The sequence below is a fragment of the Brassica napus genome, chromosome C5, assembly GCF_020379485.1.
Source record: "Brassica napus cultivar Da-Ae chromosome C5, Da-Ae, whole genome shotgun sequence".
In the NCBI taxonomy this organism is placed as follows: domain Eukaryota; kingdom Viridiplantae; phylum Streptophyta; class Magnoliopsida; order Brassicales; family Brassicaceae; genus Brassica; species Brassica napus.
In genome coordinates this window covers 40314655-40385400 of record NC_063448.1, presented here as the reverse complement: position 1 = coordinate 40385400, position 70746 = coordinate 40314655, and the positions used below count along the sequence as shown (strand labels likewise).

The following is a 70746-nucleotide window of genomic DNA, read 5'->3' as shown; positions in this document are numbered from 1 at the left end:
ATACCTTCTTTTTGCCAATCTAAGAAGGTTTGGGGGGGGGTGGATGTGGATGATATCTACGCACCTGTGAACTTCAAGAACCAGCATTGGTTTGCTATATGGATATCGATCCCTAAGAGGCACATAGTCGTCTGGGACAGCATCATCAAACATATTAGCCCTGAAAAACTCGATGAGGTAATGGAGCCTTTTGTCACAATGGTCCCTTATCTGCTTGTTGAGTGCGCTGTCTCTGACGAACAAAAGGTTCAATACACATTGGAGCCATACACATATGAGAGACAAACCGTTGGAGTACCTCAGTGCCGAGCTGGTGATTGTGGCCCCTTCACTCTGAAGTACATTGAATGTCATGCTCTTGGGATGGAATTTCCTGATGATAGGAGTTTCAAGGCTCCTAATCAAATATTGTAGAATAAAGGATGTCAAACCAGTTCTAAGTGATTCTAAAGCAAAGGGAATGCAAGACCATGCTTAATCTAAGTGCTATCAATTGGCGAGATGATTTTGAACTAGAGTACTACTAAAATGCAATAAAGGACAAAACTTTCTTTCTTATGAGATAGGAGAACTCATGGGCTAAGGGAATTGACATTGGGTGATCAAGTTTTAATCTAAAGGTGTCAACTTTCAACCAATCTATCTACCTTAGACCTAGACACAATCCTAAACAAACTCTATCTCTAGATGAATGTTCATTTACTAAGATAACTCAAGCATCAAATCTCTTTGGTTGAATGTTATCTAAGTAATCATTAATCTCAAGTCTACTAGCCATCTTAACACCTTCAACAACAAATCTCTTTGGTAAAGAATGTTAAAAGCTTAGGAGAGTTGGTTCAGGCATTTCATCAAACACCTTACAGGTACGAAATGCCTAGAGCTCAACTTTAGAGAGACCAACTCTAAAGTTGCATTAAAAGCACTCTACTAGCAAGGAACAAGATGGATCTATACTAAAACACCTTAGATCTAGCTTAATCACCCTTAATCTCCCTCACCCATGAATTCAAAGATGACTACTCACTACTCTTCATGATGAGCCCAAGAATCAATGATGATTTGGTGCTAATCATGATTAGTGATCAGATTAATCAAGCAAATCACAAGAGAAAATGATCAAGATAAGATCTTTCACCTAAAAGTTCTTTGTTATTAGATAGAAAACAAGATAATCGCAAATTTTGGTCTAAAAAGTATATATAGAAAGACTAAAACTCGAGCTGGGCCAACCCAACAAACCTGGTTTGACCCACAAAAACATAAATATTTTTCTCCCTAGTGACTAGAAAAGGTCGCTACCGGAGGTTGCTACGCCTGTAGCGACTTGTCTTGCCCGCTACGTGTGGCCGCTAGGATACTTGAAAGCATATCGACCTCGTGAAGTCGCTATGGCTGACCGCTGTAGAAGGCGCTTCAATTCTAGCGGTCTCTCCAGCCCGCTACGTGTGGCCGCTAGGATACTTGGGAGATTTTAGAAGTCTTGAACGCATAGCGACCTCGTGAAGTCGCTATGGCTGGCCGCTGTAGAAAGCGCTTCAATACTAGCAGTCTCTCTAGCCCGCTACACACTCCCGCTACGGTACTGCCTCAGGTTTTTAGCTATATCTTTTGTAGCGACCAGCATTTGCCGCTACGCCTGGCCGCTAGGATTCTTCAACGACTCATCTACATTCTTTGGGCATCAAAACACTCCTTGGGGCATAGAGTTCATCATGAAACTCTCTCCAACACCTGATAAGGACTAATGCATGGAAATGCAACCTAAACATGTGTAAATGCTATTCCAAAAGACCAATGTGCACAAGAAAGGATAATTAAAACAATGTAAATATGCAAGATATCAACTCCCCCAAATTTGTTCTTTACTTGTCCTCAAGTGACTTTGCAAGAACTCATAAGGAAAAGAGGTTTGAAGGTGGGAACTCATAACCAAAAGTAACACTTCCTAGCACTCAACTTAACATCCTAAAGAAACATAGCAAATAGCATAAGCATCTTCCTTATTATACTCTAGCTTCTCTAGGCCTATCCATACTCTTTTGCCTTTACTCAAGTTGCAATACTCATCACCAACAAGTTCCTTCAACCAGCTCTCACATTGATTCACACACACACACAAGGTGAATTATCACAAATGGACACATGATCTCAATCATTTGGCTAGGTAAGCATGGTCTAATATGAATGAGGGGTTCAAATGTTTTCATTTAAAGGTGTTTATCACTCAAAACAAGGAGCTTGATCATTATGCAAAATTTATCTAAGATTAGAAGCAACTCATGCATACATAGATTCATTCTCATCATTATACCCCTTTTATAAGTGACAACAAGTTCCACCCTTTTATCATCATCTCAAAAGCAAAGTAAACCCCTCACATCACTCACCCAATGGACAACTCTCTTTTTCTTTGGACTCAGCTAACTAGGGACTTTTATTCACTTTTTACAAGCTCTAACTCTTTTTCATTTCCTTCCCCAACTTTTCTTTGATTCTTTTCCTTTTCTTTCTCTTTTTTTTTTATAAGGGGGAAGGTTATTTGTTGCATAATCTAAAGCTTCATACTTTCTTTTTGTCCCTAGAGTTTCCTTTACTATTGATACCCTTTTGCTCATCTCTCTCATCTTTCTCACTCCCCAAACCCAAGATATTGACATTTAGAACACATAAACCTCTCTCACCATCCCCAAATGCTAGTTCATTATGCTAGCAAGAGATGAGAATAAATCTATGTCGCCTCCAATACTCTCAATATTTTGTACATGACAAGCTATCAAAAGAGGCCTCACTCATGCAATTCAATGTTTGGTCTAAAAGAAATGGCTAGGGTTGTAGGGTATGGAGTGCCATTTGGGTTAACAAAGATTGGTATATAAAGGAATACGATAACCCAAATGTGTATGAGATCCATGATCAAGTATGCAAATGCCCATATGCAAGAGAGATTAAGTTCATTTAAGCCAAGTTCAGATTGAAGTTGATCTTAAGAACAATGCCAATATCAAGCAAGCAAACAAGTTTCAAGAAGAGTTTTCAAGGCTCGAAGCGTGCAAGGCTTTCAAGAGATGCTTAAGCTACTTGATATGTTTAACTAGGGTGTCATTTTGGGTTCTAGACAAGAGTTCTTTACAAGACATTTTAAATCGTTGTTCCCAATACAAGTGAATGCAAACTATATGCTTTAGACTCAATCCTAAAAGTCCAAGTGATGCAACTACATGTTTCTTTTTGTGTTTTTCATATTTTTCAAAAAAAAAAATTTCTTTTATGCATATATGTATGTACAATGCAATGCATGAGACTTAAATCATCAAAAAAAAACATGATCAAATACTTGGTACCTCCCCCAAACTTAGTTCACACAGTCTCTGTGTTAGGAAGTTGAAGGAGATACCGAAAAGAGAAATAAATGCAAAGAAAAAACTGGTATATACAATGAAAAAGGTGTGGAGTACCTCTCTATGAATTTGGGGCAGCAGCCTCATCATCCTTCCACTCGCTATCACCTTCATCTGCATCGCCTTCCCCAACGTCCTCATCGCCTTCGTCGACGTCTTCATCTCCTTCTTCTTCAATTCTCTTAGTACCAATCTCCTCATAATCTTCGTCGTCAGAGGTGTTAAGAGATGGGGATTCATTTCCTGATAGGGATTGGGGAGGGGAAGGGTTTCGTAAGCGACGACGCTGATGCTCCGAGAGACACGGTCCCAAGGCTAAGGTGGGGTTGTCGGTTTCATGATAGGAGTGTCGGCGGGGTTGAGGGACAGAGGTTTCGGCTATTACCAAGTCCTTGGAGTTACAACCTGCTACTCCTCCTTTGACCAAGGTATCAGCAACTTTCTTCATAAATTCTGCTGAGGCTTCAACCTGCTTCTTCACTGTCTTTTTCAGCTCTTTATACTTGGTCTTAAGCTTGTATATCGTCCTATCTTGGGATTTGTCCCAGCGCTGAAGTTTCCAATATACTCATGGGCATCTCGCAAGGGACCTTTCTGTAGAGCACTTGTATGCGGCTGGAAGTAGTAACGAGCAGGTCCAAAAATTGTTTTCTCACTAGCTTCACGTGGGGCAGCATGAGAAGTTGATGTTGAGGCAGGACCAGATGCAGCAGCAGAAGATCTCTTTGTTCCCCTCTTCCTTCTGTCAATCACCGGATCAAGTGGGCCATGTGGACCGAGTAGGAGGTCTAGTGGAACCCGGAAAAGGAGACTGATCTTGGTCGTGGTCATAGCAATTTGCGGGCTCGGTAGGACTAGTTCCGCAGGGCCAGTGGTGTGGGTGAAGGAGTAGACATGTTTTCCTTCATATATCCCTGAAAGATACAGAGTCCTTTTCATGTAAGGTCCATCCATGAAATGTGGTCCTAGAGCATCATTTCCAAGGGTTACTCCTTTGGCAATCAGTAGAGGTGTGATTAATCCACCAAAGAAGAACTGTGGAGTCTTATCAACATTGGTCCAAGCCCACCCTTGATAGTACACAAGTCTTCTTACAAAGAGTCCAACCATCCCAAAATGTTTAAAAGGATTCTCTGCGCGTTTAGTAATTTCCCTAAGCCCAACTTCTTTGAGGGGAATGATTCCACGTCCAATGAGTGTTAACTCATCCTCTAAAACATTGCTTGATTCCCTGCGGGCGTAGAGAGTATTACCCAGAATGCGATGCACATATCGGATCACAGGATTCCTGATGGCTGTGTTCTTGTTATAAGCTGGATGGTGGACCTCTTTCCCAGCGATAAGAGGCCATACATGCTCAGGGCTTTTCCAACTGGACTTAGGTAGGTGACTGTGAACATTGTCCTCAAACTTCATTGCGTCAGCTATCTCACGAAAGGTCATCCTATAAGCCTTGCCTTTTATTTTGAATCTGATGAATCCTCATCCATCCATCTCGTCGTAGTCTCCACAGTGAAATTCTGCTTCTAGTGAGGCAAATAAGTGACAAGATGCTTCTTGATAGACAGGTTGAGCTTCCATTGTCAATAGTGATTGTAACCCAATGCTGTTCAATATTGCATAGACATCATCATACAACCCTGTCTCTCGCAAAAAGTCAGCATCATGAAATCTTGTTGGCATCCAAATAGAGTTGGTGAGGTGATTGAGTAGCTGAGAAGTTGTTGGAATCACTGATCTATCTCGCTCTATTACCATCTCATTTGCCGTCTTCTTGCTTCTTGACCTCCTTATCTTCTTCAAAGGAAGCTCTTCCTCACTCTCTGATTCTCTAATATCTTTGGATGTCATTGCTTTTAGAGGCCACGGTCTAGTAATTTCTGAACCACAACTCTCAAGCTTTTTGGTTGGTGCTTTGCCTTTTGGTTTTTGATCTGCTATCTGACTTAGTCATAGTACCTTAGCTTGTTTGTACACAAATTGAATAGAGAAGTCGAAACTATGGTTGATTTTGTGGAGATAGGAAGTTGAACCAGCGAATTTGGTTGAGAATTGAGGATTTGGTGGGTGTGTGGGTTTATGAGAGATGATGTTTGTGAGAGAGATGATGTTGCTGTCACAGATCGTGATATGGTGAAATCTAGTCTGGTTCAGGTCTTGTGTGGATCGGTTCGAGACGAATTGGGGGTTGGTTTACTCAAATCGAACCGAGATTTCAAGTTAAAAGCACACACCTGGGCTCTGTAGCGGTCATGAAAGGTCGCTAGTCGAGGCCGCTACGACACTTAGGATTGTGAATAATTTGAAACCGTAGCGACTCTATGCGACCGCTACGGGAGACCGTTGCGGGACGTGTTCGAATCTTAGCGACCTCTATAGGTCGCTATCAAGAAACCGCTACAACACTTGTGTTGATTTCCGTCTTCGAAATCCTTGGCTCATAGTGACCACATGATACCGCTAAAACAGACCACTGTAGATCACGTTCCGAAATTAGCGACCTCTGTATGTCGCTACGGGTAACCGCTATCATACTTGGGTGATATATATATATATATATATTTTTTATATATCCGAGTGAAGTATATACAAGGATAGACATGAGACTTCCTCCCAAGTGAGCTTGTTTTAAGTCTTTAGCTTGACTTTGCTTCCCTTTGGCTAGGCGGTGATGGGGTCGGAGAGTGAAACCGAGATTCTTTTCTCCTCTATTGTGGTTCCCATGTAGAGCTTAACTCTTTGTCCATTGACTGTAAAGTCTCCACCATTCTTATCCCATAACACAATTGCCCCATATGGCCTAACTTCCTTTATCTTGAAAGGACCGGACCATCGTGACTTGAGCTTCCCGGGAAAAAACTTCAGTCTAGAGTTGTAGAGAAGCACTTGATCTCTAGCACTGAATTCTCTCTTCAAGATCTTCTTGTCATGAAAAGCTTTGGTTTTCTCCTTGTAAATCCTTGAGTTCTCAAAAGCATCCAGTCTAATCTCATCAAGCTCATTGAGTTGGAGAAGTCTCTTCTCTTTGGCACTCTTGATGTCAAAGTTCAGCAACTTAACAGCCCATAATGCCTTGTATTCAAGCTCAACTGGTAGATGACAAGTCTTTCCATACACAAGGTTGAAAGGTGTGGTTCCCAAAGGGATCTTGTAAGCTGTCCTATAAGTCCAAAGTGCATCATCTAGCTTGATAGACCAGTCTTTCCTTGTAGTCCCCACAGTTTTCTCCAAAATAGACTTGATTTCTCTGTTGGAGATCTCAACTTGACCACTTGTCTGAGGATGGTAGGGAGTTGCAACCTTATGCTTCACACCATTCTTCTTGAGAAGACTTTCAAACAGTTTGTTGATGAAGTGGGAGCCTCCATCACTGATGACAACTCTTGGAACTCCAAACCTTGGAAAGATAGTGCTTTTGAACATCTTGATCACCACTCTAGAATCATTGGTAGGACTTGCTACAGCTTCTACCCACTTGGAGACATAGTCAACAGCTACAAGGATGTATTTGTTGCCAAAAGATGATGGGAATGGTCCCATGAAATCAATACCCCACACATCAAACACCTCCACTTCTAGAATTGGGTTTTGAGGCATCTCATTCCTTTTGGTGATGTTTCCTCTTCTTTGGCATGAATCACACCTAGAGACAAAGTCTTGAGTGTCCTTGAACATATGAGGCCACCAAAACCCAGCTTGTAACACCTTTGAGACAGTCTTAAAAGTAGCGAAATGACCTCCATATGATGATCCATGACAGTGTGTGAGAATCCCGTCAACTTCATCTTCAGCGACTACTCTTCTATAGAGTTGATCTCTACAAAGGATGTAGAGGTAAGGCTCATCCCAATAGTATCCCTTCACATCTTTGTAGAACTTCTTCTTGGCATACCCGTCAAGACCAATTGGCTCTCTTCCACAAGCTAAGTAGTTCACCAGATCAGCATACCAAGGACCTTTCTCTTCAGTTGCCTTCACCTCTTCAAGCTTCTTTCCAGTTTCACAAACTGCTACCACTGCTCCAATTGCCATGATATGTTCTTCTGGAAGCCCTTCATCAATAGGGATCCCACTATCAATCTTCAGTCTAGACAAGTGACCAGCTACACCATTCTCAACTCCTGGTTTGTCTCTGATCTCAAAGTTAAACTCTTGTAGCAGCAAGATCGACCTCAACAGTCGTGGCTTAGCATCCTTCTTGGCCATGAGATGTCTTAATGCAGCATTATCAGTGTAGACTATGACTTTTGACCCAACCAAGTAGCTTCTAAATTTCTCAAAGGCATAGACAATGGCTAGCAGCTCCTTCTTAGTTGTAGCATACTTCATTTGGGCATCATCAAGAGTTTTACTCGCATAGTAGATCACATGAGTCTTCTTGTCCTTGTTTTGACCAAGAACAGCTCCCACAGCATAGTCACTAGCATCACACATGATCTCAATATGGTGGCTGCACAATGGGGCACTAACCAGCTTGTCTTTCAACTTCTTGAATGCTTCCAGACATTCCCAATCAAAGTTGAATGCAGCTTCCTTGCATAAAAGTTTAGTCATTGGCCTTGCTATCATTCAGAAGTCTTGGATGAATCTTCTATAGAATCCAGCATGACCAAGGAAGCTTCTAATGTCTTTAACCGTCTTTGGTGGAGCTAATGCAACCATCACTTCGATCTTGGCCTTGTCTACCTCAATCCCCCTCTCTGAAATCTTGTGTCCAAGCACAATCCCTTCCTTAACCATGAAGTGACACTTCTCTCAGTTCAGCACAAGGTTGGTCTCTTCACATCTCTTGAGGACCCTGCTAAGATTGGACAAACAAGCAGAAAACGAAGATCCGTAGACAGAGAAGTCATCCATAAATACCTCCACTACATCCTCTATAAGATCATAGAAAATAGACATCATGGATCTTTGGAAAGTGGCTGGAGCATTACATAGCCCAAATGGCATCCTTCGATAAGCAAAGGTACCATAGGGGCATGTGAAAGTCGTTTTCTCTTGATCATTTGGATATATGGGGATTTGGAAGAACCCTGAATATCTATCAAGAAAACAATAATAGGGATGATTTGCAAGTCTCTCTAGCATTTGATCAATGAATGGTAATGGAAAATGATCTTTTCTAGATGCTGAGTTAAGTTTTCGATAATCTATGCACATCCTATGTCCTGTTATTGTTCTTGTTGGTATTAGTTCATCCTTATCATTTTTGACCACAGTAATTCCTCCCTTCTTTGGGACAATATGCACAGGAGACACCCATTTGCTATCCGAAATAGGATATATTACTCCTGCATCTAAGAGTTTTAGAATCTCTTTCTTAACAACATCTTTTAAGTTGGGATTCAACCTTCTTTGATGTTCTATAGAAGTCATAGATTCATCCTCCAGATGTATCCTATTCATGCATAAAGAAGATGATATCCCTTTAATATCATCTAGTGAGTAGCCTATTGATATTACGTGTATACGCACACCAATTAACCTAATGTGCACACTACCACAATCGAATGGTATGTCGATGTAGCACTTTAGGATCGAATCCACAGAGACCAACGATTACACTTTATCTTTATGGGATCAATACTTAGCTAAAACAATGATTGGGTTTTGAGATTACACTACAAGAAAATACAAGTATAGCGACGGCCAAAATCCTCGTTATTTCCTCGTAAAAGAAGGGTTACGAGGAAATGGCGATGAAAGGCGTTTCGTCGTTATATGTTTGTCGTAAGAGAAGATTCGTCGCCATTTCCTCGTTCATTAGCGAGGTTATATTTTCCTCGTAAAGAAGAATTAAGGTTTCGTCGTAAAGACCACGTGGGGTTTCCACGTAATGCGGTCGTTGTGTTTCCTCGTAAGTAACTCGAAAAGGATTCGTCGTAAAAGATCCGCAAAAACCTCTAAATATATTCGTCGTAATAAAAACGTAAATAACACGAAAGTAATTCGTCGTAATAGAATCGTAAAGTATACGAAAACGAATCCACGTAAAATCCTCGTTAATAGTTCCTCGAGATTTTGTCGTTAATTTTCCTCGTTAATACATCGGGAATTAGCTACGAAATTACTTTGTTTTCTATTTACTGAATTTATAAATAAAAATAAAATAAAAATTATATTTATTTAATTTATTAATAAAATTTTAATTGAAATTAAATCGAATAGAAAATTTTTTTTGGCCGAATCAAAATGAAATTATATAATATATAAATAAGTTTTGAATTTTAAAATACAATAACAAAAAAAAAAACTAATGCTGCATTGCCGCGTCGTAGAATTCCTCGCTCCTTCTCGAGAGATCTGCCTCGTTGACTTGCACGGATGCCTCGCCTGGAATGGGGTTTTGTTGTTTCATGGTCCTGAACATGGCCTCCCATTCCGGATTTGTGGCCGCTATGACGTCCAAGAAGTTCTCGAGACCACTCATACGAGCTGTGAACGACGTTTTTGTCGAGGCCAACTCGTTTTGTGTCGACGACAGCTGATGTTGTGTCGTCTCCAACACGTCGCGCAGCTCAGAGACTTCATCATCCCGTCTCTGGCCATAAGAGGAAGTCGCTCTCGGAACATCGTTGACGGAACCAATCCCCAACACACGTCCCTTTTTCCTAGGAGCGACCTTAAAAAACAATAAAATATATATTAAAATTTAAATTTTAAAGTAAAATGGAATTAATAAAAAATTATATAAAATTTACCTCCTCGTAAATTCTATCCACTTCTATTGTGGATAAGACGACGGGTGATCCGTCGGCGGACTCCTGCGCCAGCTGGGTCTCACGCTCGTCAATACGAGCTGCCACATCGTTGTAGATCTTCTCAGACTTCTCATCTACAAATTCGCCCGCCTTGTTCTTGTGGGTCCGATCGAAAAGTTCCATAAGAGTCGGTAAACGTCCCAACTCCTTGGCCTAAAAACAGTTGAGAAAGTTTTTATTATATATATATATATATATTAAAAATTAAAAAGTTAAATATTTAAATTACGTACCATTTCCAAACGGACGCGGGCGTGTGGCTTTTGGCCCGTACTATGTTGCATCGCCCTGTGGCCGTGCTCATCTACCGAGTTACGGGAGGCGGAGCAAGACTGGGCGACTCTCATGGCATCAGGATCCCTCCAATAACGGATGAGGCCATCCCACACGTCCGTGGTGATGGTTGCGGGTTTGCCCCGCTCATAGCCCTTCACGATCCAGTCACCCTTCCAGTTGGAGACCGTGTCCAACAAACGTTTCTTCGCCTTGTCGATAAACTCTTTCCGCACCTTCTCATTGACCCCCATGGACCAATTAAATTTTTGCTGCAAAAAAAAAAATATTAATAATTAGTTTAGAAAAATAAAATTTAAAAAAATATAAATCAGGAATAAATTGTAAAAACTTACAGCGTAAATCTTGAACCACGTCCTTCTGATGTAGATCGGAGTGGATTTCCAGTTGGGATGTGGCATGGAGAAGTAACCTTTAATCGTCTCGGTTACTTCTGTTGCAAGGCAGTTATCAAACCCAAACCTGGAAAAAAAAAAAATTTAAAGTTTTAAATATTTATTAAAGTCACAAATGAATTTTAAAAAATTAATGTAACATACATACCAGAGAGTTCCGTCAGGTCGGTCGGGGTCTATGATCGGTAAGCCTTCTCTGCCTGGCAAACCGAGAATGTCCTCAACAGTGTACTGAGAGTAAGGACAACTCGGTGGCACCATCAAATCAGCATGAACCTGATTGGCGGGCATCTGAGGAGGCACATGAGGAGCTGGCATCGGAGGAGGAGCTATCGGAGGAGGCACATGAGGAACTGATGGCGATGCCGTAGAAGAAGGCGAGACTCTCTGAGAAGATTGAGTCTCGGGGACGGTCTCCTGCTGACCCGAAGAACCGGGAGCTGAAGAAGAACCGGGAAGTGAAGGCGGGTCTAACCGACTACCCGGTTGACCGAACATCTGCGAGTAGTGAGCAGTACGCTGGTGCTTGCGAATAGTCTGCAAAATTTAAATTTCTAAATTAAAATCAAGAGTAAAAAAAAAATTATGAACAGTATTAACTACGTAATTAATAAAATTACGAAACCTAAATTTTCTAAACTAATTTCCTAAACTAAATTCCCTAAACTAACCACCTAATCTAAATTCCCTAAACTACTTAGAGAGGAATGAGAGACTTACCATGGCGAGAGGAAATAGAGAGGCTGTAGAGAGGAAATAGAGAGGAAATGAAGAGGGCTGCGGTTTCGCCTATATATAGGATTAGGTTTCGTCGAAGATTCGTCGCAAAATGACGAGGAAAGACAGAGGCCCGTCTTTCGTTTCGTCGCAAGGCCCACGCAAATTAACGAGGAAATACAGAGGCCCGTGTTTTATTTTACGTCGTTCTTGCGACGATTTTTGTTTTTATCATCGACATTACGTGCAAATAGCGAGGCTTTTTTTGTTAACCCCTAAAATCTTAAACCCCAAACCTCAAACCCTATCTTTCTTATCTCCAAACCTCAAACCCTATCTTTCTTATATTTCTTATCTTATACTTCATATATTTCTAACCCTTTAACTTCAATATATATATTTTTTTGAATTTGAAAGGTTTAATACGTTGAAAAACTATTTTACAAATTTTGAATTTGACATATCACACAACAAATCAAACACACTCTACAAATCAAATATGAAAGGTTTAAAAACAAAAAAAAAAAGAGAAGAAGATATTTGAATACAAATGATGTAGATTTATGTGGGCTACACTTACGTATCTCGTCATATGTGTTTCCAATATCTTTCTTCTCTTTTTTTTTTAAGTTTATATAAAATAGAAAATAATTTTTTTTTAGTTTATATGAAGTAGAGGATGGGGAGTTTTAGGGTTTGCACATTTGGGGTTTAGGGATTTGGGTTTCATTTTAGTTTAGGGTTTACCGACGAATTAACGACGAAAAGTAAAATAAAAAAGCGGACCTCGCTCATTCCACGTAAGTTCACGAGGCTCTTACGACGTTTTGATCTTACGTGGAATAAGCGAGGTCCGCTTTTTTAATTATAAAGCGTCTCTTATTCCACGTAAGTTCACGAGGCTATTACGACGTTTTGATCTTACGTGGAATAAGCGAGGTCCGCTTTTTTAATTATAAAGCGTCTCTTATTCCACGTAAGTTCACGAGGCTATTACGACGTTTACTGTTACCGTGGAATATGCGAGGTAATGTATTATAAATCGTCGTAAAATTCCCGTGAGGTAACGTGGAAAGTACGACGACTGTCTCTAAACCCCTAAAACGAAACCCCAAACCCCAAACCACATCTTCTTTATCTTCTACTTCATATATCAAACACTTCTATCCTTTAACCTCAAGCAATTCATTCTAATCCAAACCGAAAATTATAAAAACACAATTCCTTTACTTATAATTAATGTCGATATCTTATTTATAAATAAACTCCCATTATCTTTAATTATATATAATAAATCAAACTCATACAAATATCAAATACATTAATCGGATTCATCGACATTCTCGTCATCACTTGAAACATCATCATTTTCATGAAACTCGTCTTCAACAGCTTCCTCCGTGGGATCTTCGGTAAGATCTTCATACTCGTGATTATGCGGATCAATGAGAAGGATGTCATCAATTTCTTGTTCAGGTTCATGAACTTCATTTATTTGTTCTTCTTGCAATGGTGGTTCTTCTCCTATGATGATTCGTCCTCGAGGTGTAACTTTGATCACGGCTAACCAATTTATACCCGACTCTCTCATCCGAGGGTATGGAAGGAAGCTAACTTGGTCTGCTTGTGAAGCTAAGATGAAGGGCTCGAATTTGTTGTACCTCCGGCCACCGTTGACATCTACTACACCGAATTTGTTCAACCGAACACCTCTATTGACGACGGGGTCGAACCATTCACACTTGAAGAGGACGCATTTTAGCTTCAATATCCCTGGGAATTCGACTTCAATAATCTCCGTCAAGATTCCGTAGAAATCTGTTTCTCCTTTCACACAAATTCCATAGTTACTGGTTGCCCGCTGTTTACCATACTCATATGTGTGAAAAGTATAGCCTCGTGTGAAATACATCTGTGATGTGGTGACCTTTACAAGTGGAGATTGAATTACTTCGTGTAACCACTTAGGATAATCTGCATCGTCGTCATAATCAACCTATTTAAAAATAAAAAGAACGTTGAAATACAAATCATTCATGTATGAAAATTTTAAAAGTATTTGATTAATACCTGATTCTTCAACCACTTAACAAAGTGTTGATCTTTTCTTTTGTCTACGTCACTTGTGGATATACCAGGAAATGTTTCTTCGACTTGTGAAACAAACATGCTGTAAAATCACATTTTACATGAATTAATCTCTCTCAATTATATAATGTATACTCAATTTAAGTTACCTTTCAAAATAACGCATCAATGGATCCTCGCAATTGAGTAGAATATAGGTGTGTGCACTATGAGCGTCTTCTTCACTCGACCACCAAACCTGTTTTGATTTCCCACCAAGTCGTCCAATCTGGCTAAAGATTTCTGGAACACCAACAACTGCATATGTGGGCGCAACGCCACCATCATCATATCTTCTTGGAGCTCTTCTTCGGGTACGTACTTTTGACGCAAAGTAGTACGATGTGAAGTGAGAAACTTCTTCTGTCAAACTTCCAGCAATTATAGAACCTTCAACTTTGGCGAGGTTCTTTGCTTTTCCCTTCAAATATTTCATGGCTCGCTCGTACTGATACATCCATCCGTAATGTACCGGTCCACGAAGCAATGCCTCATATGGGAGGTGGATAGCTAGATGCTCCATCACGTCAAAAAAGCCTGGAGGAAATATCTTCTCCAAGTTGCACAATAAGATAGGAATGTTCTCCTGAAGCTGTTCTACGACTTCTTCTTTAAGAGTGCGTGTGCTCAAATCCCTGAAAAATGCTCCAATGCCTATTCCAAAAACAATTAAACACATTGTTAGTCAAATACTATTATTGTAAACTAAACCAATTTAATATTATTGTCCTATTGTAAACTACCTGCAAGTGCTTCATGTACGTTTGTTGGAAGTAGCTCCGCAAATGCAAATGGCAGAAGTCGTTGCATAAAGACATGACAATCATGACTCTTCATCCCGGAGAACTTTTGACCCTTTTCAACACATCTTGAAAGATTTGAAACATACCCATCAGGGAACTTCACTTCTGATGCCACCCAATTGAACAAAACCGACTTTTTTTCTGAAGACAATCTAAAAATTGGAACGGGAACTTGGCCATTGCTTTTTATATGTAACTCACTTCTTGAGCAAATATCCGGCAAGTCCAACCTCGATTTTATGTTGTCTTTTGTCTTCCCTGGGACATTCAATATTGTATTCATGATGTTCTCAAAGAAATTCTTCTCTATATGCATCACATCAAGGTTGTGGCGCAGAAGAAGATCCTTCCAATATGGTAACTCCCAAAATATACTCTTCTTGTGCCAGTTGTGATGAACACCGTAAGAATCAGGCATATTACGAGGGACATGCCAATTACCACCCCAGCGAACTGTTTCGTTAGCTCCGTGATAGTCGATTTGCGCTTCAATTTGTTCTCCAGTTAGATATGGAGGAGGAGTGTCTCTCACAACCTTTTTGTGCCTAAACAAATTCTTGTTTTTTCGGTACGGATGGCCAACTGGAAGAAATCGACGGTGACAATCGAACCAACTTGTCTTTCTACCATTCTTCAGTTGAAATGCATCTGTCGTTCCATTACAATATGGACAAGCTAATCTCCCATGTGTAGTCCATCCAGACAACATCCCATAGGCAGGAAAGTCACTTATGGTCCACAAAAGCATAGCTCGCATCGTAAAATTCTTCTTCGTTGAGCAGTCATACGTCCTCACCCCTGTTGACCACAAATCCTTCAACTCTTTTATCAGTGGTTGTAGGAAAACATCAAGTGACCTTTTTGGATGCTTCGGACCGGGTATTAATATGGTCAAGAATAAAAACTCCCGTTGCATGCACATCTCCGGTGGCAGGTTGTATGGCGTAAGAAAGACTGGCCACAATGAATATTGTCTCCCTGACATTCCAAATGGACTAAATCCATCTGTGCATAATCCGAGGTACACATTCCGGCTATTGCTAGCGAAATTCGGATGTACTTTGTTAAAATGTTTCCAGGCTCTTGCATCTGATGGATGAGTCATCTCACCATCCGTCTGAGTATGCTCGGCATGCCACCTCATCTTTCCAGCAGTCTGCTCCGATTGGTACAATCTTTTCAATCTATCTGTAATTGGTAGGTACCACATCCTTTGGTACGGTACCCTATTACGTCCCCTTCCTTGCGGCTTGAATCGTGGTTTCTTGCAGAATCGACATTCTTCCAACTTCTCATCATCTCCCCAGTAGATCATGCAGTTGTCGATGCAAACATCTATCATCTCCGAAGGCAACCCAAGACTATAAACCAGTTTCTGAATCTCATAATAAGAATCAGCAGACTCATTGTCTTCCGGCAAATACTCTTTAAATAAATCTGCCCATTCGTTCATGCAACTTTCAGGTAGATTGTGATCAGTTTTAATATTCATCATTCTAGCAGCCAATGACAATTTAGAGAGACCTTCTCTACAACCACTGTAAAGTGGTTGATTTGCCGCATCTAACATTTCATAAAACTTTTTTGAATCTATGTTAGGTTCTTCATCTTCATCATCATGAGCTACGAATGCATCAGTTACCATATCATGAACCCTATCATAATCTACCATCGGCTGATCCTCCTGATGGTAACTATGTGCATTATGCAATTGATGATCAACCGGTTCTTCTTGAAAGTTGCTATTACTACTACTAGCTTCATTCTGATCATAACTATAACCTTCTCCATGTTGAAACCAGATATAATAATTTGGCGTGAAACCTCTATTTACTAAATGCTTCCAAACATTTTCACGATTTGCCAACTTTGAATTGTTACATTTCCTACAAGGACAGAATATTTTACCGCTTTCTTGGGCGAGCGGTGTAGAATCTGCTTGATGCATAAAACGCTCCAACCCAGCAAGATATTCTTTCGTCACTCTCCCGTTAGCATCTCTATGCATATACATCCACCTCCGCAACTCGAAAATATTTCCCAAGCCCGACATTTTTTTCACGTTTTTTTTTCTTGTTGGTGTGCTTAAAATTATGTTCAAACCTCCATATTTATAGAAAATTTTCGAATCTGGTAGTTGAATTTTGCTAGGAATTTACGACGAAATATTAGGTTGGTTGCAAAAAAAACGTGTTAAGTTGGTGGATTTCTCGTTCTTTCCTCGTAAGTTATTTCCTCGTAAAAATCATGCTAATCTTACGATGAATTTGCGACGAAACACATTTTTCTCGGAATAACCACGTCAACTTACGACGATTTTACGAGGAATCGCTTTACTCGGTATTTTACAAGGCCGTTACGAGGAAACTTTATTTCCTCGCAATTTCATCGTTGAGTCAACGTAATTTCACGAGGATTAGTTTTCCTCGTTAAATTTCCTTGCTAAAACTGTGTTTTCTTGTAGTGTTAAGGTTTCGTAACAAGCAAGTAATAAGATTAATTAAAGTTTTCAGATGATGAAGAATGCTAGCCTAGGGTGCTTCATTGGGTGTTAACATGATGAACCAAATAATTATTCAAGCTTGGTTAAGAACAGTCTAGAACTCAGATTTCTTAAATAGAACAGCCTGCTCTCGCAGAGCTGCTCCTTTTGCAGAGCCACCTTGACACCTAAGCTCTCACTTGGATCAAGGGGCGGTAGCAAACATTAAAGCACAAATCTAATGTGTTCACAAAATACCCTGATATCTACTCTCGCTGATCAGGGATATGATGCTCGTTTATAACAGATCTAGCAACCTAATTCATGGTTAATGATAAAAGGTTAAACCTAGATTCAAACACTAAGTGATTAGATTAGTATTAGCATTAAGAGCAGTTATAAATGAAGACAAAGAGATGAAGCTTATCTATGTTCAGTTCATGAATCAACACCCTAGAACCCTAGACTAACAAATCCGACTACCCAGCCATAGCACAAGAAAACACAGAGATCATAATAGGAGAAGACATGAAATAACAATGCAATAAAAGAGAAATAGGGTTCAGGAGGTCTTCTCTAAAACGAGAGAGATGAAGATCCTTCTCCCTTTACAAATCCTCAAATCCTAAAGTCTCCAATCTTTTCTTGTCTGTAGAATAGCGTAGAATAGTCAGGAGAAACAGAAAAAGAAGATATATCAAAGCCACAGGCGGCTGGGAGAGAAAATAGAGAGATTAGAGCAAATCCCGAAATAGGTTGTAGTTTCCTTAAAAATCTCTGCCGCTAGAACAGGCATCCAGAATAGTCACTCGGGTTGCTCCGCTATCCGGAACAATCATCAAGACTGTTCTGCGTGAAAATCACCAAATTGCACTGTTTGCTGCCTCTTTTGTTCCAGCTGGTCCATCTCCCATCCAATGCAACTCCAGACCTGTAATGACTCGAAAAGGACTAGGAAGACTCGATAAAGACTTGAAAACCAATTGAAAAGCATATATACAAGATGTATAAAACACCATATATCACATATTGCCTTTCTATACTTTTTAAGTTCATTCAAAAGTTTAGACAATTCATCTTCACTAAGCTCACTACTCACTATGACAGGGTAAGTTTCATTAGGGCCAAGGAAAGCATACCTTACACCATGGGGAAGAGGTTTAAGCTTCACTTTTGGTGCCTTGAGTTCACTCCAATCATCCCCTTGGAGGTTCTCTTGTTGAGTAGCTGAGGAGGCGTGGTGAATCTCATATGAAAGCTCCTCATTCTGTTCTTCGCCACTAATTCCCTTGTGAGAGTCTAGCATCATCACATAGGCATCACTTTCCTTGTTCTCTATCACTTGGATTTCTCTCTCAATTGTTAAGGCATGCTGTAGAGAGTCTTCAAGTGCCAACTCCTCTAGAAGCTCATCAGCTAGAGCATCCATTTCATTAATGTAGAAAACTTGGTTCTGGATGGTTGGCTTCTTCATCACTTCATTGATGTCAAAGTGGAGGATGTTCCCTTGTCCAAGATGTAGATCAATCTTTCCTTGTCTAACATTCACAATAGCTCCTGCTGTGACTAAGAATGGTCTTCCAAGGATCAAAGGGTCTTGGGCTTCCTCCCCCATCTCCAACACAACAAAATCAGTAGGGATCTCAAAGTTACCAACCATCAAGGGAAGGTCTTCTAAGATACCAACAGGAATCTTCACTGATCTATCAGCCAACACCAAAGAGAGTTTACACTTTTTGTATTGAGTAAATCCAAGCTTCTTTGCAATAGACAAAGGCATCAAGCTAACACTAGCTCCAAGATCGCACAGACACCGCTCAAACACCATGGGTCCTAGAGCACAAGGTAAGGTGAAACATCTTGGATCCACTAGCTTCCTTGGAACATCTAACCTCTGGATAATGGCACTGCACTCGTGGGTAAGGATCATCATGCTCTCCATCTCTTTCTTCTTTGCAGCTACAACATCTTTCAAGAATTTGCTGTATTGAGGAACCAGCATAAAAGCATCAATGATGGACCTGAACTTCACTCATTTGTTTCTCAAAGAGTGCCTTGTACTTCTCCAATAGCTGTCTTTTGAATCTCCCAGGAAATGGTAGCTTTGGCTCATAGGGAGGAGGAACAAAAGAGGATTCCTTTGTTGGAGTAGCAGTTTCACCATGTTTCACTGTCCTCTTCTCTTCTCCAACCTTTCCTTTACCCTTAGCTTCAACAATCTTTTCTAGAATTTCTTCATCAACCTTCTCATCTACAATCACCACTTCATCATCAATGTTGATAGCCACCTCCCCACCTTGCTTTTCACCATCCTTGGTGAGAATTCTTGGAGATAACTGTTTACCACTCCGTAGGGTGATTGCTTTCATAGTTTCCTTGGGATTTTGCTCTGGCTTTCCAGGTAAGGTCCCTTGTTGGCGACTTGGTTGAAAATTCATTGAAGCAAACTGGTTCTCCAAATGTATGATCTTGTTGTTGAGCTCATTGTAGCTTCCATCAATCTTGGAGTGAATGTTCTTGAACTCATACCCCATTGTCTTCTCATTCTTTGTCTGAAAATCCAAAAGTTTCTTGAACATTGCATCCACACTTGTATCTGAAGCTGGAGCTTGGGAAGAACTTCCTTGGGCCTGAGTAGACTGATTGTTGTTATTGTTGACCAGGAGGGGTGTTTTGTCTAGGTTGATAGCTCCCTTGCTGAGTGTTTTGCTTCTACTGGTATCCTCCTTGCTGGTTGTTAGAGTAGGACCTTTGCTGGTAGTTGTTGTACTGAAAGTTAGGCTCTTTCATGTACCAAGAACCATTGTTGTTGATGAAGCACAGCTCTTCTTGGCCTTCCAAACCATCAACCTCATTGATATTGGGAGGAACCTCTTGAATAGGACCACCCACAAAGTTCATCTGCTCTTTCTTAGCTTGGTTGGAAAGAAGCAAGTCCATCTTCTCTTGCAAGGACTTGATCTCTTTCTTTGTTTGCTGATCATCACTTCTGTTGACTCTATCATGCTCCTCACTGTAGACCGAGTCACTCTTAGCCATGTTCTCTACCAGTTCCTCTGCCTCTTCCTCGGTTCTCCCCAAGAAGAAATCATTGCTGGCAGTGTCAAGCCTGTTTCTGCACTGTGGTAGAGCTCCTCTGTAGAAGGTGCTAAGCAAACTCTCCTTGCTGAAACCATGGTGAGTGCATTGAGACCAATAGCCCTTGAACCTCTCCCATGCTTCACTGAAGCTCTCTAGACCTTTCTGTTGAAACCCAGAGATTTCGTTCCTGATCTTAGCTGTTCTTGAAATAGAGAAGAACTTGTCTAAGAAAACTCTCTTGCATTCATCCCAAGTAGTGACAGTGTCACTTGGAAGAGTCTTCTCCCATTGGTGTGCCTTGTCTCCCAAAGAGAAAGGGAAAAGCTTCAACTTGAAAGCATCTTCAGAAACACCATTTGTCTTGGACAAGCCACAATACTTATTAAACTTGCACAAGTGATCAAAAGGGTCTTCAGCAGCAAGACCATGATACTTGTTGTTCTCTATGGTGTTGACCAGCCCTGACTTGATCTCGAAATTGTTGTTCTCCACTGGTGGTGCTCTGATTCCTAACCTATGACCATTAATGTGAGGTTGATCATAGGCTCCAATGGCACGAGCTTGGCGCGGTGGATGTTGTGGCTGGCGCTGTGGTCGAAGGTGATCAGCTCTTGGATCAATTCCTCTTTGGGCATCACCATCTTGAGGCAGATTCTCCATATCAAACCCCAACCTTTGCAAGTGAGCATGTTGCTCTACTTCTCTTCTCTGTCTTGCAATCTCCCTCTCAAGTGCTCTAATGTCTTCAACTCTTGGAACTAGGTTTGTTGGACCTCTCCTCCTTGTGTTAATACACCTGAAATCCAAAGGGAGAAAAAAGAAAGAAAAGCAATAACACAATTAAACAAAAATTGACTTAGTCTCAAGCAAATGACTAAATTCCAATGTCACAATCAACTTAGAATTTGGCAACGGCGCCAATTTGATGATAGGAGTTTCAAGGCTCCTAATCAAATGTTGTAGAATAAAGGATGTCAAACCAGTTTTAAGTGATTCTAAAGCAAAGTGAATGCAAGACCATGCTTAATCTAAGTGCTATCAATTGGCGAGATGATTTTGAACTAGAGTACTACTAAAATGCAATAAAGGACAAAACTTTCTTTCTTATGAGATCGGAGAACTCATGGGCTAAGGGAATTGACCTTGGGTGATCAAGTTTTAATCTAAAGGTGTCAACTTTCAACCAATCTATCTACCTTAGACCTAGACACAATCCTAAACAAACTCGATCTCTAGATAAATGCTCATTTACTAAGATAACTCAAGCATCAAATCTCTTTGGTTGAATGTTATCTAAGTAATCATTAATCTCAAGTCTACTAGCCATCTTAGCACCTTTAACAACAAATCTCTTTGGTAAAGAATGTTAAAAGCTTAGGAGAGTTGGTTCAGGCATTTCATCAAACACTTTTCAAGTATGAAATGCCTAGAGTTCAACTTTAGAGAGGCCAACTCTAAAGTTGCATTAAAAGCACTCTACTAGCAAGGAACAAGATGGATCTATACTAAAAACACCTTAGATCTAGCTTAATCACCCTTAATCTCCCTCACCCATGAATCCAAAGATGACTACTAACTACTCTTCATGATGAGCCCAAGAATCAATGATGATTTGGTGCTAATCATGATTAGTGATCAGATTAATCAAGCAAATCACAAGAGAAAATGATCAAGATAAAATCTTTCACCTAAAAGTTCTTTGTTATTAGATAGAAAACAAGATAATCCCAAATTTTGGTCTAAAAAGTATTTATAGAAGACTAAAACTCGAGCTGGGCCAACCCAACAAACCTGGTTTGACCCACAAAAACATAGATATTTTTCTCCGTATTGACTAGAAAAGGTCGCTACCGGAGGTTGCTACGCTTGTAGCGACTTGTCTTTCCCGCTACGTGTGTCCGCAAGGATACTTGAAAGCATATCGACCTCGTGAAGTCGCTATGGCTGGCCGCTGTAGAAGGCGCTTCAATTCTAGCGGTCTCTCCAGTCCGCTACGTGTGGCCGCTAGGATACTTGGGAGATTTTAGAAGTCTTTAACGCATAGAGACCTCGTGAAGTCGCTATGGCTGGCCGCTGTAGAAAGCGCTTCAATTCTAGCGGTCTCTCCAGCCCGCTACGTGTGGCCGCTAGGATACTTGGGAGATTTTAGAAGTCTTGAACGCATAGCGACCTCGTGAAGTCGCTATGGCTGGCCGCTGTAGAAAGCGCTTCAATACTAGCGGTCTCTCTAGCCTGCTACACATTCCCGCTATGGTACTGCCTCAGGTTTTCAGCTATATCTTCTGTAGAGACCAGCATTTGCCGCTACGCCTGGCCGCTAGGATCCTTCAACGACTTATCTACATTCTTTGGGCACCAAAACACTCCTTGGGGCACAGAGTTCATCATGAAACTCTCTCCAACACCTGATAAGGACTAATGCATGGAAATGCAACCTAAACATGTGTAAATGCTATTCCAAAAGACCAATGTGCACAAGAAAGGATAATTAAAACAATGTAAATATGCAAGATATCATTTCCCAAAGCGTTTTGTACTAGAAACGGGAAGACCATCAGGGAGAAGATGGCGTTGGATATATTTCAAGAGCTTCCTATGTGCCATGAATGGGAAAACCAAGACAATGATGAGAACCTGGGAACGTATGAGTAGATATTGGATGTGTTATTTGTATCTGAACTTGATGCTTTTGTGTACTGTTGTATGGTAGATTAGACTACGTTAACAGGGTCAGGATAGTATGATGTTTTTTGTAACCTATCCTCATACCAAACTAGAATTCCGTAGGAAATTAGTTTGGTAGTGCAGTAACCTTTCGGATAATGTAAGGTTTGACTTGTCTTTTTAAATTGCATTGTCGTTGGATGACTAACCAGAAGGTCTTCTGGATGATTTACCACCACTTCCAACAAAAAGACTTCTCAGACGACTTAACTTTAAGTTCATAAAACATAAAGTCTACAGAGAAGTTCATAAAACATAAAGTCTACAGAGAAGTTCATAAAACATAGAGTCTACAGAGAAGTTCATAAAACATAGAGTCTACAGAGAAGTTCATAAAACATAGAGTCTACAGAGAAGTTCATAAAACATAAAGTCTACAGAGAAGTTCATAAAACATAGAGTCTACAGATAGATAGATATATTCAAAGACATGAGAGAATTCTAGTTAAGTCGGTGGACGACTAACCAGAAGGTCTTCTAGACGACTTACTTGAAGGTCTTCCACGTCAGTTCTTACATTGTGGATGCTTATGGCCAGTTTCTTTGCAGACTGAGCACGTATAAACCTTGTGTTGCTTCCGGGGTGTGCGTCCTCTCATCCTAGATAGCTCCAACCAAGATTGCCATCTTGATTTCTTCTGTCTCCCCGGACCACACTTTACTTCCGGAGAAAAGCATTTGCGTGCCTCAACTTGTTATCCAACACAAGGATATGTATTCTCTGAGTATCCTGCAAACAAAGTATCCTTTGAGTAGACCGGCCATACAAGTGTGGAGATATGCAAACCAGTTGTTGTTCCAGCTGCTATAGCATGAGAGCAAAGTATTTTCTCGACTTGATAGACACCACAATCACACTTTTGAAGTTCCAGATCAACATTACAGTCCCTATTGCCACCTTTCACAAAGAACTTCCATCCATCAATTTGTTGGACTCTCAGAGTATACGCGATCTCCTCTCGAACATCAAGCAAGTGTTCAACACCCCGACTATGTTGAGTTGTAAGACTCAAAGCATCTCCTCTCCTTTTCCAATACCACCTTCCTAGCTTCTCCCTTATGAACTCCAGCAGGAACTGAATAGGAAATCCTCTTGCTCGCTTCAGTGCGGAATTAATTGATTCAGCGATATTGCTCGTTTTTAAGTTGTACATGTCTCCCTGACAATGAACCCTTGACCATAGGCTCACATCGGCATCCTCCAGATACTCAGCAAGATCCGAATTTGCAGTCCGTATCTCATCCATGTACCTATCAAAATCGTAAAGTGTATGAGCATAAGCAGCATCTTTCACCAAGTACAAGAGATGTTTCCCTTTATACTTTTTGACAATATTCTCTTGGAGGTGATAATAACATATTCCTCGGGTTGCCCAAGGAAACACCTTTTCACACGCTTTTATAATGGAGGAGTGTCTGTCGGAGACTATCACCAGAGGATACGCATCAGATACACAACTCGCCAATTTTGTGAAAAACCATTCCCAATATTCATCATTTTCACCATCTACGATCCCAAAAGCCAATGGATATATCTGAAAATTACCGTCTTGTGTGACTGCAACCAACATAATACCCTCATACTTCCCACTTAGGTGAGTCTCATCCACCACAATGACTCTTCTCTGATACTTAAAACCTCTGATAGAAGCTCCAAAAGAGAGAAATATATACTTAAATCTATTCAGAGAATCAAGTTCTATAGCAGTGATAGAACCCGGATTTGCTGCCTTGATTTGCTCCAAATATGAAGGCAGTCGCTCATACCCATCTTCCGTTGATCCTCTCACCATTTCTTGCGCATATAACAATGCTCTGTATGAAGTGGTGTAATCAAGTGTCATGTCAAACATGTTCTTCATTGCATCTTTGATATGCTGCGGATTCAACTCATCAATGATTCCAACACGATCTATGAAAAGTCGACAAATGTACTTCGGAGTACAGTGTTTCCGCTGAGCGATTATGTCTGTGATGGAACATGTATGAGTTTCCACATACTTAGTTACCCAAAACGTTTTAGTCTCATGTTTCACACTTGCTCTGACCTTCCATTGACAACCACTAACACAACATGTTGCCACAAAGAGAGTTTTCGTTGACTTGTATATTCTGAAGGAGAACCTACGCCTCACCGCTGTCAACCGCTGTCAACCGCAACTCTGAAAGCAGTGCATCCCTACTAGCAAAACTCTGGTTGACATAGATCCTGTTTGCAGATGATCATTTTCCTTCACAACTATATGCCCCTTTGTAATCTTCAAAACAGATTTCATCATCTTCTTCCTCATCCTCGTCTTTAACCTTTCCATACTCACTATAATCCTCAGCATCAGCGGCAACAGGGATGTCAGCATCCTCCTCCCTATCCCGATCCTCAGCTCCATCCCCCTCCTCAGCTTCATCCCCCTCCTCAGCTTCATCCCTTTCCTCTGAAACCGTTCTCATCTTGCTAAAGCTTGATACACAAGGACGTACTTCATGCGTTTTAGTTATCTAAAGCAAGTTCCGAACTTGTCTATCACTTGTAACATGAATAGGAGGAAGGTCTGGAGCCATCTGTTATAATGAGTAAGTTACCTCCACAGACTCTGTGTTCATGTCCAGGTTATAATCTTCTTGAGCCATTGCAACAAGATCAGCATGTGTCGAACCTTCACTCAAAAATAACATTCTCGCTCCTTTGAAATGATCAACCACAAAATTCCAACATCCATCTTTCAACAACCATTCTCCATACACAGCATGTAACTGACGCATCATCTGAAAAAGTCAAAATAAAACACATTAGCAAACATAGAACAAAGAAAACGAAAGTTTATTAAAGACGACTTCAATCTAAGTCTTCCAGACGACTAAAATATAAGTCGTCTGGACAACGCAGAGGCTATTTTTGCAATTGACTTTGAAATCTATTATCGGAGACAACTGAAAAATAAGTCGTCTAGTTTTGTTTGGTTAAAAAAAACTCTAAAAAAGTTATACGACTTACATTTCAGTCGTCATAGGTTAGTTTTGCATTTGACTGGATTATTTCAGAAGTTTGACTTTCCTGGACGACTTACATTTCAGTCCTCTGGTGAAAAATTGAAATATCAATATTTTATTTAAACTCGACGACTTACAATTAAGTCGTCATAGGTTAGTTTTGCAATTGAAAAATAAAACTCCAATATTTAATTATATATAGACGACTTACAATTCAGTCGTCGGTCCGGCGACTTACATGTAAGTCATCCAGGATTTACGAGGTTTGACCAGAATCTCGGAATAAAAATCTGGACGACTTACATGTAAGTCGTCGGACGGACGACTGAATTGTAAGTCGTCCGTATACATGTAAGTCGTCGGACAGACGACTGAATTGTAAGTCGTCTGTATACATGTAAGTCGTCTATATATAATTAAGTCGTATACACAGAATCTCAAACGAAAGTGACCGCCCCAGAATCGTTAGCTTCTATGACTCTATGAACCATAAAAATTGTAGAATCAAAATCTTGGGTTTTTTTAGCTGAATGTGGAGAGAAAGTGAGAGAGATGTTGTGTTTAGTTCATAAGAATGGAGAAAGAAGAAGGGTAAATCGATTTTGGGAGCATTAAGAGCTTCAAATTGGTTGTTCGTGGTGGTTGAGGTATTGATGACAATGGCAATCTTGTAATTACTTGAAGATGATGAGGGTGAGAGAGTAAAAATGTCATTTTCGAAAAAAAAAACAAATTTGATGGTATTTTCGTGAATTATATGAACTTGTGGGGTGAATAGGGCAAAACTAATTTTCAAAAAAAAGAGGTTAGTTTTGTGTTTGAGTTTGAGTTCTAGATCAATTTTGCAAAAAAACCCATTTTTAAAATCATATCCGTAACCAAACCGGAAAAGATTTTAGCTGATGGTTCAACCTGGTTCAGTTGAGTTTAATTATAGAATAAAAACTAAACCATTTTGTTATTTATCTTCTGAAAATTTTACGAGTATAGTTATATCTATTTGTTGAAAATTTTAATATAATTAATCATAATTATAAAAATTGGTATTTTAACTTAAATTTTTTATAGTCATATGAGAAGTGGAAATTTATAAAAAAAAAATAATAAAAATGTCCAAAAATTTATTTATAGCAGTGTCTTTTCTATACATTTTATAAGAAGAAAAACAATTAAAAATGACTAATAACACTTAATTATAAATAAATTGGTTTTATCTAGTTCATTGGTTCATGATTTCTGGATCTTAGCAGTTAAGGATGTGAGCTGTGTGGAGAAAGTGATGAGATAAGGAACCATCTGTCTTTTGCATGTCCCTTCTCCTATATGGTATGAGAGAGTCTTGCTCGAAGACTTGTAGATAACAATATAAACCGGGATTGGTAGTGGTTGTTGCAGCGCTAACAAAAAATGGGGGTGAACGGAGGGGATGCTTGTCTAGCAAAGTTATTGTTTTAGACGACAGTTTACCACAAATGGAGAAAGAGGAATGCTACCGTCATCAGGACTTCAACATATCATATGCCCAGATTCATCGATAAGGACACGAAGAATAGGATATGTTCTCTAAAATACAGGCTAGAGCACAAGCTGGGTGGGTGAGTTACTTCGAAGATGACTATGATTTAGAGTTGATTTCATATTTCAGATTAGAGTTTTCTTGGGATTGTTAAACCCCATGTCCAACTCTCTATTATCTGATTAGTACGATATTGTCCACTTTGGGTCTTAGAAACAAGCCCGCATGGATTTACTTTTGGATTCCTTCCCAAAAGGCCTCGTACTAATTAGAGTTGGACATCTCTTTTTATATATTAGACTCTCCTTTGCCTAGTTTCCAATGTGGGACTTAGATTGACATCTCACATTCTTCCCCTCAAGCTAAGGACCACACTCATCTCGTGTATTCTTCCTTCAGCGAATTATCTTGGCACCACCTTGTACCAGTAATCGCAGGGCTTTCCTTTGAGAATGTGTCTTTCATAACATCTCGTTCTTTGAGAATGTTCTCCCACAATATCACATGTTCCATGATCTTTTGACGTTTCTGTCATAGACCTTCTCTTCCACCTTGAAGAGTCTCATTCTTACTTTAAGGGTATTTTGGTCTTCTTGCAGAATCTCGTCAAACCTGGCTCTGATACCAATTGTTGGGATTGTTAAACCCCATGTCCAACTCTCTATTATCTGATTAGAACGATATTATCCACTTTGGGTCTTAGAAACAAGCCCGCATAGATTTACTTTTGGATTCATTCCCAAAAGGTCTCGTACTAATTAAAGTTGGACATCTCTTTATATATTAGACTCTCATTTGCCTAGTTTCCAATGTGGGACTTAGTTTGACATCTCACATTTCTTACATAGTAGGTATCTGATATATATACATAACATATTTTTTATAGATCAATAAATTTGAAATTTCATCAAAAAAATATGGAATTTTTAGTGGTTTAAATTTTTTGGATTTGTTATATGTCCAATCCAGATATATTTCCGGTTTACGGTTTAATTTTGTTTGATCACTGGTCTAATTTAAATTTTAAAAAGTGGAAAATAAAATTTACATATATTTTAATCAATTTAAGAATAAGAAACCTATTATGTTAAGGGGAATTGCATCCTACATCCATCAAACAAATTATAATTCACCCACTACCTAAAAACCCTGTTTTTTCAATATACACTGTACACATTATAGATTATTGTCATATTACTCTTCTCAACCAACCGGTGAAACCTACTAACAAAAATTATTAACAAATATATAAAAAACTCTTAGCCATATCTTCTAATCCATCACCACCACTGTCACGTCTCTACTCCACCATCTCTTTCCACTGTCTCTCTTTCTTCTTCGGATTATCAACAAAATCATACATTTTCTTCTGTCACATAATTCTTCTCTTTCAATACTTCACCGAAAGAACAATCAATTGTTCTAAAGAAGAGACAACGATGAAGTCATAGACGGTGAGCACACACAACAACTCTTTCATTTCTTTTTATTAAAAAAAAAAAATCTATTGATTCTCACAATTATGCTTTTGTTTTCATACTCTGTTTTCGTTTCTGTTTTTGTTTTAAAGATCCAGTGGTGAAGAACAGACAACGATGAAAGCGTAGACGGTGAGCACACACAACAACTCTTTCATTTTTTTCTCCTTTTTTTCTTAAATCAATTGATTCTCACAATCATGCTTTTGTTTACATACTCTGTTTTCGTTTCTGCTTTTGTTTTACAGATCCAGTGGAGAAGAACAACAACGGCGAGTCGATAAAAGCATCATCGTGTCGGGAAAAAGAGAGGAGATGAAGACGATCTCTATATGGTAGTGAAGAATAATGATGGTGAACGAAATGAATGTGTATCAACCTGTCTAAAAAAAAAGAATTGAAGAAGATGAACTCGCCGTCTATACTATATTTGGTGAAATAAATAGTATAGTATATATTCTTAAGTATAGCTACCTATGTACGATTACCATACTATTTGAGACATATTTATATACTACTCCTTAAAAATGTAATAATATGTTATGTTTTTAAATTTGATAGGTCTCTTCTTTGTCATTTTGTGTGATTGATTGTAATATGAAATGCATTTTTCGAGTGTTGGACAAATTTGATTATTTGGAACATTCGTTTACTATACTACTTAGACTATATGGAATATAAGATATGCAACATGCTAACCAAGTAAATGTGCTTTCAAATGTTTAATATTGGAAAACAATTTATAGATTGTATTTGGGTTTATAGGTTCCTGCCTAGGGTTTAGATTTACTAAGTAAATGTTTGGGTATAGTAAACCATATTATATGCATTCTATTTGGGTTTATACTTCCTTGATTAGGGTTTATCTTAATCTATTTATTTAGGTTTAGGGTATAGGGTATATTTGGATTAGGGTTTAGTGACTAGAATTTAGGGTTTAGTATTTAGAAGGTGAGAGGGTATGGTTGGGGTCAGCATTAACTTATTTCATGCAATCATAGACATTTTATAGTTTCACCAATATATACTATGTTATTTATTTTGTTCCATTCTATTTGGGTTTTGTGTTTATATTTGAGTTTGGGTTTATAGGTTCCTGCCTAGGGTTTAGATTTACTAAGTAACGGTTTGGGTATAGTAAACCATATTATGTACATTCTATTTGAGTTTATACTTCCTTGATTAGGGTTTAGCTTAATATTTATTTAGGTTTAGGGTTTAGGGTATATTTGGATTAGGGTTTAGTGACTAGAATTTAGGGTTTAGTATTTAGAAGGTGAGGGAGTATGGTTGGGGTCAGCATTAACTTCTTTCATGCAATCATAGACATTTTATAGTTTCACCAATATGTACTATGTTATTTATTTTGTTCCATTGTATTTGTGTTTTGTGTTTATATTTGAGTTTGGGTTTATAGGTTCCTGCCTAGGGTTTAGATTTACTAAGTAAATGTTTGGGTATAGTAAACCATATTATATACATTCTATTTGGGTTTATACTTCCATGATTAGGGTTTAGCTTAATCTATTTATTTAGGTTTAGGGTTTAGGGTATATTTGGATTAGGGTTTAATGACTAAAATTTAGGGTTTAGTATTTAGAAGTTGAGGGGTTATGGTTGGGGTCAGCATTAACTTCTTTCATGCAATCATAGACATTTTATAGTTTCACCAATATGTACTATGTTATTTATTTTGTTTCATTCTATTTGGGTTTTGTGTTTATATTTGGGTTTAGCTAGAGTTTATATTTGAGTTAAGGTTTAGTGATTAGAGTTTAGAGTTTAGTATTTGGAAATTTATGTTTGGGTTTTGTGTTTATATTTGGGTTTAGGGTTTATACACTTTTTATTTTTAAGAAATTTATGTTTCTAATTTCTATCCACTCATTCTACTGCATATAGTAAATAAATATGTTGTAAATAAATTTGTGACATGAGTTCTTTCACGTGATGTGTTTGTAAATAATACCGATTCATTATTGACCAGCAATAAAATTTTCTTGGGTGGATTAAATTGATATGTGGCTGCATGTGTTTCTATCAACTAAAATAGTATTAATTTAATCTTCATCCTATGTTATTTTGACCAAGTCATATCTAGCAATATAATATTACCGGATGATTTTAGGAAGAAGGGACAGAACCAGATAATAATTGGCATAAATGATAGGTATTACATTATGTCAAAATAAATGACACTCAGTTGGTTATTCAGCAAATTCACTCTTATCTTAATCACGTATATTTTAGAAACTAAAATAGATGTTTAATCTTTTTTTTTGCTTCAGATGTTTCATCTCAAGGTGTGAAACTTCTTGTTTAATTAAAAGGAAATAATGTATAAATGATGAAACTAAAATAGACGTTTCATATGATTCATATCATGAAATAAACCACGCCTTCAAATTCCAATTGGCACTTACCCAATCCAAATTCCCGGTTCGATCCTCGAATTGCTGAATATTTTGGGCCAATATAAATATAAAATGGGCCGAAATATATAACTCTCAGTCTCTCAGTAAGTAGAGAGGCCCACACTAGAATCTCACGGCGACTCATCACTTCCATGGACGCCTCTCTTCTCTCCGCCGATACCTTCAACGGCAATGCGGGGGAGCAGATTGCTCCTCCGCTGCAACCACCAGGCACGGATATGACCGGTATATGTTTCAGGGATCAGCTCTGGATCAACTCGTACCCTCTAGACCGTAACTACGTCTTCGACTACTTCGCCTTGTCTCCCTTCTACGATATCACCTGCAACAACGAGATTCTTCGTCGTAGATCCGTTCACCCTCTCGATCACTCTCAGCTCTCGTAATCACTCTCCTCCCTCCTTTCAATTTCGAAAATTTTGAGTTTTAGGGTTTCTGTGGGTTTTGATTATAATTTGCTTGTGCAGGAAGATGACAGGATTAGAGTATGTGATCAGTGATGCTACTGAGCCAAACTTTTTCGTGTTTCGTAAGCAGAAGAGAGATGGTCCTGAGAAAGTCACACCGATGCTGACGTATTATATCTTGGACGGTACTATATACCAAGCTCCTCAGCTTTGTACTGTCTTTGCAGCTCGTGTTGTGAGTTTCTTCTCTCTTTCTCTTGTCTGCTTTTTAGTTGCTGCTGAGGCGTTTTTGTTTTCTTCTCATTTAGGGTCGGGCTGTTTTTAATATATCCAACGCTTTCTCGGTTGCTGCATCCAAGTTGGAGACCATTAGGCAGGGTAAGCTTTTGTTCTGTCTCATTTTATGTGATGTAAATCGTTTCTTTCTGCTACTAGCTAAGTTAGATCCAAAGTTCTCTCCCCGGCTCTACTAGCGACTGGCCTGATAAATGTATGTTCTTTGTATGAACTTGCAAATGTAAATACTTTGTCAGTTATCTTAGGAAGCTCTCATAGTCAAATGCTTCACTTATCAACTACTTGTGGTCTTTGTTGAACTTGAGAAAGCTTTTACTTCATTGATCTTGTGATTTTTCTATGGATTCTTCAGTTGATGCTAAAAGCCAGAACGAACCTTCTGAGTCAAAGCCTGCTAGTGAGACGGTTGATCTTAAGGAAGTGAAGCGGGTCGATTTGATTCTTAAGTCTTTATATAGCAAGGTACATTCGTTACTCGGAGAAAACATACTTGCGTGAATCTGTTCTGGCTTTACTTCTTATTACCTTTATTCTGATTGGGAGACTTGCTTCTTTATGTGCGTTGTGCAGCTACCCCCAGCACCTCCACCACCACCCTTCCCTGAAGGCTATGTTAGCCAGGAAGCATTAGGGGAAAAGGAAGAAGAGGTTGGAACACAGGGAGGAGAGTCACAACAGCCTCAAATTGATCCTATTATCGATCAAGGTCCTGCTAAAAGAATGAAGTTCTAAAGCTCATCAAGATTGTTTCTTCATCTTCGCATCTCAGATAAATAGAATTCTTAGGTACTAGCAAAGACTCTTCTACTTTTTTTTTCTCTCATCTTCTTATTTGAACTCGTCACAGTATTGTTTACCTGGTCACTTGTCAAATTTTATCTGAAAGTAAGTCATCTCACAGCAAACACTTCAAGGTCAACTAATTGGTATCTATCATGTACTTAATGAAATGAAATTGACAATTGTACTATGTGAACTCAAAAGAGAGTTGCATCATCAGAACGAATGGTTTATGTTGGTCAATGGTAACTACATTTGATCTCTCAATTATTTTAGTCCTCTTCTTGACCAACTAGTTGCAGTGTACTACCTCTCTATACCCTCCTATATAAACATACTACACTCAACCGTGGTCTCAAGTTTCAACACCAAATCAATTACCTTTTAAACAGAGTCACAAATTTACATTAAAAACAGGAGATGGAAACCAATCCATCGAAGTCCAGCGTCCTCATATATGTTCTAGTTCTTGCACTGGTCTTGTCTCCAATACTCCCATGTCAAGCAGCTAGTGTGCATCTAGGAGGTAAGTTAGAAAATTAATCTCTGAATTTCCCTATCTTACATGGTTTGTAGATTTTTCTTAGGGAGATAAAATTACGTTTCTATGGATAGGTGGAGGGCGTAAGTTGATGGCACCATCACCACCACTTCTCATGTGTCCACACTGTGAGTGTTGCGCACCGGCTGCACCTGGCTTCTGCTGCCCATGTAGCTGTCCCGGTGGTCCCTAATGATTGCGACTTCGCTATCAGAGGGGATAATGTGAAGTGGTTGATATCATTGTAATAGTTGAATGTATGAATAAGTCAACACGATCTTTAGTCTGTGTTTCTAATAAGAAAACTTGTGGCTTCTACTGGTGAGTGTTAAAAGTATATAAGTTTGTAATATTTATATATGTATTAATAAGGAAGTAAATAGTAATCAAGCACTCTTTATGTTTTTAATAAGAAAACTTTTGGGTTCCGCTGATGAGTTATAAGTTGGTTTTGATGTCCTCCTTGGATTTGACGAAGAATCATAAATAAATAAAAAATTTGATCATGTGAGTTCACAACAGTGTTGAAATTCTTTCAGGGTTTGGAAAAAATAGTTAACTGAGAATTGCTAAAAGTTATTGCGAAACTATTTCTAATTCATTACCTGCAATGACGTCTTGTTGGTTAAAAGAAGATGGCCACTGCGCCCCAACCGCAAGACGGAAGCTATGTGAGAAAAGTCTTTCTTTTTCTTTTGATCAACTCTGAGAAAAGTCTTTATAAATAACTATGATCACCTAGGTTTTGGCAGAGAAAAGTAAACTATGTAGAGTTACAAAAACGCAGCTAATTTTCCATGCATGCAACTACTCCCTCCCTTCTTACAAAATATTTTTAGAATTTTCACACTTTTTAATAAAACATCTTAAAATTTAGCTATAAATACATAGTTTTTTGTAATTTTATATTTCATATATTTTTAAACCAATAAAATTTTAAGAAATACAATTAATGTTCTTAAACTTTACAATTTCTCATTATTAGTTAACAAAAATTACATTAGAAATATAAAATATGTATTTTTTTGAAACAAAGTTTTGTCTAGAACATGGATCTAATAGAAACGGAGAGAGTATGACTAAAAAACATGGATCTAATAAGAACGGAGAGAGTATACATGGATCTAATAGTAACGGAGGGAGTACGACTAAAAGAAAAATTAAATGTAATTTGATTCAGAATTCTACGAGAGAACTAGTTGAATGCAATAAGCTACCATCGAAAAAGTCGATACAGCTGGATCATATGACACGAGTCACGCGACCATAAGTATTTTATAGTATCGACAGCATACTTCATGCCTCTAATTACTAAAACCATTCAATTAGTGGGGGTGATTGTTAGTTGTTGTATGTGCTATCCACAGCCATAATTATTTCTACAATACCAAATTCAGAGCAATTAAGTTTTAAATTTTTTTTTGAAACCACAGCTCCTAAAATAACCTACAGCTGTACAAGTGCTCTGCAGAGCCAAATATCCAAAGCAAATTTTTAGTGTTTTCCATAAAATTCTACAGCAATAAAATTTAAAACCACAGCAAAAAGTCTACAGATTTTTTTCTACAGAAAAAATTTTAAAGCTACAACCATTACCAATCGGATCCGGTATCATTCCTTTGAATTCAACATCCTCTGTAAAAAAAGGTATTTAGTGTTCAGTCTGCAGATTTTTAATCACTGTAAAAGCTCCTTGCACAAACGGTCTAAATACATCACCTGCAACCAAAAATAGATATCATAATACAAGATTCAAACATCATAAAATTAACCCATATTAGTAGTTATAATATATTTTTCAGGGTTTGGAAAAATAGTTAAAAGAGAATTGCTAAAAGTTATTCCAGTTTATTATTTTTTAATTATGGAAATTCCAGATCTTAATTTTTAAACATAACATTTTGTGTCAAAATGATGTAAACCAGAGAACTACTAGTAGGCCATTTATAGCACGTTGGTAGTTTATTGTTTTCCACATGAAGTAGAGAATATTTTTTTTTAAATCATTGATACTACTAATAATTCATAGAACTTTTCCACAAATTTGAATTTCTTGGTATTTGATATTAATAGTTCACCAAAAAAACGACTATTTAACATATGTATATAGAAGATAGTCAATTTGGTTGTTAAAACGTTACATAATCGCTTAATATGCAAATATGAGTGAGAGATTGATAGACTTTAGTAGTTTGAAAGATATGTAAAAGAAAATACTCGTTTATTAATGAAAGAAGTAGCTTCGTAAATTCAGATTCAGATCATCATCTCATGACGATAATGATCTTCATCTACGATCTCATAGCGATCGCCTCTAGACTCATAGTGTCTACAATGAACAAACAAAGCATAAAAGATTCTCTCTAACGGTCACTTCTTATTTATACTCAAGTTTTCTCTCAATCCTCCAACGGCAAACCCTCCGTTTGCTTTAGAGTCATAGCTTCCTCATCCAACGGTAAACCCTCTGTTTGCATCAGCGTCTCAGCTCCTTTCCCACCACTCGACTTAACCTCCACGTTAACATTCTTCATTGACTTCTTCCTGAAGTAAGCTCTTTGATAGTTATCAATACTCTCTCCTTTGAAATCAAGCTTGTCCTCAAGCTTGAAATGAGGATAATGCTCCACAAACTCTCCATAAGATACCCATGAATTCTCATGAGAAGGACAATGCATCCACTTCACCAACAACTCCAAATATCCCTCTTCATCATATCGCTTCGCTAACACATCCTCCAGAAATACAATACTGTCAACTTCACTCAACTTCTCCAATGGTAATGGCTTCACTTCCACACAAGAACCTAAAGCCAACTTCAATTGCGAAACATGAAAGACCGGATGTATCTTTGATAATGCCGGCAATTGAAGCTTATAAGCAGTCTGTCCCACTCTGGCCACCACTCGAAGAACTTTGCCGCTAACTTTTGACACACACGGCGCGCCACCGACTGTTGACGATATGGTTTCAACTTAAGATAAACCATGGCACCAACTTCAAATTCAAAAATCTCGACGATGACCATCAGCACTCTTCTTCATTAGTTCATGTGCACGCAACAAGTTCAACCTGATCTGCTCCAACATACTATCTCGTTCACGCAACGATGCCTCCAACTCAAAGTTCTTTGTAGACCCTTCCTCAAAACGAAGCAACGTTGGTGGATCCCGCCCATAAACCACAGAGAAAGGAGAAGCCTTGAGCGAGGAATGAAAAGATGTATTATACCATAATTTAGCCCACGCCAAGAACTTAAACCAGGTCCGTGGATGAGACGAAGCAAAGCAACGCAGGTAGGTCTCCAAGCAACGGTTCAACACCTCCGTCTGACCATCAGTTTGAGGGTGGAAAGCGGTACTGAATTTGAGTTTTGTACCCACCAGATGAAAAGCATCAGTCCAGAAAGCACTGAGAAATATCCTGTCACGATCTGATACGATACTTTTTGGAAATCCATGTAAATGCATAATCTCAGCTACAAACTTATCCGCAACGTCCAAGGTTGAAAACGGATGCTTCAATCCAATAAAGTGCACATACTTACTCAATCGATCCACCACAACCAACACCACATTAAAGCCTTGAGAAATAGGTAATCCTTCAATAAAATCGAACGAGATGTCCTCCCATACTCTTGTAGGATCTGGCAAAGATTGTAACAAGCCCGCAGGTGAGAGTGTCGAGTACTTATGAGTTTGGCAAACTGTACACTCCGCCATGAACTGTTGAACCCTCTTCGCAATGCCTTCCCAATAAAAACTCAACTGAATCCTCTTCAACGTTTTGAAAACACCAGAATGTCCTCCCAGCTTGTTGTCTTGACACTCCGCTAAAATCAATGGAATAAAACGAGAAGTTTTAGATAGTACCAAACGCCGTTTATACCTCACTCTGCCATCGATGATCTGATAATGAGCATTCTTGATAGTACCATCCAATATTCTCTGCTTCAATGTTACCACATCCTCGGCTGACTCCAATTCCTTATAAATGTCTTGAATTTGTAAAACATTCGGAATTGTTACTGCCAAGCACAATGAACTTCTCGACCCTTCGCAAGCTTCCATACAACGCGACAACCCATCAGCGGCCTTATTCTCACAACCAGGTTTATAAAATATCTCAAAATCATAGCCAAGTAAACGAGTTAACTTGATATTCCATATTGACTTCCTTCTGCTCGAGCAAGAATTTGAGACTGCGTTGATCGGTATGAACAATAAACTTGTGTCCCAAAAGATAATGCTTCCACTTCTGCACCGCCATTACTACTGCCATCAATTCCCTTTCATAAGCCAGTTTCAACTGTTCTCTTGGTGTTAAGGCATGGCTAAAATAAGCGATAGGATTCTTGTCTTGCATTAATACTGCACCTAACCCAAACCCTGATGCATCAGACTCAATGATGAATGGTTTAGAGAAATCCGGTAAAGCCAACACTGGGGTAGAAACCATCTCATTCTTCAACTGATCAAATGCCTGTCCTGCCTCCTTACTCCAATCAAACTTATCCTTCTGCAACAGAGTTGTCAAAGGTTTAGCCAACACTCCATAGTCTTTGACGAACCTCATGTAGTAGCCAGTTAAACCCAAAAACCCTCTCAATTGTTTCACTGTCTTCGGAATAGGCCACTGCTTCATCGCTTCTGTCTTGGCCACCTCCGTTGTCACACCATTTGCTGATATAATATGACCAAGATACTCCACCTGACTCAAGCCAAACACACACTTCTTCTTATTTGCGAACAATGTTTGCTCCTGAAACACTTGTAAAACCAACTTCAAATGATGAACATGTTCTTCCACTGAAGTGATATACACTAATATATCATCAAAGAAAACCAAGACGAACTTCCGCAAAAATGGCTTGAAAACTCGGTTCATCAATGCCTGAAAAGTAGCTGGAGCATTGGTCAAACCAAAAGGCATGACCAAGAACTCATAGTGACCCTCAACCGTGCAAAAAGCTGTCTTTGCAATGTCCTTCTCCTCCATTCTTATTTGATGATAACCAGAACGTAGGTCCAACTTGGAGAATATCACCGCTCCATGTAACTCATCAAGCAACTGATCAATGACTGGTATAGGGAATTTGTTTGGAACTGTCACTCGGTTAAGCGCCCTATAATGCACACAAAAACGGTGACTATTGTCCTTCTTCTTGACCAAAAGCACTGGACTGGAGAAAGGGCTATTGATGGGACGTATAATACCTGATTCCAGCATCTCATTCACCATTTTCTCCATCACAAGCTTCGTGTTATGCGGATATCGGTATGGTCGAACCGACACTGAAGAAACTCCTGGTAACAGCTCAATAGAATGCTATATTCCTCTGAAAGGTGGTAGTTGTGTTGGTAGCTCAAAAACTGTTGCGAACTGTTCCAACAACTGAGAAACTTCCAATGGAATATCTGGTAAGGTTGTTGGTACTTCTGTACTAGCCTCAAGCGCTTCTCTTCCTTGTAAACCAGTTGAGAAGAATGGATACAATGACTGAAACAAAGGAGGAGCACAATGTAAACTCGGGTCCCCAAACAATGTCACTCTCTTCCCTTGATAAGCAAATGAGAGTTCATGTTTCTTCCAGTCAATCTCACATTTACCTAATGTCTCAAGCCATTGTATTCCTAATTCCAAATCAACCGCTCCCAATTCCAAAGAGATGAAGTCAGATGTAAAAATATTAGAGCCAAGGTGAAAAGGTAAATATTTGCACACGTCTAACCCTTTCACAATCACTCCATTACCCAATAATACATCTAGGCTGCTGTTTGCAAAAACTTTTAATTGCAACCTCTTCACAACTTCAGGGGATATGAAATTGTGGGATGCTCAACTATCAAGCAAGACAATCATCTCTAAATTTTCAATCTTCCCTTGTAACTTCATTGTCTTCGGTGAACTGTAACCCAAGAAAGAGTTAAATGACAACGTCTTTAGCACTGGCATCTCCATTGGAGAGACCATAACTTCATCACCATCTTCATCAGTAACCACCTCTAGCTCAAGTCCATTTATCACTGTCATCACTCTAAGCTCCTTGTTTGGACAAACCGCCGCATGAGCCCTTGACCATTTCGCTCCACATTTGAAACAAACTCCCTCGCGACGCATGTTATCCAACTCCGCATCACTATACTTCTGACGAGGGCGTTGTGCCAACTTGCTTCCACTCGCCACATCTTTATTATGCTTAGTATCCAACAACAACTGTTTTTGCTTCTCCTGCGGCTGATGATTCGAATGGTACGTAGTAGTAGAAGACTTATGAACCGGTTTAGCACTCTGATTGTGTCCACTCGTAGCTGTACCCACCACCTTGCAGAAAGCACTAGATTCCATACGGAGAACCGCAGCAATGTAATTAGGCAAGCCCTCTGGATCTTTCATCCTAATAACCTCCATCATCTTCGGTGTCAAACCATTGTAAAATATCCTCTCCAAGTGATGATCAGCTAAATCAGGAACTTGTGCCGATAAGTCCTCAAATTCTGAAACATAATCCGTCACTGAACCAGTTTGTCGAATCGCAAACAATCTCGTTTCAGGTTCATCATCAATAGACTCCGAGAATCGCACAATCATCTTTTGTTTAAAATCATTCCAACTTCGAAAACCTCATCTCCTCATCACCCACGCAAACCATTTCTTCACCGGCCATTGTAAACAAAGAGGAGCCATATCCATCTTTGCTTCTTCAGAATAACGTCCCAAATTAAAGAAATATTCCACATCCACAATCCATTCGTAAGATCTCAATCCGTCAAAAGAAGGCATCTCAACTCTACGCACCATACTATCACGATTCGCCAGATGAAGATCTTCGTGCCGATAACCTAGTGGATTATCTTCCCGGAATCGATCACCAATCGAGTTTCGTACCTGCGATCGGGAAGACGAAAACTCTGAAGCTCGAATCAGAGTCTGCATCGGAGAATCTTCAATCACCGGTTGCTTCCCTAACGCCTTCAACACCGCGTCAAACTTTGCGTCAAGCTTCGAATCCATTGCAGAAAGTTTCGTATCCAACGAGTCGACTCTCGACTCCAAAGAATCGAATCTCTTCTCCTTCGCATCTGCATCCTTCGACAATCGCTCATACGCTCCCGTCAGAATCGTCTGATTTCGCCGCCGCATACATCACCGTAACACCGCGTTTGATCCGATCTCAGTTTCACCGCACCAATGATAGACTTTAGTAGTTTGAAAGATTTGTAAAAGAAAATACTCGTTTATTAATAAAAGAAGTAGCTTCGTAAATTCAGATTCAGATCATCATCTCATGACGATAATGATCTTCATCTATGATCTCATAGTGATCGCCTCTAGACTCATAGCGTCTACAATGAACATACAAAGCATAAAAGATTCTCTCTAACGGTCATTTCTTATTTATACTCAAGTTTTTTCTCAATCCTCCAACAGCAAACCCTCCGTTTGCTTTAGAGTCATAGCTTCCTCATCCAACGGCAAACCTTCTGTTTGCATCAGCGTCTCAGCTCCTTTCTCACCACTCGGCTTAACCTTCACGTTAACATTCTTCATTGACTTCTTCCTGAAGTAAGCTCTTTGATACTTATCAGAGACTTTGCCAAACCATTCTAATTCATTACGTGCAATGACGTCTTGTTGGTTAAAACTAAAATAATGGCCAGTGAGCCCCATCCGCAAGACGGAAGCTACGTAAGACAATGTCTTTATAAATAACTATGGGAATCAGATCACCTAGTTTTGGTTCAGAATTAAATTATTTCTTGAGTTACAAAAACTCAACTATTTTCCATGCATGCAACTATGACTAAAAGAAAAATTAAATATAATTTGATTCAGAATTCTATGAGATAACTAGTTGAATGCAATAATCTACCATCGAAAAACTCGATGCTGGGTCATATATGACACGACCATAAGTATTTTATAGTTACGACAGCATACTTCAATCCTCTAATTACCACAGAAGAAAAGTATTCAATTAGGGGGTGGTATTCGATCTAAGAATTTAATAGAATTTGATTGAATTAATAAATAAGAATTTTTGCAGTAGTTTAAAAGATTTGATGAGACTTTAATGCATTTATAATTTTCTTTTGTTTTCTTTTCTTATGGATTTTAATGGAATGTACATAAATTTAATAGAATATCAATTTCTCTAAAATATGTGAAACTTTTGAATCTTTGTATATTGAAAAGATAAAGAACATTATTTTAATCATAAAACTGAAAGGAAAATAACAATTACGACTACTGTATATAGGTGAAGCAATCTAAAAACTTTTAAAAAAAAATAAATACGAACTATTTTATATGGATTTGAGATTTTTTAATATAGGGTTGACTAGAATATATAGAAGATGATCTAACAAAAACTCATTCAGAAAAACGATAGGTACTACTTTGTTAAGATTTTATGATATATTATTTATTAAAATATATTATCAACAACAATTTGAAATTTTGTAATTAGAATTTTTGATAATTACTATTTTGTAGGGATTTCAAAATACGGGTATATTATTTGTAGACGTTGCATAAAACTTTACATATTAAAATACTAGCACTTTGACGATGGGAAACATTTTTGTTATTTCAATTTTTTCACTTTGTTCTCATTACGTAAGAAAAAAAAGAAGCATTAACGAATGTGAATATTTTGTTACTTTGATCGTCAACTACTTCATATCCAACAATATTTTGTGTTTTCTTACAATGATGACAAATCTCATCATAAAAGTAGGGAATTGGTTATTCACATTTTTACTATATATTTCCATTAAATTCCTTTGAAATGCCATTACTACAAAATCTACGGAATATTGAATAACACTAGAATTTAAAGTAATTAAAAAGTTGGTTACAAATTTTTAATCCAATAACACAAGAATTTCAAAGAATTAATGAAAGTATATAGTGAAGTCTCTAGATTTTCAATCACTGTAAAAGTTCCTTGCACAGACGGTCTAAATACGTCATCAGCAACCAGAAAATATATATTATAATACCAGATTCAAACAACATATAATTAAGGGCAAATCTCCAAAATAGCACCTTTGTAAGTTTATATCACAAAAATAGTACTCAAAAACTAAAATAACCAAAATAGCACCTTTCTAAGTTTATCCTTTGAAAATTTTAATTTTTTTATTTTTCAAAATTTGAAATCTTATCCCAAAACCTCATTTCTCAACTCTAAACCCTAAACCCTAAACCCTAAACCCTAAACTCTAAACCCTAAACCCTAAACCCTAAAATCTAAACCCTAAACTCTAAACTCTAAACCCTAAACCCTAAACCCTAAACCTTAAACCCTAAATTCTAAACCCTAAACCCTAAACTCTAAACCCTAAACCATAAACCCTAAATCCTAAACCCCACCCTTTAACTCTAAATCCTAAGTTTGTGACTTTTGATAAAATATTAAGTGCTATTTTTGTGACTTTTGACCTTGAGTGCAAACTTGATTTAGTGCTATTTTTATCTTTTTCTCTATAATTAATCCATAGGAGTAATATTATATTTCTTCCATCTCATAAGATAGATATTTTAGAAAAGAAATTATTTCACAAAGATAAATATTTTATGTTTTTTATGCAAAAATTGTAAATTTCAAAAAAATTAAGTAATTTTATTGAATTACTATTGGTTAAAAAATATTGAAAACTGAAAATTGCAAAAAATGATACATTTATTATAGTGATTTAATGTGTTTTCTTAATATGTTTGAAAACAATAGAAAATATATCTTCGTGAAACGGAGAGAAAAATATTTTTTCATCAATATAATTTGTATCCATTAATCTATCTATTATTATAAAAAAAGGTTTACTCTCTTCTGGTGCTGCCACGTAGGCGGACATGTCAATAAGTCGTTGCCTGATGTCGCGACACGTGTCGCCTTCCCTCTCTACGCAGCGTTTCATTAATGTATGGCGTCATGGGCTTTCCCTTTATTGTGTGTTATTGGTCCTGGAATCGTGCAAACATCCGGCCTGAAAACAGAAACTCTCTCCCTCTAACCCTAATACGGCGTAGACTAACCCACAAAGATCGTCTATCATCTTCATGCGGCCGGATGCGGTGACGTTTGCGCTTCTTCTCATGACTGTTAAGCGAGGCGGCGAGGTTCGACGCGCTCCTCCTGTACGCCAAGGTACCTCCGGCTTGACTTTGTAGTTTTTTTTTCTTAATCCTTTCAAGCGTTGTTGTTGTTTTGATTATGAAACTTTCAAACAATAGTTCTTCACCAGAGATCAATACACTCATGTTTTTGTTATTCTCCATAATTTTTTCTTATCATCAAATATTTAGGATATGATCATTGTTGTGATTGTTGATTCTGTTTCACTTTGTTCGTATATTTTTATTCATCAAATAGACCGTATAAGGAAATCCATATGCTTATGTCTTGATTATGAAAAAATTAACAAGCGCTTTAGTTTATTGTTGATGGTCAAGATATATCTTTTGTTTGTTTATGTTTCCAATTTGTCATGCATTGCAGGCGACTCTCACCCAAGCCACCGTGAACGTGTCCACCGCTGAACACATTCAGGCATCTTTTCAATGTACTATGGTAGCGACTTTGAGGTAACACAGAGCAATTTGAACTTCAGGCTGTCCGACTCTCCTGTCTCGATCCGGTTCAATAGTGGTGTGTCTGTCACTATGATGAGTGTATTCGACTCTCACGCTGTATCGTTTCACAAACAACTTGAGGGGTACAAGGTTGATCCACGTGTGGTTGTTCCAACATGCATTAATCTGAAGCTTATAGGAGGTATCACTTCACATCTGTTTTGTTAATTATGAGTTTCATCCTAATGCTATTTATGAAAACTAACCGAGCTTCAATTTGCAGGTCGTTTGTTCCTCAATGCCACGCCTGGAACTCATTTCTATTTTGACAAGGAGTCTGAATCTGGAGAGGGTTCAATATAATGTCCAGAAGGCTTAAAATAAAAGAGAAAGTGATGCATCTCAACGAAGCTGGCTCTGTTATTTATAGGTGTTGTTTATTTCCGACCAATCTTTGTTCGAAGCCAGTGCTTGTGTCTATCACTTGATGTTCTGCTTACAGACGTTGTGATAATTTATCTTTTAGCCATTGGGGGAGAGTGATGAGCAGGCAGAGGGCGAGATATTCTTCTTCGGAAGAAGCGTCAGACTGATCTATGATTCGGTGTCGTTTTGTACGTTTTGTTTTGGTCCACGAGTCAAGATTCTCCGACTCGATAAGGAAAGGAGGAGGAGCGGTGGTCGTTGTGGAGGTCGGAGAATTGAATGTGTCGAGAGCCATCGTCTTTGATTGGTTGAATTGTAAGAGAAAAAAAAATAAGAATAGAGATAGTGAAGTGAGCTGGTGAGGGAGTGAGAGATGAGATGTGAACACGTCTTTGTTTTAATTTTTAGGTGATTAAGAGTGGGAACGTGGGCTAAGTGATCAAGTGGTGTTTCTTCTCATTTCTCAATGTTCAAAAAAAAGAGTGGTGTTTCTTCTCATTTCTCCATATCCATACATATTCACATTATCTAAATCAATAGGTTTAAAAATATATACAATAATACCAACACGTTCAAAAACAAATATATAAGAATGAAAAATAATTCATAATTTATGTATTAAATTTCAAGTGTAATGACAAGTATTTTTATTTACTTACTTTTATAATAATAAAATAATAAACGATAAATATTTAAAATTATTACATTAATGAAAAAAATAAAATAAAAATTTAATTTATCAAACTTTTGATTTCTAATAAGAACATAAACACTAGTAAAAATTAAAATTATTTTTAGTTTAGAGTAAACTGCATATTTTTTACACATATATGAAAATACAATATATCTTTTAATTAATATTCACTTGCTTAACAAAGATTAATATAGACAAAGATAAGTTAATAAGAACATCAATTACAGTAATTGATGTTAAAACAAATATTTTGTATCATTTATTAATATGTGTTTCAAATTGATATCATTTATTTTTCTGATACTATTTATATGATGTAATATGATCCTTTTTTGTAGTGTATCATACACTTTTCTTGCAAATGCAAACCTAAAAATACTACAAAATCATACAAAAAATAATAACCTAGATCACAAATAAAATATGTACCGACCCTAGTATTCTATAATATACAGATGTAATAGCTCGTATGCCGTACGTAGTTAATAAGAACTCATTGTGGCAAACGGCTCACTGAAGAAAACAATTATAACACTTTTTCTTTCTGTGTATTAAATGTTAGTATATGCAAGCTTAATTAATCGATTAACTGAAGTTCCAATGTATCTAAAGCAATTTTTTCTAATATTTTAACTTGTTCCTCAATTTTTTTTCCTTTGGAGACATGCATGTTGACGCTGCTGCTAAGCTCAAGAACAATGTAACTTTAACTTAACTAAGTTTTTTTTTTTTTTTTTTGGTAGGAACTAAGTTTTTTTTTTTTAACTTGCCTTATAACCTAACTAATTTTGTTACTCATTTATGTCTATATATGGTATATCCGTATTTGTGTTGACCAATAAAAAATTAAAAACTAATATATAGGCGTTGGGGGCATCAACTAAATTGATTTTAATATTCCTTATCTATATACTACAAATACAAATTTAGCAGCCACTTAGAGCATCATTAACGGGGTATATTAATCCCGTCTCTTAGTGCTAATAGGATTAAACAAAAAAAGGAAATTAGCATAATTGTGAGGAAACGTATCTTAATTAGGGGAACAAGAGACGCGTCTTGTGTTTTGCGTGCTTTGTGTGTTTCTCTCTCTCGACAGAAGCACTCCGTGTCTCTCTCCCTCGCTCCATTTCGTCGAAATCACCGCGTCTCTCTATCTCTCCTCGACGACTCTGCCTGTGATTTCTTCATTTGTCAACAATCGGATGAAGGATTCAGCATCTCTATTGTTGGACTCGTCATCTATGTCGGTGGACTCCGCCCCTATCTCGGTGGAATCGTCGTATCTCTCTCTCTCCTCGATGACTCCGCGTCTCTCTCGCTCTCCTCGACGGCTCACCTCGATGAAGAATCACTCCACCTCTCTCTCCATCCTGTGGCCCTCCTCGACGAAATCAAATCGAAAGGTAAAGGTATGTATTTTTTCCTTTTATGCATGAATACTTCTTTGTTATTTTGATTTGTTTGTTGTGTTGCATCTCTTGTGTTTGTTTATGTCTCATGATTCAAGAGATGATGTCTCTGTCTTTGTTTCTTAATCCTTCTTGTGATTGTTTATGTCTCTGTCTTTGTTTATATCGATCACTTCTGATTTAATAGATGATGTCTCCTGATAAATATATTGATCAGTTCTTGTGTTTGTTTATGTCTCTGTCTTTGATTCAGCAGATTATGTGTCTTTGTGTACACTTAAATGTCTCAGTCTTTGTTTCTTAATCCTTTTTGTGTTTGAATCCTTCTTGTCTTGATTAAGTTTCTTGCGTTTCCTTTTCAGATGGACGGATCAAGAGACATGAAGGTTCTTCAAAGAAGAGGACTGTGGTCTGGACGGATCAAGAGACAATGGCTATTTCAGGTTTGACATATATCTTTGATATGTTAGATGTTTTTAGGATTGTGGTCTGGAACGAACTGATTGTGAATCTGGTTAGATGGAAATGAGTTAGATAGAAATCAATGAGTGTCTGGAACGAATTGATTGTTAATGGTCTGGAACGAATTGAAATGAGTTAGCTATATGTCAAGTCGATGTGGTTGTGGGTGTGATGAATGTGTTTAGCTTTCTCTCTTATATTAAACACAATCCTTTTTCTCTTCCATCTATCAAACTCGCGTTCCTTTCTTTTTTATCATATCTTCCATCTCTCTTCTTAAACATATTCTTCTCTTCCATCTCTCTTCTTAGACATGAATTTAAATTTTGTTGATCTTCTTCAAAGTCAACAAGATAGTGGCATCGGTTTAGAATCTTCAGCTATTCCTTTATTTGGAACGCAAGCAACCGAAGGTTCAAACTTCAAACAGGACAGTTCTGAGGAGCGCAAAGAATGAAGGACGTGGACGCCAACAGATGATGTATTCCTCATCAGTTCTTGGTTAAACACGAGCAAAGATCTTGTTGTAGGGAATGAGCAAAGGTCTGTTGCTTTCTGGAAAAGGATTGCAGCCTACTACTCGGCTAGTCCTAAGAATGTTGAGTGTGACAAAAGAGAGGCATCACACTGTAAGCAAAGGTGGCACAAGATCAACGACTTAGTTTGCAAGTTTTGTGGAGAGTATGAAGCAGTAACCAGAGAGAAAACTAGTGGTCAAAACGAGAATGATGTTCTCAAACATTCCCACAAAATTTTCTTCAACAACCACAACAAGAAATTCACCCTTGAACATGTTTGGAAGGAGCTTCGCAATGACTAGAAGTGGTGTGACTTATCTACTGCTAAAAACGATGGAAACTCTAAAAAGAAGAAGTGTGAGGACGGTGCATAGTCATCAAGCTCTCAAGCAAGTGAAACCAATCGTCCCATAGGTGTGAAGGCAGCAAAGGCTCGTGGTAAGGAGAAGGGCTGGCTGAGTTTCAGAGTATGTGGTCCATCAAACAGCAGGACTTGCCAATGAAAGAGAGGCTGTCAAAGATGAGTCTTCTTGACAGTCTAATTGCAAAAAAAGAACCATTAGCTGATTATGAAGAAGCCCTCAAGAAGAAGCTTATTACTGAGTTATTGTTTACTTAGTTTAAGTCTAAGTCTCTCTTTTAAGTCTTGAGTTGTTCTGTTTTTAAGGTTCTGTTGTATGCTTGTTCTGTTTTTAAGGTTGTCGTCTGTGCTTGTTCTGTTGTCTAACGTTTGTGTTGTTCTTGTTCTATTTTTAAGGAATTAATGTAGTTCACATAAAACGGCTCAGCTTTTATTTAATGTTCTTGTGTTGTTTCAAATTTTCTATTCTCTTATGCTATAAAATGGCTCAACTTATGTTTAAATTGTTCTATTTAAAATGTTATTGTCTTATTATGGCTCAGGTTATTGTTTTTTTCCTACTGCAGGCGAGAGAGTACATGAGGCTTCACATGAAGATACTGAGTCTTGGGAGTGGAAGAATCACGGTCTGAAAGAGTCTTGGGAGCTTTTGTAGAGTCTTGTATGCATATGTATTCTTTTATTCTTGTATGTCATGGACTTAAAGATTCTTGTATGCTTTTGTATAGTCTTGTATGCATGTGTATATGCTCTATTCTTGTATGTCACGGATGGGACGAGTCCTGTATGCTGCTGTATAGTCTTCTATGCATGTGACGAGTCTTGTATGCATGTGTAGAGTCTTGTATGCTTCTGTCTCTTGTACTCGTTTAAAGTCATGGAATGAATGAAAGTTTTTTGTTTCACGAGACTTGTATCATCATCACAAATGGCTCAGCTTAAAGTTCATGCATTATAAATTATTCAAGCTTCTCTCTCTTGTTCTTTGTATTCAAGCTTCTCTCTTATTCACAACCTTTGTTTTCAACCTTATCTCTTCTTCACAACCATTGTTTTCAACCTTTATAAATTTCACAACCTTTATAAAGTTTATCTCTTATTCACAACCTTTATAAAGTTTATCTCTTCTTCACAACCTTTGTTTTCAACCTTTATAAATTTCACAACCCTTATAAAGTTATATTATGGTATCTTCTTTTCATAACACTTTTGAAGGATCAATTGATCATACTTTTGATCAATATTTTGATCAACATTTTGATCAAACATTCGAGAATTTTTCCATTAACTATGGTGATCACGAAGAAGAAAGGAAAAGAAGGAAAAAAAAGAGTTTATATCGAAAGAAATCATGAAGAGGGTGACTTACGTTTATGGAATGATTATTTCAGTGAAACTCCAACATATCCTGAAAATCTATTCCGCCGCCGATTTAGAATGAACAAGCCATTGTTCATGCATATTGTTGATCGACTCTCCAATAAAGTTCAATTCTTTCGACAAAAGAAAGATGGTCTCAGAAGGCTTTGTCTCTCTCCCCTTCAAAAGTGTACAACAGCCATTCGTGTCTTGGCATATGGTTATGCGGCTGATACGGTTGACGAATACCTCCGACTCGGTGAAACTACTACTCGGTCATGTGTCAAAAATTTTGTGGAAGGAATAATATATTTATTCAGCGATGAGTACCTAAGAAGACCAACACCCACTGATCTTCAACGTCTACTTGGAGCATCGTGGATTTCCCGGGATGATAGGAAGAATCGATTGCATGCACTGGGAGTGGAAGAATTGTCCCACCGCTTGGAAAGGTCAATATTCACGTGGTTCGGGAAAACCCACAATCGTTTTAGAGGCGGTTGCTTCGTATGATTTATGGATATGACATGCGTTTTTTGGACCTCCAGGTACTTTAAATGATATCAACGTTCTTGATCGCTCACCTGCTTTTGATGACATAGTAAAAGGTCAAGCTCCTTAAATCACTTTCTCTGTCAATGGAAATGAGTATCATATGGCTTACTATCTCACCGATGGTATTTATCCGAAATTGGCAACTTTTATCCAATCTATTCCAATAACACAAGGGCCAAAAGCGGTTTTATTTGCTCAACATCAAGAAGCTGTCCAAAAAAAAAATCGAGTGTGCTTTTGGAGTCTTGTAAGCCCGCTTTGCTATTGTTAAAAATCCAACACTTTTTTGGGATAAAGTCAAAATTGGGAAGATTATGAGAGCATATATCATACTCCATAATATGATAGTAGAAGACGAATGAGATGGATACACTCAATTTGATGTTTCAGAATTCCAACAAGGAGAAGACAACAAAAGTTCACATGTCGATCTCACGTATTCTACAGATATCCCTACAAATATCGCCAATATGATGGGTGTTCGAACAAGAATTCGTGATAGACAAATTCATTAACAACTGAAACATGATTTGGTTGAACATATATGACGTAAATTTGGACGTGATGAATACAACAACTGAGCTCGGATGCTTCTTTCAAATTATTCTCGTTTATTTTACTAATCTTTGTTTTTATGTTTTTATTTAAAAATCTATGTTTAAAATGTTATCTTTTAATATGTTTAATTTAATAAATAAAAAATGTTTAATAAATTTTTTATTAAGAACCTTTAATTAAGAAACTAGCATTGGAGCTAGGGGTGGGCATATCGGTTTAGTTTCGGGTTCGGTTTGGTTTGGTTAATTTGGGTTTTATAAAACTCAACCCAATTAAAACCAAAGTAGCTTTGGTTTGGGTTCGGTTTGGGTTTAGTTTGGTTCGGTTTGGTTTAGATTTAGTTTGGTTTTCTTTAAAAATCTATGAAACAAAAAACAATTTAAAGCTCGATGACAAAACTCTTAACCACGTCAAAGGAAGAAATACATAATAAGCAAAGAGCAGACTATTTGTAATCTAATTAGCGTAACAAAACTTGTAAGCATTCCAAAACCTATTAACTAAAAGACTATTTGCATCTACCTTTTTGTTTTTATTGATCCTATAATAACTTTGTTACATAATTTAGAGAATAAAAATTGGAGAAGATGAATGAAACGACATGGCTACGATTTAGATGCTTATAGTTTTTAGGTTTTGTTTTCAGTACAATCTTTAGGTATTAGGATTATTTGAATCATATTTGGATTTTTTAAAAAATATATGGAAGTTAAGAAAAAATGGAAAACAAAACTTTAACTAAAATTTACAATATGTTAACATATATATATATATATATATATATATTTATATTTATTTATAGATAAAAATATATTTGATTATTGGTTTGGTTCAGTTTGGTTCGGTTTGAATCCAAACCAAACCAAACCATTCGGGTTGAGTAAAACATGAACCAATTGGGTTATGTAAAGTGCACAGTTTGGTTTGGAACGGTTTAACTTCGGTTGGTTTGGTTTGGATCGGTTCGGTTTGGGTTTTTTGCTGATCCCTAATTGGAGCACATAAATGTTGGTGTTTTTTAACTAAATCTCTTAACTCACATTTACTACTTAAAAAATATTAAAAAGTAATTAGGAGATCCTAAAGAGTTTTGTGGGTTAATGATGCTCTTAGAGTTAGTGAGCGAGTATCCTTTTAAAAAATGAAACAAATAATGTATCAATATGAAAATATATTTGATTTTTTGTTGATTTTGCTAAGAAAACTTTCACATGAAGAGTCTGTTAAAAACATGCATATAAACTGTAAAAAAAAACAAATCATTGTAAAATGTTGAAAACCTCCATGTGAAAAAGAAGGGCTAAATATGAATTTAATACTTTTTTTTATTTTCCATAAATCAATAAAGATAATAATAACGTTGAGTACACATGGACATACTCAGTTACTGACACGAATTGTCCAGCAACAGACTTTTGCAAGAACAGAGCATGAAATTTTAGTAACATCGACAAAAATGGCCGAATCATTGGTGGAAACTCGAGTCCCACAACAAAAGCTCTACGAATCGAAACCTTTCCCGGCGGTTATATCACCGTCACTCCCTGCTCCGTCTCTCCCACTCTTCACACAAACCATCACCACCCACAAACCCTATCTCGACTCCCTCCTCCACCGATCCGGAGCCGTCCTCTTCAGAGGCTTCCCCGTCTCTTCCGCCTCAGACTTCAACGACGTCGTTGAAGCTTTCGGTTTCGACGAGCTTCCTTACGTCGGAGGCGCCGCGCCGCGCACTAGCGTAGTCGGTCGTGTCTTCACCGCTAACGAGTCTCCTCCTGATCAAAAGATCCCATTTCACCACGAGATGGCTCAGGTCTGTTTTAAAAAGGTTTTGTCTTCTTTTTTTTTTTTTATTACAATGAATATATAAAAGATTGGATCTTTGAAAGATGTTGGTGTTTGTTAGGTTCCTGAGTTTCCATCAAAGTTGTTCTTTTACTGCGAGGTGGAGCCTAACTCTGGAGGAGAGACACCGATCGTGTTGAGTCACGTTGTGTACGAGAGAATGAAAGAGAAGCATCCAGAGTTCGTTCAGAGGTTGGAGGAACATGGTTTGGTCTACGTCAGGGTTTTAGGTGAAGATGATGATCCTTCTTCACCCATCGGCCGTGGCTGGAAATCAACATTCTTGACTCACGACAAGAGCGTTGCTGAGGAAAGGTAACTTTAACTTCATCATCTCTTAATAGTCTCTCTCTTGATAACACTAAGGACTTTGAATCAACAGGGCAGATAAACTGGGAATGAAACTGGAGTGGACCGAGGAAGGAGGAGCCAAGACAATAATGGGTCCAATCCCGGCTATCAAGTTCGACAAGTCGAGAAACCGTAAAGTATGGTTCAACAGCATGGTGGCTGCTTACACAGGGTGGGATGATAAGAGGAATGATCCAAGAAAGGCTGCGACTTTTGGAGATGGGGAGCCTTTACCTGAAGATATAGTCCATGACTGTCTTAGGATACTTGAGGAAGAATGTGTTGCTGTTCCGTGGCAGAGAGGAGATGTTCTGCTTATAGACAACTGGGCTGTTCTTCACTCACGAAGACCGTTTGTTCCTCCTCGCAGAGTGCTTGCATCGCTTTGCAAATAGATTATTATCTCGTCTTATTCCACAACCTGTATACAAAACTCATCCTTATGGTATTGTCACACGTGACTAAAGCTTTGTATTCTTAGCTACTAGTGTCTTACATTATTCCTCAGAGAAAGAATAAAAATTCGAAGTCATTGTCATCTCTGGTTCTGTGTTACATAGACGCACATAAGAGTCTTTACTTTTTATTCATATCGTTTCTTCTGCTTATCAGTAGTCTCTGGTGGCAAAGACAGGAACTGGGTGATTTTCTGGACCTGGGAGACGTCAATCCTGTAGTTTTTGGCAATTTCGTTCAGAGTCATCGGACCGTTGTGATCCTGAGCCTTGCCCTGATAGAGGAGCATGATGTGTCTCACTTGAGCCACGTTCAGTGTTCCTTGCGACACCGGTTTTTCCTCGTACCTTGTTGATTCAGGAGTAGTGTTCCGGAGCTTTGGGAGTGGTCTTTTCGACGTTTCCACTACCGATGCCTATTTAAATCATAAAAGCCTGACCTTTGTTAAGACAGAAAGACAAGAATCCGCTATTACTATACCCCCATTCAGACCGTTTATTTAGAAAGTCAAAATTCTCAGTTCTCTGCATTATCAATATCCTCACAGTTCATCTCTCATTTAACAATCAACCACAATCAGCAGCACTAAGATCAACAGCAGGAAATGGGATACAGTCTGTTTGGGGCTAGACGACATATAACAGTTACTCATGCTGGTAAATAAATGTTCGAAGCAAATATAATATATACTCTAGCGTGTAGGAGACCCCAACACTATCTGTGAAAATATTATTATCACCACCTTACAATAGGAAACAAGCCGGCAATGTTCTTCATCCAACTTTCACCTTAAAATCAATAAGTTACAAGACCTTTACATGACTAATGAAAAAAAACTAACACAAGTTGAGACTTAAAGATAACACAAAGACAGTTATCAGATACAAGTACAGTAAAAACTTAAACTACCAATGCAGGCAAATGAGATGAATCAAATATAAAAACTTAATAGCACATCATACTTGTCATGATAACATCAAAAGAAAAAAAAACAAGACACAACTAACCTCTCCCATCTCGGCTTTGCCACCAGGTTTAGCCTTTATTCTCCCAACCATTTGGTTCAACATTGTATCGTATTGTGGGTCTCTTTCACTATCCTCACTGCTGCCTCCTCGAGCTTGAAAATGCACAACAAAACTCAGATTCAAAAATAAAAAAACAAAACGAACATCTCTAAAGAAGAAACAAAATCCAAGACTCTTCAACATCGAATCAGTGTTGATAAGTAGAAATGTGAAAACTTTCGAATACCAGAAACATCATTAATAGACGGAGATTTCCCGGCGCTGAGTTCTTCTTTTGGAAGAGATCTCCGATCAACCCTTGATGGAAACTTTTCAACTTCTTTGACTCTCCCAACGGCTCGACGCAGTTGCTGACCCATTGAGATACTCTTATCGTTGTAGTATAGAGATTACTAACTCTATGTTTGTTTTGCAGATGGTTAACAATGTGAGAGGAATATAACGGTAGCTTCCCCTTCCCCCTGCCTTGTTCAGGAGGCACAGAGAGAGAGAGAACCAAGAAAGTGAAGGAACGTGTTTGCCTTGAATGGCTTACACGCGCTCCGTCTGCCAGACACAACAAAACATTGCTTTTTTTTCTTCTTCTTTTGTTTTACTTTTACCCACTGGGGCATTCGAACTCGCGCACAGACCCTCCAAACCCTTTTTTTTTTTTTTTTTTTGGTTGTTTAGCCCAAAACAATATGGATAAAAGCCCATAGACTTTTAAGCCCAGAGATTAGTAAACTCCTCTCGGAGTGATAAAGATGGTGGTCATGTGAATGATCGTAAACTTGCCATCATTGGTCTCTATAATGGGCTTCCACGGTTTGTAGAGATCAGGTTCGTATAATAATATTACTTGTAGCTTTATTTCATGTTTTATATCTTATACTCTTCTCTTTGTTCAAACTCTTGTTGTTGTCCCTATCATGGTTAGTAGAGATCAGGCTTCTATTGTTTTGTTAAAGAGAGAATCTCTTCGAACCTTGTTAAGCTTTTCTTAGACAAAACTCGTAGAGGATATTGTGATGGTGTACATTCAATTATGTGTGGAGGTACTTAAGAATAGTCTGAGATCCCTTCTTATTGCCTAGCTTGTTCCGTGACTCAACAATACAATAACAAAATGGGATATCAAGGTGGCCTAGTGGTTTCTTGAGATTCTCACAAACGACTGCCAAAAATCGCAGGTTCGATACTCTGACGGCGTTGTGGTACTATACCTCTCCGAATAAATTCTTCGTGGTTTTCTAGATATGAGACCTTTCGGGGTGGGGTTAGTCACCATAAAAAGTTTATCCACAACAGTTTTTAGGAAAAACAACAGACCATTCACTTATCAAAACCACTCTCTAAAAGACTTCCCTCTCTAAAGTTCTCTCTAAACGTCTCTTTTCTCCGGCTCTCATGTTTCCCGGTCCGGGTTCCGCTCCGGTGCCGGAAGTCTTCCTCCTCTCATTCCCTGTTTTTCCTTTTCCTTCTCTTTCAATCAGTTTATCTCCGTCGACATGCTTGTGTTTCTGTGTTTTGTTGGGCGCCTCCGGATGGTCTTCGCGACTGTAGAGATTGACGACAAGCATGGATAAGCAGCGAGAATGAGGGATGGTTGTTGTGGGGGAGATGCTGGCGTTTAGGATCGAGTTTTGTGGCCAGATCTAGGTTTTCAATTTTTTAGATCTCCGGCGATCCGCTCATGGGCGACGGCGCGTGCCTCAGTGGGATTCCTTCTCCAACGTCGATCTACCCCCTTGCAAAGCGATGAAGCGTTCAGAGGGGTGTTTTGGCAAGCAGTAGTTAGGGTTCATTTTTCTCTGGTTCTCGGAGGCGTCGTGTCGTAAGGATTTCTCCGTCGGAGTTGTCTCCCGGTGGTGGAGGCTTTTCTGTGGGGGCACGGCAGTACCTCTCTTCCCAGCACTGGTGGTTGTTCTTCAGCTTCTCCGGTGGATGGGTTCCACACCTTGATTCTTCGATTATGTTATGGTCGCGTGTTTCTGTTGTCGGGTCTGCTTTTTGTTATTCAGGTAGTTTTGAAGGATGAGCTTGTTGTGTTGGGTCTTCTCATCCGGTTTCTACATGCCTCTGCCACATTGAAGTTGTTTTTTCTTTTCTCTCTCTCTCTTCTGCTCTCTCTATGTGTTTGTCCTACTACTTGCTTTGGGGTGCTCGATCTTCGTATGTGGATTTGGGATTGGTGGTTGATGTGGTTTGTGCGGTTTGACGCTTTTGGTGGTCCATGGTTTTGTGTCTCGGACCGCACTCCTTGCATGTGTTCAGGGGTTGGTCTCCTTGGGACTTTGTTCATACAGTCTAAGCCACTAGGTTCTGCGTTGTCTAGCGTCTGGTATGTTTCTGCTAGTTTTGTGGACTCGAGCTTAACGCTGCGGTCTTTGGGTGAGTTCTTGTGGTTTAACTATCTTCTTGGGATGGTATTCTTGCTTCTTGTTTCAGCCTTGGCCTCTGTATCCTTTGAATCTTTCCACGATCTAGTTGTAGTCTGTGGTTTGTTTAAGGTTCTATTGTTCTTTTCTCTTTGTTTAGTCTCTTGTGTTTAGCTTATTTTCTGCAAATTTGTGTTTTGTGTATCTTTGTAACTTCAGTAAAAAACTGAAAAATCTGGTATAAATTTTATCATTTTACCAATTTTTTTTTTTAAAAATAACAATAAAAAATTATTGTGGAGCAAAACATGTTTTGAGAATAATGAAAGTTTTTTTTTTTCTTTTCTTGTTTGGGGTTTGCTGGTTTAATAATGACTAAAACTTACAAAAAAAAAACAAATAATTATTTCATTATGTGTTTCTTGTAATTTAGATGTTTGCTTGAGTTAAAGCTATTGCGTTATTGTCAATAGACATATAATGATATCAAAACAGACATATTCCTCTTTCTTCGGAAAAGCTTTTTTTTCCTCCCACACATTGTTAAACCTTTATGGCCAAGTTGTAATGAATGAGATTCCTCTAAACATTTTGTCAAAAAGCAGAAAAGATTCCTCTGAAATTTTGTCACTACTTCTAGATTGTCACTAGACTAGGCGCTCTCGTGTGTTGATTGTAAAAATACACTTCACGGTTAAAATAATTATATAAGAAATGTTATGTTTGATTTTTTGGTCGGCGAGTCAATGTTACACCATGTGATTTCATGCTAAGTAAATACGAAAATAGCATTAAAATAGTAACAAAAAGAAAGTGAAAAGGGAAAAGAGAGAAGGCACAATGTGGGAAGGAAGTGCTACGAGAAGATCACTAGATTTGGTCGGCACATCACTTTCTCTCTGAAACCCATAAACACAAAAACTTTGGCCCCTACCTTAAATTACCCACTTTCTTCTTTTTCAACTCCTCAATTTTTTTATCTTCAAACTCAGTTTCCCTTTTACTTTTTCTAACTCTTGGAAAAAAATTCTTATATACTTTTAGAATATTTCTTTTCATTGGGTGGCAAGTCTACTTTGGTCGAGAGAGAAAGAGACGTACAAGTTTCAAAATGTGAGTAATTATTCAGTTAATAACATCGAACGAATATAAGACAGAGACTTTCAAGTAATTAACAACATCGAACGAATATAAGACGGAGACTTCCAAGTAAAGACATTGGTATGCACGCTGAAAATTCGTTGACCATTATATATGAAACAGAAAATATTGGCAAAGTAGGTCAGTTTCGAGTTCATAATTCGGGCTTTGGGCCGCGCGGAGTTTTAATTCGGCAAATGAGTCGCGTGTATTTGTGACCCTATGCGACTTGAAAGCGAAAGACGAAACGATCCTTGTTCCAGCTGCGGAATATCGGAAATGCCACTCCTCTCTCGCACGTGAGAATTTCGGCGACTTTCCCGGTTCCCGAAAAACCCGGGTCATTAACTTCGTCGTCTTACCTGCACTGGGCGGTAAACGACCTTGTGGTAAATTCATTTACTGTGAAAGTCTGAGAGGACTATTCGTCTTTCGACCTAGATCCACCAGTGTTCCCTAGCCTGTCGCAGCCGTTGGAGAATCTTCCCCGGCGATAATTAGACCCCAGACGACGCCTGCAGTGATGAAGAAGTCCAACCTAAGTCAGACAACCATTCGTCGTCGGGCCAGATCCTCTGGCGAGGAGCTCCCGGAGCGCCCTCCTGCGAAACAGCAGCGCTATCCGGATATGTGTTTGGTCCACCTCCATTCATGTGGATTCCGTCTTTGCATGTCATCGGACAGATTCTTTAGTAATGATTAGTCGACACCGTTTTGTGTTCGAAGCCATTTATTTGAGTTATCGAAGCCATTTATTTGAGTTTTCGATTTTTCTTCTATTGTAGATTCTGGATCTGAGGACGGCTCCGGTGGTGGTGATTCATCAGGGGGACAATTCTCTGATGGGGTGCCCTCATCTGTGTTGCCCCGTAGACTGTTCGCATATGGTGCGTACCCGAGAAAGTTGCGAGTAAACATCTACTCAAAATCATACGTCATAGGTTCTGTTGCTGCTGCTCTAAAGGGGACGGATGCGATGGACACTTTGATGGCTTCCCAGTTTCGGGGGCTGTTTCAGCTTCCCGTTGTACGCTGCCAGAACTCTACGAAGCTCATCGGATGCCTCCTCAGCCGACAGCTCGTTACGGCTCGCAGACACGAGTTCTGGTTCACCTTCGGGCCCGATCCACTACGTTTCTCGCTGGATGAATTCCGAGACGTTACAGGTTTGAACTGCGGAGCTTTCGATGTTCAGGATTCGGAAGCATCTGAATCTGTTCCTCCGATGATGTGGAACAAGCTCTTTGATACGGCTGTCGATAAGTTAACAGTCCTGAGTGTACTGCGCATGTTGGAAAATGAATATCTAGCTGTGGAAAAACGGCTCCCTTTGGCTCTGATCGCGTTGGTTAATGGTGTTCTCTGCCCCAGTAACAAAGATCTTAAACTAACCCCCAGGTACGTTGAGATGCTGTCAGACGTTGAGAGCTTTTTAGCGTATCCGTGGGGTCGAGAGTCGTTCTTGACGACCGTGCCGCGTTTCCTGCCTCCCTTTGTTGTCGCACCAGGTGAGAACCCACTGCAAGTGATGCGTGATCTGCTATCGCAAAAGACAACAATTTGCTATGGGTTTCCACTTGCTCTACAGTTGTTCGTATTTGATGTTGTGCCTCTGCTATTGGAGAAAATTCCCGACGCAGGGAACACCGCCACTTTCATTGATTCCCCCGAAGCTTGCTCTTCGCCGTCCACTATTCTCACAGTCAACGAAATAGTTGTTGTCGAGGAAGACCCAGACGTAAGTTTGTTTTCCCTTTGTTTTAAATACAGCGGATGCAAAAATACAGTGAAGTTAAACGGTTACGGCTTTTGTTGTTAACGTGTCTTCCATTGCTTTTTGCCTGGCTGCAGCTCTCTGTCCACTTCACTGTGATTCCTGATGAGGAACGGCTGCTGTTGGTGGACCAGAATGAAGATAGGCAAGTTACTTCTTTGGTGCAGAAGTTGCTTTGTGGGGAAACATTCAAACCTGAGGACTTTCCAGGTGGTGACCAGTCGTTTTCCCCCAAGTTTAAGGTTCCAGACGCTGCCCAGGGGGAGGGAGCTTGTCCCACTCCCGTACGCCAGATAAATTTGCGACCGCGTAAAACAACGCCCATTGAAGTTGAAGATATTTCTTCTTCTGGAAATAGCAGAGAAGAGATTCGTCAATGCTCAGAGAGGTGTACGCATGAAAATTTAAAACATTGGATATCCCAGCGGTTTGAGGGGATGGAGAACAATATTGAAGAGTTGCGGACACTGATTTGCAAGAGTTTGGGTCTGCCCGAGGGGAGCAAACGCAACGCTAGGAAGAGGAAAGCGATGGATGATCTGCAGGTGTGTCGCACTCCGTCTCCTGATGATAGTATTGTGAGTGAAACCGAGGGGCGAAACAGGAAGGGGAAAAAAAGGAAAACGGTTGGCACTCGGCATGTTGGGAAAAAAACGTTGCCTCGGCGTCGATCTGGAAGTGGAAAGGAGGTGACAAAGGTTGTACGCCGAAGTTATTTTTTCGCATAATATACAAATTCGTGGTCATTTACTGTCCTGACACCTTTGCCGTTTTCCAGGAAGTGAGCAGGAAGAACCCACCCTCATCAGAGAGAGAAAGTGGTCACCAAAATGATGATGATCATGCAAAAGAAAACGAGTCTGACAATGCACGTTTTCCACCATCCGGCGGAAACAAAGGCGATCAGGTAATGTGATAGATAGTTTTATTGTTGTGTTATTGCTTAGACTTCTAACCCAGCGCTGGGGGGGATGGTCAGCAGCAAGAAACACAATCGAATGCCCTCGTCCTGTTTGGAGATGTATTAGATGTTGAGCCTGAGTCCTATGTGTTACCAGCAGAGGTTCGTTTGCATCTTAATTAGCTGTGTGGTGTTTGGCTAAGTAGTGGTAATAACAATAGTTGTGAATATTTGTGGATTTCTTCTACCTTCCAGCATGCGGTAACCTCCCCGGGGGCATGGCAGAAAAGAAACCCAACGTACCGGTATGAGCATGGCTCCCCAGTTGCATGGGAGAAAACAAAGCCGAACTGTTACAGTTCGGTTGGTAGTGTACGCTCCTTTCATCCTTCATGGGATGGAAACCCCTCCTCGAAATCTAAGGTTGCATCCACCGGATTTGAAACGTGTCCGCTACTGATTATATCATAGACAGTAGTTATATCTGTCACATTAAGTTTGGTCTGTTATTGTTGTACATTACTTGAAGTGCGTTATTAACGGATCTGATGCAGGAAAGAAGTGCTCCAGAAGGTGGGGAGGGCCATCAAAAATGGGTAGGTGCTCCACCGGTGGGCTATGAGTCCGGTCAAACATCAAATCAGAATGATGGAGAGGGGCTTGAACAAGTCTCTGCTCCTATGGGGTTTGTTGAGGCACTTGTGAAGGAGATCAACTCTGAAATCCCGGGGGCGGACGAGGTAGTTATATCTTAGGCAATGGTTTAGGTCTGTTGTTGTTCGACAATTCTCAATTACCGCGTAATTAACTGATTTGAAATTGCAGGAAATAAGAGCAACGAGGGGTGGGGAGCGTGCACAGCCAAAAGAAAACGAGTCGGTAGCTGCCCGCATGACACCAACGGGCGGAATTGACTTTGTGCAGGTGATGTGCATTTTATTATTGGTGTACACATTCACATTTTATTTTGGGTGTACACCTGTTGACATAGGTTACTGACTCCATCTAGAAAACTGGTGACGACAACGGTGGTGAGTCCGGTCAAACATCAAATCAGAATGATGGAGAGAGGCTTGAACAAGTCTCTGCTCCTATGGGGTTTGTTGAGGCACTTGTGAAGGAGATCAACTCTGAAATCCCGGGGGCGGACGAGGTAGTTATATCTTAGGCAATGGTTTAGGTCTGTTGTTGTTCGACAATTCTCAGAGAGCGTAATTAACTGATTTAAAATTTCAGGAAATTAGGGCAACGAGGGGTGGGGAGGGTGCACAGCCAAAAGAAAACAAGTTCGTGGCTGCCCGCATGACACCAACGGCGGGGATTGGCTTTGCGCAGGTGGTGTGCATTTTATTATTGGTGTACACATGTACATTTTATTTTTGGTGTACACCTGTTGACATAGGTTACTGACTCCATCTAGAAAACGGGTGGCGACAACGGTGGTGAGTTCGTTGAGGAGGATCCTGACGGTGGTGAAGAAGCGAGGACGGCAGACAAACAGCCCCAATCTGTTGACTCCGTTGAAACATCAAATATGGAGTTTCCAAAGCCTGTGGAGGCGGTTGGAAAAGTTGCTCCTCCCAAGGCGGGTGGTGAGGCAAGTGTTAAGGAGATCAACGCTGAATTACAGGGGACGGAGGATGAAGAGAGATATGACAGTTGTAAAGATGACATGTCCACTGATAGCCAGATACAAGTGAACCCACGTGATCTATGTGGTGAAACGGATGCGGACTCTGAAGAAGTGGGCAGTGGTGGTAAACGGCATCGCATGAGATCCAGCAAGATTTCTGGAGTGTACACGCCTGGCCCAAGGGTGAAAAAGTTGTTTAAGAGCGAGGAGAAGGTTGAGTATAAGCCCATTGCCAAAACGAATCGAACACAGTTTAAGAAGTTTGCCGAAATTTTGAGGGAAAACCCCGAGCAGTAAGTTTCTAATTCTTTTTAAGGTTATATACATACACTGGTGTATAAGTTCCTGATTGTTGGTTAAATTTGCAGGATGTGGGATATCGCTACCGGTCACTCTGTGTGTAATCACTTCTTCCTTGAAATTGCTGAACCGGGGAAATGGATGTCTGACGAGGTACTATTAAGCTCTGCATCATCGGCACATTATACCTTTGACAGTCACCTTATGTAACTAATATTTGTTACAAATTTTTTTTGGGACAGCACATGCATGTGATAATGAACATGTTGTGGAGGCATCGCGGGATTTATCTACAGAAAGAGAGGATGGTGATCTTGGATCAATACTTTATAAAAACCATTCAGTCAAACTGGAGTGCCTTTAGCACAGACAATGATAAGCTGCAGTTCGAATGGGGGAAAAACGTAGCACAGTATGTTACAGGAAAGAGCAAGGGGCAGAAAATGAAGTTGGGACTTGGCCGCGATGTCGACACCGTGTACACCCCGATGAATTGGGGTGGAGATCACTGGGTTGGTCTCTGCATTAAGCTGACTGAAGGTCATGTGACGGTATTTGATTCCTATGTTCCTCATACTGAGATCGAGGTTGCGGAAGGACATATGTGTTCGGTTGTACAGTCGTTGCATTATATATTAGAAAAATATGCGGGGCATAAATGCTATAAGGTGAAGGAAGGTCTTCGAATTTACTCTTGGAGCCGCGCAGAAGGCATTTATCACAACAAAGGGGTGGCGACTGTGGGCCATGTGCTGCCAAGTTCATAGAGATGCATGCTGCCGGCTTAACGGAGGAAATGAGTCGGATTACCGACAAAGATGTTGAAAGATTTCGAGAGCAGTATGCAATGGACTGCTATGAAGAATTCGTGGGCGATGCTAAAGTAATTAATGAGTAAACTTGAAGTTTTTTTCTTTGTCAGAATGTTGTTCCAACCCAATGGTACTTATGTTTGTGTGAACGAAATGGAACTTAATGGTATATTTATGGTGTGTTTGTGTGATTATGCGTTTATGATCATCGAGAAACAAAAAAGTTTATCGGTATTGACATTGGTATTTCTAGATATTTACACCTGAGTTAAAACACTTCACACCAACTACATGTGTTGACTTTGGTAGACCTTGTAACCCTCGTACACCGTTGTTGTAATGTTGTTGTAACTACGTGAAGGTATACATCATTGAACAAAATGATTGCGAATGTTATTGTGTTATAATTAGAACTATTTGTGATGTTTGATTGTATTATATAAAGTCACATCATTGAACAAAATGAACTACATGTATTGTCGGTGGTAGACCTTGTAACGTTTGGTGTACAATATAAAGTGAAACGTTTTGTTTGGTCTTTAAAAATCGTACACCATTGGCGTAATGATGCACACCAAGTCTGACATTTCACATCAACCATATTTATTGACTTTCTTAGACCTTGTAACGGTTGTTGTATTATATTATGTAAAACGCATTGTTTGGTTTATAAATCGTCTACACCGTTGTTTTAATGTTGTACACCGAGTCTTATCTTTTCATGATAACTGTATGAGTAAAGAAACGATAAACCGATGTTGGAGTTTGTCTCCTAGCTTTGACGGTATACGTCACTTTCCAAAATAACAGCTAATGTTATACTCGACAACGGAATTAGAACAATGCTTAATGTGGTAAATGCATTACAACAGATAATAATTACTGCCAACTGTCGAAGGGCGGAAAATTCGTGGCGCAACGAAAACCCCGGAGGAAAAGACCAACCTCTTTTATCCAGAAGCATCGGTTACACATGTCTTCAGTCTTGCTTAACTCCATCTGCCACAGATCCCAATCGAAATCCAAGGTAGGTGCACATGGGCAATTATAAAACAAAGGTCGATATGTTGACATGAACATGAACTTCTTTGTTAACCCCTCGTTAACGACCGGCACCCACGGGGCATCATCCATTCTAACAAGCCATCCAATTGTACCAACTGCTTCTCTAGTAAAACTAGCGAAGTATTCCTCATCATCCCAGTAGAGTTTGCAAGTCATTGCATAGGTATACAACGCTCGTTCGTATCCAACATCCGCTGCTCTCTTCATCAAAGCAAGACCTTCTTCGTGGTGTTGTAGGGCGTAGAAATACTCAACACCCTTGATGTAAAGAGTACTTGGGTTTCCGACATCGTAGCATCTTCTCAACAACGTATCACGCAAGCCTGTCCACCAAGGGTATTTATACAGATCAAACGAAGAATAGACGTCAGGCGTGTCTGCCAGCGCACGCATTGACTTACAAGTAGATTTGAGTCTATACAGATCTTGAAAGGAATTTTTTGCGACGCAGGAGACAATCAGTTGTTGGATTTCTGAAGGGAGATCTAGAAAAGTCATATCTGCCATTATAGCCAGATTGTGTTTTCATCGTTGTGCAAATGATGTCCAAAATTCAGTAATTATAGTGAGCGGACGGCGGCAAGCGAAGGGTTGTCTATTTACGATGGTCATGCCCGTATAAGTCATTATATCGAGGAGACGCATTGAACCTATACCGAGATAAACAAAATAATGGATTTTTTATTGACCTTTTAAAAATGATTTGACAGTGTTAGGTTTCAAATGTAGGTGGGACAATAAATTCTCGTATTAACCTCACACGTTTTCTCTACAAACCTGTCTATTAAATTACTATAATCCCTCTCATACCAACCATAAAACAGACCACAAAAAAACTCCAACAAGTGACCCCAATAGTATGGAATCTCACGTACTCCCAAATCTTCCCCAGGAAATTGTGTGTAAAATCATTGAACTTGTCGGAGAGGAATCATTTTACAATCTTGGCCCCTTTCTGCGGGCTGGAAAACGCGGTTACGCCCTCGCACACGAGCCCTCAGTCTTGAAGAAGTGCGATGTTAGTGAAATGGAGGACGGGTTCGTCACATGTCAAATACGCCAAGGTTGTCAGTTCCGGGAGATTCATCTCAAATGTGTCAGTGCTGGCAACAGAAAGGCAATCTACTATGAAGGTCTCCTTACAACACCGAGCATAGGACTTAAGGAGAGTATTAAAATATTGGAACCAAATGTCCCAATGCATGGATTCTCAACCCTAGCTGTCGCCATATTCAATGTTTGTCTTGGCAACGACAAGGAAGCGAGCAAAGTGTTTCAGCTGTTCGCAGCATATCACCATGACCTTCGATCGGATGATACTTGTGAAATGGGAGAATCCATAGAGAACCAATTGAAAGCCTTTGGAGCGGAAGACCTGAACTGCAATAAATATGGGGAATCTTTCAAGTTCCCGGATGATGGCGTTATCAAGACACCCAGATGCGTGTATGACCATGATTACGCAGACAACTTAGAAGGTGATTGCAAAAACTGCAGGCTATTTTGGATTTGCGTCAACATTGCAAACATCCTTTAAATATTATTGACAGGGAAATCTCTTTGGTTTTCTCCTATGTCATTTATGTTTTAACATCTGCTGTTTCCTCCCAAATGTAGTTCCTCGATCCCAATACTACATATAATTTCTGTTGGAACAATACCTTTGCAAATTTAAAAAACTAATTCATAACTAATTCATAGATTATAACACTACAGCAGATGTTGAGATACCAAAATACAAGCTTGCAGGACAAATTAAACATCTCTTCACATATTTAGAAACCCGTTAATGATGTCTTCCTCTATTTCTGCATTTTTGCCCAAATCACTCTGGAGGTGCGAGATGGTCTTCTTCAATTCCATGATAGTCCGCTTTTGTTCAGAAATTTCGTCTCTAGCTTCAATCAGAGCTTGCTTTTGCCATCGAAAGGTTCTTCCTCATCGATCCATTGGAAAAACCCACAATCAAGTGGACTCTACAAGATAAACGAAATGAAAACCCCTTCGATAAATAACAACACAATACTACTATTCTACCTTCCAGCGTTCACACCTGTAGAACCTCCGACCAGGATTTTTGTCTGTCCAAGATTTACATTTCTTCGCCCGCAACGCACAGAAACAACGCACATCGGTTTCATTACCCTTTCCCTTTCCCTTTCCCTTATAGCTCGATCTGCCACCGAATTCCATATCTCTTCCCAGTTGGAGAACAATAATGAACACCAAAAAAGGACTGAAATCGAATTGGAGAAAAGAATTTTGGGAAAAAATGTTAAAGGGTCGGGTTTAGAGTTTGGACTGAGCCGGACTTTTGGGCAACCCGGACCAAAATTTGAATTTACTTTAATTTAAATTTGAAATAAAGTGCACAGTGACGAGCACTTTCTCCAACTTCGACCTAATAATATCTCCCTTTCTCCTTTCTCCAACTTCGACCTAATAACATCTCCCTTTCTCCTTTACCACCAAAATTCCCTCGATGTCGACTTCCAGCAGCTCCGATGGTGCCTCGTATGTGGACATGCTTTACGCTATGAACGACTCCAACTTTGGAATCCCGGATCGTTGTCCTTGCGGAAGCGCAATTATCATTCAGATCTCTACAGAAGCGGTAGCCATTCCGAAGAAATACTTTGTATGCAAAGATTTCAAGGTGAGTTGCAATCTTTTATGTAATTGTTGTCTTTGCTTCCAAAGATTTAAAGGTAAGTTGTAATCCTATTTCCAGACTGACGGGTTGCACAGAAAGCAAGAATGGACCTCCGCTGTCGAAGACGAAACCCGACGTTTGAAGAAAACAGTTGACGACCACGAATCCAGGATACGTAGCTTAGGTCGTGTTGAATATCGGATCGATCGAATTGACGAAGATGCCCAAAAAACGACGGTGAGATTGCAAACCTTGGTTATCAGATCCACGAGACAAATACCATGGTGTGCACGTGGGTACCATTTATCTTTCGCTGCGAAAATTTCTGCGCATCTATCTGATATTATACTTAGATCAGAACCATCCTCTACAATAGTAGATAACCTCTCGAAAAACCATGTCCAAGATTCTCTGTTCTCGCTTTCCACTACTGCGAAAGCAATCGGGAATACGCGGCTGTTAGCATCTTGTCCGCTGGCACTTAGCAAATCACCTTTGTACTTTCCAAACATGTGGGTGCCGTCCACCACTAGCACCTTCCTCAGGTACTTCCATCCATCGATGCATGCTTTCAGGGACATGAACGCATACTTAAACCTTGTTTTTCCTTCTTTGTCTTTTTCTGTTTTAATATCGATGACTGTTCCAGGATTTTCTAGCTTGAGTACATGGAAGTATTGTGGTAGCATCTTGTATGAATCCTCTTCTGTTCCTTGCGCAGATGCAATCGCTAGTTCTTTCGCTTTCCAAGCTTTCCAGTATGAGCATGTATACTTAAATTCCGTTCGCAACATTTCCGGAAGTTCCATAGAACGCGGCCCAGAGTAGAGCCTCTTGTATTTCGAACGCAATAGAGCTGCAAGCACTTTGGCTGTACCATGTTTTTTATACTTCCCTCTAACGTCGGCTACGCATACATGATTCAGAATTGCCTTTTTAACCAGATAAGTTGGAGAATCACCGAGTTGAACAGCCACTACTCTCCACTTGCATTCTTTTTCGTAGCATTTCGCCGTCAGTTGGCGTTTGCAATGCCTGAGCTTAAACGTGCACACCTTAGCAATTGCGTAGATAGCCAACGTCAACTTGCACTCCGCTTTGTGCTTGAACGTCCTTCCCACGTATAAGTCAGAGTCCTCCTTGCTGAAGTCAATGTCAAGAGGGTTGCAGCTGCTTCCATCCATTTCATTATACACACCATCTACATCATTATATCCATACATATCTGGTACTTGTATTCCTTTCATGAATGCTTCTCCACCCTGAACTTGTCTAGTTGCGGTGACAGGAGGATCAACATCGTCCTCATCTTCGAGCTCACGGTTGTGCGTGTTATATTGTTTTGGGGGAGTTTCGAGACATATGTCACCACTTTCAACGGCCTCTGTTGCTTGATTGGGCACACAACCAACATCTGTAGGAGTACCACTCACATTATCTCCGACTTTCGTCAATACTTCTTCACCCTGAAATGCGGCCGGCTGGGGAATAGGAGTGTCAACAACAGCATCATCATCATTATCTTCAGTCACCCGGGTGTGTTTTTTTTTAGATTGAGGGGGCGTCACAAGAACAACATCAACACCTACCTCGGTCTCTGTTACTTCTGTGTCCAATCCGGAGCTTACCGCATGCTGGAAGGTAGAAGAAATCCGCAAATACTCACAACTATTGTTATTACCACTACTTAGCCAAACACCACACAACTAATTAAGATGCAAACGAACCTCTGCTGGTAACACATAGGACTCAGGCTCAACATCTAATACATCTCCAAACAGGACGAGGGCATTCGATTGTGTTTCTTGCTGCTGATCATCCCCCCCAGCGCTGGGTTAGAAGTCTAAGCAATAACACAACAATAAAACTATCTATCACATTACCTGATCGCCTTTGTTTCCGCCTGATGGTGGAAAACGTGCATTGTCAGACTCGTTTTCTTTTGCATGATCATCATCATTCTGGTGACCACTTTCTCTCTCTGATGAGGGTGGGTTCTTCCTGCTCACTTCCTGGAAAACGGCAAAGGTGTCAGGACAGTAAATGACCACGAATTTGTATATTATGCGAAAAAATAACTTCGGCGTACAACCTTTGTCACCTCCTTTCCACCTCCAGATCGACGCCGAGGCAACGTTTTTTTCCCAACATGCCGAGTGCCAACCGTTTTCCATTTTTTCCCCTTCCTGTTTCGCCCCTCGGTTTCACTCACAATACTATCATCAGGAGACGGAGTGCGACGCACCTGCGGATCATCCATCGCTTTCCTCTTCCTAGCGTTGCGTTTGCTCCCCTCGGGTAGACCCAAACTCTTGCAAATCAGTGTCCGCAACTCTTCAATATTGTTCTCCATCCCCTCAAACCGCTGGGATATCCAATGTTTAAAATTTTCATGCGTACACCTCTCTGAGCATTGACGATTCTCTTCTCCGCTGTTTCCAGAAGAAGAAATATCTTCAACTTCAATGGGCGCTGTATTACGCGGTCACAAATTTATCTGGCGTACGGGAGTGGGACAAGCTCCCTCCCCCTAGGCAGCGTCTGGAACCTTAAACTTGGGGGAAAACGACTGGTCACCACCTTGAAAGTCCTCAGGTTTGAATGTTTCCCCACAAAGCAACTTCTGCACCAAAGAAGTAACTTGCCTATCTTCATTCTGGTCCACCAACAGCAGCCGTTCCTCATCAGGAATCACGGTGAAGTGGACAGAGAGCTGCAGCCAGGAAAAAAGCAATGGAAGACACGTTAACCACAAAAGCCGTAACCGTTTAACTTCACTGTATTTTTGCATCCGCTGTATTTAAAACAAAGGGAAAACAAACTTACGTTTGGGTCTTCCTCGACAGCAACTATTTCGTTGACTGTGAGAATAGTGGACGGCGAAGAGCAAGCTCCGGGGGAATCAATGAAAGTGGCGGTGTTCCCTGCGTCGGGAATTTTCTCCAATAGCAGAGGCACAGCATCAAATATGAACAACTGCAGAGCAAGTGGAAACCCATAGCAAACTGTTGTCTTTTGCGATAGTCGATCACGCATCACTTGCAGTGGGTTCTCACCTGGTACGACAACAAGGGGAGGCAGGAAAAGCGGCACGGTCGTCAAGAACGACTCTCGACCCCACGGATACGCTAAAAAGCTCTCAACGTCTGACAGCATCTCAACGTACCTCATCTCAACGTACCTGGGGGTTAGTTTAAGATCTTTGTTACTGGGGCAGAGAACACCATCAACCAACGCGATCAGAGCCAAAGGGAGCCGTTTCTCCACAGCTAGATATTCATTTTCCAACATGCGCAGTACACTCAGGACTGTTAACTTACCGACAGCCGTATCAAAGAGCTTGTTCCACATCATCGGAGGAACAGATTCAGATGCTTCCGAATCCTGAACATCGAAAGCTCCGCAGTTCAAACCTGTAACGTCTCGGAATTCATCCAGCGAGAAACGTAGTGGATCGGGCCCGAAGGTGAACCAGAACTCGTGTCTGCGAGCCGTAACGAGCTGTCGGCTGAGGAGGCAGCCAATGAGCTTCGTAGAGTTCTGGCAGCGTACAACGGGAAGCTGAAACAGCCCCCGAAACTGGGAAGCCATCACAGTGTCCATCGCATCCGTCCCCTTTAGAGCAGCAGCAACAGAACCTATGACGTGTGATTTTGAGTAGATGTTTACTCGCAACTTTGTCGGGTACGCACCATATGCGAACAGTCTACGGGGCAACACAGATGAGGGCACCCCATCAGAGAATTGTCCCCCTGATGAATCACCACCACCGGGACCGTCCTCAGATCCAGATTCTACAAATAGAAGAAAAATCGATAACTCAAATAAATGGCTTCGATAACTCAAATAAATGGCTTCGAACACAAAACGGTGTCGACTAATCATTACTAAAGAATCTGTCCGATGACATGCAAAGACGGAATCCACATGAACGGAGGTGGACCAAACACATACCCGGATAGCGCTGCTGTTTCGCAGGAGCTCGCCAGAGGATCTGGCCCGACGACGAACGGTTGTCTGACTTAGGTTGGACTTCTTCATCACTGCAGGCGTCGTCTGGGGTCTAATTATCGCCGGGGAAGATTCTCCAACGGCTGCGAGAGGCTAGGGAACACTGGTGGATCTAGGTCGAAAGACGAATAGTCCTCTCAGACTTTCACAGTAAATGAATTTACCAAAAGGTCGTTTACCGCCCAGTGCAGGTAAGACGACGAAGTTAATGACCCAGGTTTTTCGGGAACCGGGAAAGTCGCCGAAATTCTCACCTGCGAGAGAGGA

The 70746-nt window shown here is 39.5% G+C and overlaps 5 protein-coding genes, 1 long non-coding RNA gene and 1 other non-coding gene across 7 annotated transcripts; 6 read left to right on the top strand and 1 right to left on the bottom strand.

Annotated features, from left to right (window-relative positions):
• Positions 1–20149: 20149 nt before the first annotated feature.
• LOC125588237 lies at positions 20150–20256 on the top strand. Its single transcript, XR_007324626.1, has one exon. It is a non-coding gene; the product is annotated as a small nucleolar RNA R71 (small nucleolar RNA).
• Positions 20257–31278: 11022 nt separating this feature from the next.
• On the top strand, positions 31279–32811 carry LOC106390770 (mediator of RNA polymerase II transcription subunit 6-like). Its single transcript, XM_013831300.3, has 5 exons — positions 31279–31584; positions 31670–31844; positions 31918–31987; positions 32259–32368; positions 32477–32811. The coding sequence occupies exons 1-5, from the start codon at positions 31334–31336 to the stop codon at positions 32636–32638; spliced, it is 768 nt and encodes a 255-aa protein (XP_013686754.1). The 5' UTR covers positions 31279–31333; the 3' UTR covers positions 32639–32811.
• Positions 32812–33106: 295 nt separating this feature from the next.
• On the top strand, positions 33107–33655 carry LOC111206221. The gene is made up of 2 exons (XM_022702646.2): positions 33107–33212; positions 33302–33655. The coding sequence occupies exons 1-2, from the start codon at positions 33107–33109 to the stop codon at positions 33418–33420; spliced, it is 225 nt and encodes a 74-aa protein (XP_022558367.1). The 3' UTR covers positions 33421–33655.
• A 9514-nt stretch (positions 33656–43169) lies between these two features.
• LOC106391354 lies at positions 43170–44729 on the top strand. Its single transcript, XR_001278528.3, has 3 exons — positions 43170–43380; positions 43732–44007; positions 44089–44729. It is a non-coding gene; the product is annotated as an uncharacterized LOC106391354 (long non-coding RNA).
• A 444-nt stretch (positions 44730–45173) lies between these two features.
• Positions 45174–49344, top strand: LOC111206170. The gene is made up of 3 exons (XM_048758791.1): positions 45174–46337; positions 46700–46780; positions 48245–49344. Exons 1-3 carry the CDS (start codon positions 46131–46133, stop codon positions 48308–48310), a joined length of 354 nt encoding a protein of 117 aa, XP_048614748.1. The 5' UTR covers positions 45174–46130; the 3' UTR covers positions 48311–49344.
• Positions 49345–51521: 2177 nt separating this feature from the next.
• Positions 51522–52886, top strand: LOC106396662 (clavaminate synthase-like protein At3g21360). The gene is made up of 3 exons (XM_013837124.3): positions 51522–51963; positions 52057–52310; positions 52378–52886. Exons 1-3 carry the CDS (start codon positions 51607–51609, stop codon positions 52739–52741), a joined length of 975 nt encoding a protein of 324 aa, XP_013692578.1. The 5' UTR covers positions 51522–51606; the 3' UTR covers positions 52742–52886.
• Positions 52790–54403, bottom strand: BNAC05G51780D. Its single transcript, XM_013837125.3, has 3 exons — positions 54057–54403; positions 53810–53922; positions 52790–53217 (listed from the first exon to the last, which is right to left on the bottom strand). Exons 1-3 carry the CDS (start codon positions 54187–54189, stop codon positions 52930–52932), a joined length of 534 nt encoding a protein of 177 aa, XP_013692579.1. The 5' UTR covers positions 54190–54403; the 3' UTR covers positions 52790–52929.
• Between the last annotated feature and the right edge of the window lie 16343 nt (positions 54404–70746).

Bases quoted from the DNA above. Each gene is read 5' to 3' on its own strand.
- LOC106390770 (XM_013831300.3), top strand. From the start codon at position 31,334: ATGGACGCCTCTCTTCTCTCCGCCGATACCTTCAACGGCAATGCGGGG. The intron at 31,988-32,258 runs GTAAGCTTTTGT...TGGATTCTTCAG, and splicing joins GTTGGAGACCATTAGGCAGG to TTGATGCTAAAAGCCAGAAC. The intron at 32,369-32,476 runs GTACATTCGTTA...TGCGTTGTGCAG, and splicing joins TTAAGTCTTTATATAGCAAG to CTACCCCCAGCACCTCCACC.
- LOC111206221 (XM_022702646.2), top strand. From the start codon at position 33,107: ATGGAAACCAATCCATCGAAGTCCAGCGTCCTCATATATGTTCTAGTT. The intron at 33,213-33,301 runs GTAAGTTAGAAA...TTCTATGGATAG, and splicing joins AGCTAGTGTGCATCTAGGAG to GTGGAGGGCGTAAGTTGATG.
- LOC111206170 (XM_048758791.1), top strand. From the start codon at position 46,131: ATGAAGGATTCAGCATCTCTATTGTTGGACTCGTCATCTATGTCGGTG. The intron at 46,338-46,699 runs GTATGTATTTTT...TTTCCTTTTCAG, and splicing joins AATCAAATCGAAAGGTAAAG to ATGGACGGATCAAGAGACAT. The intron at 46,781-48,244 runs GTTTGACATATA...TTCCTACTGCAG, and splicing joins AGAGACAATGGCTATTTCAG to GCGAGAGAGTACATGAGGCT.
- LOC106396662 (XM_013837124.3), top strand. From the start codon at position 51,607: ATGGCCGAATCATTGGTGGAAACTCGAGTCCCACAACAAAAGCTCTAC. The intron at 51,964-52,056 runs GTCTGTTTTAAA...GGTGTTTGTTAG, and splicing joins TTCACCACGAGATGGCTCAG to GTTCCTGAGTTTCCATCAAA. The intron at 52,311-52,377 runs GTAACTTTAACT...TTGAATCAACAG, and splicing joins AAGAGCGTTGCTGAGGAAAG to GGCAGATAAACTGGGAATGA.
- BNAC05G51780D (XM_013837125.3), bottom strand. From the start codon at position 54,189: ATGGGTCAGCAACTGCGTCGAGCCGTTGGGAGAGTCAAAGAAGTTGAA. The intron at 53,923-54,056 runs GTATTCGAAAGT...TGCATTTTCAAG, and splicing joins GTCTATTAATGATGTTTCTG to CTCGAGGAGGCAGCAGTGAG. The intron at 53,218-53,809 runs GTTAGTTGTGTC...TGATTTAAATAG, and splicing joins GCAAAGCCGAGATGGGAGAG to GCATCGGTAGTGGAAACGTC.